Raw genomic sequence first — 72,089 nt, 5'->3', positions numbered from 1 at the left:
GCAAAACTAAAAATTAAAAAAAGAAGTACAAAGGCAGCAAAAGGAAAAAGAAAAGAGTTATATACAAGGGAACCCCAAAGGCTATCAGCTAACTTTTTCAGGAGAATCTTTGCAGGACAGAAGGGGGTGGCATTATATAAGTGCTTAAAAGCAGAAGTAAACCTGAAACCTAGGATACTCTATCCAGCAAGGTCATCATTCAGAATTAAAGAGGAGATAAAGAACTTCTCAAAGAAGCAAAAACTAAGAAAGCCCATCAATAGTACACAAGTCTTAAAAGAAGTGTTAAGGGTTGTTTTTTTAAGAGGAAAGAAAAGGCTACAACAAGGTATAAGAAATTATAGAAAAGGGAAAATCCTGCTGATAAAGACTGTGGATCAACCATTTAAATTAGCTAGTACAAAGGTTCAAAGACAAAAGCCGTCAAATCAACTATAACAGCAATAAACAGTTAAGGGATAGACATGAAGATGTAAAATATGACATCAAAAACATAAAACATTGTGTGGGAACTGAAATGTAGAGCTTTTAGAATGTGTTTGAACTTAAATGACCACCAGTATTAAATAGAAATAGTTACAGATCAACATGTAAACACAAGTCATAAAACCTACAATAGATATACAAAACTAGAAAGAAAGGAATACAAATGTAACATAAAGAAAAGCACTAAATCACAACACAAGGGACTAAAAGAAGAAAAAAGAAAGGAGAAAAACTATTAACAATCAGAACACACATAGCAAAATGGCAATAAGTGCATCAGATCAGATCAGATCAGTCGCTCAGTCGTGTCCGACTCTTTGTGACCCCATGAATCACAGCACGCCAGGCCTCCCTGTCCATCACCAACTCCTGGAGTTCACTCAGACTCACGTCCATTGAGTCAGTGATGCCATCCAGGCATCTCATCCTCTGTCGTCCCCTTCTCCTCTTGCCCCCAATCCCTCCCAGCATCAGAGTCTTTTCCAATGAGTCAACTCTTCGCATGAGGTGGCCAAAGTACTGGAGTTTCAGCTTTAGCATCATTCCTTCCAAAGAAATCCCAGGGCTGATCTCCTTCAGAATGGACTGGTTGGATCTCCTTGCAGTCCAAGGGACTCTCAAGAGTCTTCTCCAACACCACAGTTCAAAAGCATCAATTCTTCGGCACTCAGCCTTCTTCACAGTCCAACTCTCACATCCATACATGACCACTGGAAAAACCATAGCCTTCACTAGACGAACCAACAAATTGGCAAAGTAATGTCTCTGCTTTTCGATATGCTATCTAGGTTGGTCATAACTTTCCTTCCAAGGAGTAAGCGTCTTTTAATTTCATGGCTGCAGTCACCATCTGTAGTGATTTTGGAGCCCAAAAAAATAAAGTCTGACACTGTTTCCACTGTTTCCCCATCTATTTTCCATGAAGTGATGGGACCAGATGCCATGATCTTCATTTTCTCAATGTTGAGCTTTAAGCCAACTTTTTCACTCTCCTCTTTCACTTACATCAAGAGGCTTTTGAGTTCCTCTTCACTTTCTGCCATAAGAGTTGTGTCATCTGCATATCTGAGGTTATTGATATTTCTCCTGGCAATCTTGACTCCAGCTTGTGCTTCCTCCAGTTCAGTGTTTCTCATGATGTACTCTGCATATAAGTTAAATAAGCAGGGTGACAATATACAGCCTTGACGTACTCCTTTTCCTATTTGGAACCAGTCTGTGCATACCTATCAATAATCACTTTAAGTGTCAGTGGACTAAATGCCTAATGAAAGGAAATGGGGTGGCTGACTGGATGAAAATCTAGGATTCATGTATACATCACATACAAGATACACACAGATCAAAAGTGAGGGAATGGAAAAAAATATTCCACCCAAATGGAAACAAAGAGAAAGCTGAATGGCAATACTCATATCAAACAAAACAGATTTTAAAACAAAGTCTATAATAAAAGACAAAGGGCATTATATAATGATAAATAGAACAATACAAGAAGAGGACATAATGTTTATAAACATATGCACAAATATTAATAGACATGAAGGGAGAAATTAACAATAACACAATAATAATAGGGGACTTTAACACCTTACTTATATCAATGGACACATTATCTGAAAGAAAATCAATTAAAAAAAAAAAAAACCACTGCCCTTAAAAGACATATTATACCAGTTAGACTTAGTAGATATCTACAGGACTGCTAGGGTCCTTTAATGGACCAGAACCTGGTCTTCCAGAGTCAACAATAAGAAAGTGAGAGAGAGAAAGAGGCTGATATTCCCTGGTTTACGCAGAGAACCAATAAAGCCTTTGACATAGGGCTTGCATTGTTCATGAAGGCACAGGGCACCTTCTTGAGGGGGTCTTAGAAGCCTGGGCAGGAGAGTGAGCAGAACGGGTTTCTAAGCTCCAGAGAATTAGCCGGAGGGGGCGGGGGAGAGAGAGAAACAAAAAAGACACAGGGACCTAAGCTCTGATGGAGCAAAGGTATTTTATTAGCAGAAATGCAGGCTTATATATCTTTAGTAAGATGATTACTCAGCTATTACACAGGATGAAATTTTATCAATAGTCACAATACGGAAAGTCTAATACATACAAGGTCGCTGACACTGAAAAGAGTCACTGAAGGGAGTTACTGAAAGGAATCCAAGCAGATACCGTTTCTCATGATCTCAGTCCTAAGAGCTGCATGCAGCACTACTCATTCTAAGAACTGATAAGGAACAGAGAATTTATGAGAAACAGCACATAGGAATCCTCCTGTTAAACATTCCCTAACACAGGACATTCCATCTAATATGAGCAGAATACATATTTTTTTCAAATGCACATGGAATGTTTCAAAACAAGTCTCAACAAATTTAAGAGGGAAATTATTTAAGGCATCTTTTTGACCACAATGGTGTGAAGTTAGAAATAAATTACAGGAAGAAAAATGGGAATAAATAACATACTAACAAAAAACTGATGAAGTCAATAAAAGTCAATAAAAAACCAATAGGTCAATGATGAAATCAAAAAGAAATCAATAAATACCTTGAGACCAATTAGAATAAAGCCATAACCTTCAAAAAAATCTATGGGAGGCAGCAAAATGAATTCTAAGAGAGTTTATACCAATACAGGCTATCTCATGAAACAAGAAATATTTCAAATAAACCATTTAACCTATCACTTAAAGGAATTAGAAAAAGAAGAACAAGAAAATACCAAAGTCAGCAGAAGGAAGGAAATAATAAAGATCAAAGAGAAAATAAAATAGAGACAAGAAAATGATACAGAACAGATCAATGAAACCAAGAACTGGTTTTTTGAAAAGATAAAAAAAATTGATAAGCCATTACCCAAACTCATTTAAAAAGGAGGGAAGAGAAGGAACAAAATGAACAAAATAAGAAATGAAAAAGGAGGGGTTACAAATGTATCAAGGAAACACAAATAATCATAAGAGAACTGTAAACAAACTGGACAAAATATGTCAACAAACTGGACAATCTAGAAGAAATGGATAAATTCCTAGAAACATGCAATCTTCTGAGACTGAATCAGGAAGAAATAGCTAATCTGAAAAGATCAATTACTAGTATTGGAATTGAGTCAGTGATCAAAAACTCCCAACAATTAAAAGTCCAAGACCATTCAGGGGAATTCTACCAAACATAAAAGGAATAGTTATTATATACATCTCTCAAACTATTCCAGAAAAATGAATAGGCGAGAAAATTCCTAAATTTCTTCTGATACTAAAATCAGATACTATAAAAAAAGAAAGAAAATTACAGGCCAATATCCCTGATGAATGCAAATATAAAAACTCTCAACAAAATAAAAGCAAATCAAAATCAACAACATATAAATAGGTCCATACACCATGATCAAGTTTGATTTCTTCCACGGATATAAGAATGATTCAATATCTGCAAATAAATTGCTGTGATACTTCACATTAACAAAAGGAGGGATAAGAAAATGCATGATCATCTCAATAGATACAGAAAAGGCATTTGACAAAACTCAACACCCATTCATGATAAAAATGCTCAAGAAAATAAGGTGTAAAGGGAACATACCTCAACACAATAAAGGCTATATATGACTAGACCACAGCTAACACCATATTCAAGGGAGAAAAGCAGAAAGAATTTCCTTGAAGTTCAGGAAATAAGACAAGGATGGCCACTCTCACCACTTTTACTCAACATAGTACTGAAACTCCTAGTCACGGTAATAATCAAGAAAAATAAACAAAATGCATCCGAACTGGAAGGGAAGAAGCAAAACTGTCACTATTTGCAAATGACATGATATTGCATATAGGAAACTCTAAAGTATCTACCAAGAAACTATTAGAACCAATAAACAAATTCAATGAAGGTGCAGAATACAAGGTTAATGTACAGAAATCTGTTGCTTAAAAAAAAAAAAAAAATCTGGCTGTGCCACATACCTTGCAGGATCTTAGATCCCTGACCAGGAATCAAGCCCAGGCACAAACAGTGAAAGTGCTGAAAGCAAGGATTTCATTCAGATTTGATGGAGAAATCAGAAGCTTTATAGACAAGCAAAAGCTAAGAGAATTCAACATCTCCAAACCAGCATTATAACAAATGCTAAAAGAACTGCTCTAGACAGGAAACACTGGAGAAGGCAATGGCAAGCCACTCCAGTACTCTTGCCTAGAAAATCCCATGGACGGAGGAGCCTGGTGGGCTACAGTCCATGGGGTCCCCACGAGTCAGTCGCAACTGAGCGAGTTCACTTTCACTTTTCACTTTCACGCATTGGAGAAGGAAATGGCAGCCCACTCCAGTGTTCTTGCCTGGAGAATCCCAGGGATGGCAGAGCCTGGTGGGCTGCTGTCTATGGGGTCGCACAGAGTCGGACATGACTGAAGTGACTTAGCAGCAGTAGCAGTAGCAGACAGGAAACACAAAGAGAAAAACCAACAAAAACGAACTCAAAACAATTAAGAAAACTACCAGTTAAGAAAATGGTAATAGAAATATATGTTAAGTCACTTCTGTTGTGTCCAACTTTTTTGTGACCCCTGAGATTGTAGCCCACCATGCTCCTCTCTCCATGGGATTCTCCAGGCAAGAATACTGGAGTGGGTTGCCCTGCCCTCCTCCAGGCGATTGTCCCGAACCAGGGAAGGAACCTGCATCATTTATGTCTCCTGCATTGGCAGGCAGGATCTTCACCACTAGCCCCACCTGGGAAGCCCCTCATAGGAACATACATATCAACAATTATCTTAAATGTAAATGGATTAAATGCCCCAACCAAAACACAGACTGACTGAATGGATACAAAAATAAGATCCATGTATATGCTCCCTACAAGAAATGCACTTCAACGCTAGAGACATATACAGACTGAAAGTGAGTGAATGGAAAAAGTTATACCATGAAAATGGAAATTAAAAAAAAAAGCTGGAGTAGGAGTACTCATATCAGACAAAATAGACCTTAAAATAAAAACTGTCACAAGAGATAAGAAAGGATATTACATAATAATAAAGGTATTAATCCAAGAAGAAGATATAACAATTATAAATATTTATGCACTCAACATAGGAGCACCTCAATACATAAGACAAATGCTAATGACCAAGGAGAAATTTACAGTAACATAATAACAGCAAGGGACTTTAACACCTCACTTAAACCAATGGACAGATCATCTGAAAGAAAACCAATATGGAAACACAAGCTTTAGATGACACAATAGACCAGATAGATTTAATTGATATTCTTAGGACAATGGCACCCCACTCCAGTACTCTTGCCTGGAAAACCCCATGGACAGAGGAGCCTGGTGGGCTGCAGTCTATGGGTTCGCTAAGAGTCGGACACAATTGAGCGACTTCACTTTCACTTTTCACTTTCATGCATTAGAGAAGGAAATGGCAACCCACTCCAGGGTTCTTGCCTGGAGAATCCCAGGGACGGGGGAACCTGGTGGGCTGCCATCTATGGGGTCGCACAGAGTCGGACACGACTGAAGTGATTTAGCAGCAGCAGGACATTCCACCCAAAAGCAGCAGAATACATTCTTCTCAAGTGCACAAAGAACATTTTCCAGGACAGACGACATCTTGGGACACAAATCAAGCCTTGAAAATTTTAAGAAAATGAAATTGTATTGAGCATCTTTTCCAACCACAATGCTATGATATTAGAAATAAATTACAGGATTAAAAACGGTAAAAACCACAAATACATGGAGGCTAAATAGTGCACTGCTAAATAACCAAGAGATCACGGCAGAAATTGAGGAAGAAATTTAAAAATACATAGAAACAAATGACAATGAATACTTGATAACCAAAACCTACGGAATGCAGAAAAAGTAGTTCAAAGAGGGAAGTTTATAGCAATTCAGTCTCATCTTAAGAAACAAGAAAAATCTCACATAAACAATCTAACCGTACACCTAAAGCAACCAGAGAAAGAAGAACGAACAAAACCCAAAGTCAGTAGAAGGAAAGAAATCACTAAGATCAGAGAAGAAATAAGTGAAATAGAAATGAAGAAAACAATAGCAAAGATCAATAAAATAAAAGTTGGTTCTTTGAGAAGATAAAGAAAATTCATAAACTTTTAGCCAGACTTCTCAAGAAAAAACAGGGAGAGGACTCAAATTAATAAAACTAGAAATAAAAAAGGAGACATCACAACTGACACCATAGACATATTAAGGATCGTGAGAGACTACCACAGCAACTATATGCCAATAAAACCGGCAACCTGGAAGAAATGAACACATTCTCAGAAATGAACAAATTCTTCCAAGACCAAACCAGGAAGAATTAGAAAATATAAACATACCAATCAGAGGTAAAGAAATTAAAACTGTGAATAAAAATCTTCCAACAAACAAAAGTCCAGGACCATATACCTCACGTACTATTCTATCAAACATTTAGGGAAGAACTAACACCTATCCTTCTCAAACACTTTCAAAAAATTGCAGAGGGTGGAACACTCTCAAATTCTTTCTATAAGGTCACCATCACCCTGATACCAAAACAAAAGCCATCATAAAAAAGAAAATCACAGACCAATATCATTGATGAATATAGATGTGAAAATCCTCAACAAAAAACTAGCATTCAGACTAACAACACATTAGAAGGATCATACACCATGATCAAGTCATGTTTATCTCAGGAATGCAAAGATTCTTCAACACATGCAAATCAATCAATGTGATACACCATATTAACAAATTAAAGAATAAAAACCATATGATCCTCTCAATAGATGCAGAAAAATCTTTTTGACAAAATTCAATATCCATTTATGACAAAGACTCTCCAGAAAATGGGCATAAAGGGAACCTACTTCAACATAATAAATATCATATATGACAAACCTACATCCAACATCATACTCAATGATGAAAAACTGAAATCATTTCCCCTGAGAACAGGAACAAGACAAGGATGTTCACTCTCACCATTCTTACTCAACATAGTTTTGAAAGTCCTCACTACAGCAATCAGACAAGAAAAAAAGTAAAAGAAATACAAGTTGGAAAAGAAGTCAAACTGTCACTGTTTACAGATGACATGTTGCTACGCATAGAAAATCCTAAAGAGGACACCAGAAAATTACTAGACCTAATCAATGAATTTGGCAAAGTTGTCAGATACAAAATTAATGACAGAAATGTCTTGCATTCCTATACACTAATAATGAAAAAAAGCAGAAAGAGAAATTAAGAAAATAATTCCATGTACAACTGCAACAAAAAGAATAAAATACCCAGGAATAAACCTACCTAAGGAAGTAAAGGACCTGTACTCAGAAAACTATAAAACGCTGATGAAATAAATCAAAAAGGATATAGGCAAATGGAGAAATATACCATGTTCTTGGATTAGAAAAATATACTACCCAATGCAATCTTCGGCAATTTCTATCAAATTACAATGATATTCTTCACAGAAGCAGAACTAAAAATTTTACAATTTGTATGGAAACACAAAAGACTCCAAATAGCCAAAGTAATCTTGAGAAAGGAAACAGACCTGGAGGAGCACGCCCTCAACTTGAAACTATACTACAAAGCTACAGTAAACAAGACAGCATGGTTCTCACACAAAAGCAGAAATATGGACCAATGGTACAAGACAGCAAGCCCAGAGATGAGTCCACGCACCTGTGGTCACCTAATCTACGACAAAGGATCAAGAATATGCAGTGTAAAAAAGACAATCTCTTCAATAAGAGGTGCTAGGAAAACCGGACAGTACATGTAACAGAATGAAATTAGAACACTACCTAACATCACACACAAAAATAAATTCAAAATGGATTAAAGACCTAAATGTAAGATCAGACACTACAAAACTCTTGGAGTAAAACATAGGAAAAACATTGAAATAAACCACAGCAAGATCTTTTTGGATCTTGCTAGAGTAATGAAAATTAAAACAAAACTAAACAAATGGGATGTCATTAAACTTAAAAGCCCCTGCATAACAAAGGAAACTGTAAACAAGAGGAGAAGATAACCCTCAAAATGAGAGAAAATATCTGCAAACAAAGCAACAAAGGATTAATCTCCAAAATATACAAACAGCTTATGCAACTCAATATCAAAAAAACAAACAATCCAATCAAAAACTGGGCAGAAGACTTAAATAAATATGGCCAAGAGGCACATGAAAATATCCTCAACTTCACCATTAGAGAAATGCAAATAAAAATTACAATGAAGTATCACCTCACACCAGTCAGAATGACCATCATAAAAAAATGTGCAAACAGTAAATGCTGGAGAGGGTGTGAAGAAAAGGGTACCCTCTTACACTGTTGGTGGGACTGTAAATTGGTTTAGCCACTGTGGAGAACAATATGGAGGTTCCTCAAAAAACTAAAGGTAGAACTACCAAACAACCCAGAAATCCCACTACTGGGCATATACCCTGAGAAAACCATAACTCAAAAGACACATGCACCCCAGTGTTCACTGCAGCACTATTTACAATAGCCAGGACATGTAAATAACTTAGATGTCTACCAACAGATGAATAGATAAAGAAGATGTGGTATATATATACAATGGAATATTATTACTCAGCCATAAAAAAAGGAATGAATTGAATCAGTGTAGCGATGTGGATGAACCTAGAGCCTGTCATACAGAGTGGAGTAAGTCAGAAAGAGAAAAACAAATATCATATATTAAAGCACATATATGAAATCTAGAAAAATGGTACTAATGAGCCTATTTGTAGGGCAAGAACAGAGGTACAGATGTAGAGAATGGACTTGTAGAACAGAGAGGGAAGAGGAGGGTGGGACAAATCGAGAGCATTAACATATAAACACTACCACGTGTAAAGTAGATAGCTAGCAGGAAGCTGCTATATAGCACAGGCAGCTCAGCTTGCTGCTTTCTAGAGGGGTGGAATAAGGGGGTGGGAGGGAGGCTCAAAAAGGAGAGGATATATGTATACCTATGGCTGATTTGTGTTGTTGTACAGCAGAAACTAACAAAATATTGTAAAGCAATTCCAATTTTTTTAAATGAGAATACCTGAGTACACTTTTTCAAAAGAAGACATATAGATACGCATATATATGACCATATCAACAGATGCAGAAAGGGCTTTTGGTAAAGTTCAACTCCATCATTTATTATTTTTAAAAAATCTCCAGAGAGTGGGCATAGAGAGAATGTTGTTGTTGATATTGTTATTATTGTTTAGTTGCTAAGTAACATCTGATTCTTTGTGACCCCATGACAGGTAGCCCACCAGGTTCCTTTGTCCATGGGATTTCCCAGCAAGAACAATGAAATGGGTTGTCATTTCCTTCTCCAGGGGATCTTCCCAACCCAAAAATCAAACCCATGTCTCCTGCATTGGCAGGCAGAATCTTCGCTGCTGAGCCACCAGAGAGCCCACAGGGAACATACCTCAAATAAAGACCATATATGACAAACCCATATCTCAGTGGTGAAAAGCTGAAAATATCTCTTCTAAGATCAGGAGCAAGACAAGAAGGCCAATTCTCACCACTTCTCTTCAACATAGTTTTGGAAGTTCTAGCTACAGAAAACAGAAAAGAGAAAGAAATACAAGGAGCTCAAATTGGAAAGGAAGATGTAAAAACTGTACCTGTTGGCAGATGACATGACACTGCTGCTGCTAAGTCACTTCAGTCGTGTCTGACTCTGTGCGACCCCATGGACCGCAGCCCACGAGGCTCCTCCGTCCATGGGATTTTCCAGGCAAGAGTACTGGAGTGGGGTGCCATTGCCTTCTCTGACATGACACTACACATAGAAAATTCTAAAGACACCACCAGAAAACTACTAGAGCTCATCAATGAACTCATTAAAGCATCAAGATACAAAATTAATATATAGAAATGTGCTGCACTTCTATGAACCAACAACAAATTATCAGAAAGAGAAATTAAGGAACAATCCTATTAAGGAACCATCACATCATAAAGAATAAAATACCTATGAACAAACCTACTTATGGAGGTAAAAGATCTGTACTTTGAAAACTATAAGACATTGATTGTGAATTCCCTGGTGGTCCAGTGGTTAAGATTTCACACTTCCCAGGCAGGGGGCACAGGTTTGATTCCTGGTCAGAGAACTGATATCCTGCATGCCATGGAGCACAGCCAAAAAACAGACATCAATGAAAGAAATTGAAGATGACACAGAAAGATGGGAAGATATATCATTATCATGGATTGGAAGAATTAATATGGCTAAAATAAGCATAATACCCAAGGCAATCAACAAATTCAATGCCATCCCTATCAAAATACCAATGGCATTTTTCACAGAAATAGAACAAATAATTTTAAATTTTGTATGGAAAAACAAGACTTCTGGTAGTCAAAACAAGACTCCTGGTAGCCAAAACAATTTGAAGACAGAAGAACAGGGCTGGAGAAATTATGCTCCCTGACTTCAAGCTATTCTACAAAGCTACAGTAATCAAAACAGTACAGTACTGGCACAAAAACAGACACAAAGATCAAGAGAACATAACAGAGAGTCCAGAGATAAAGAATCTACCTGCCGGCGCAGGGGACACAGTCTTGATCCCTGATCTTGGGAAGATCCCACATGCCATGGAGCAACTAAGCCTGCGTGCCACAACTACCGAGCCTATGCTCTAGAGCCCAGAAGCTGCGACTGTTAAGCCCACGTGCTGCAACTACTGTAGCCTGTGCCCCCTAGAGCCCATGCTCAGTAACAAGAGAAGCCACCACAACGAGAAGCCTGCACATTACAGGAGCCTCCACTCATTGCAGCAGGCCCGCACAGCAACAAAACCCAGCACAGCCAAAATCAAAATAAATAAATAAGATTAATTATAAAAAAAGAATAGAGAGCCCAGACATAATCCAACACTCTCATGGTCAATTAATCTATGACAAAGGAGGCAAGAATATACAAAGGAGAAAAGACAGTCTCTTCAATAAGTGGTGCTGGGGAAACTGGACAGCTACATGTAAAAGAATGAAATCAAAACATTCTCTAATGCCATAAACAAAAATAAACTAAAATTAATTAAAGATCTAAATGTAAGATCAGATACTATAAAACTCCTAGAGGGAAAAAACATAAGCAGAACACTTTGGCATAACTTCAGCATAGTAGTTTTTCTTTTTCTTTTGTTTTATTTTTTGTAATTGTCTCCTAAAGCAAAGGAAACAAGAGCAAAAATAAACAAACGAGACCTAATTGAACTTAAAAGTTTTACACAGCAAAGAAAACCACTGACAAAACAAAAAGAAAATCTACTCAATGAGAGAAGATATTTGCAAGTGATATGACCAATAAGAATTAATACCCAGCGTATATAAACAGTTCATACAACTTCACATCAAAAAATACAACAACCAATTTTAAAAATGGGCAGAATTGAATAGACATTTTTCCAGAAAGAAAATACAGATAGCCAACAGGCACTGTGCTGAAAAGATGCTCAACATTGCTATCATCAGGGAAATGCAAATCAAAACCACAAAAAGATTTCACTCCATACTTGTCAGAATGGCCTATAATCGAAAAGAACACACATGACAAACACTGGTGAGAATGTGGAGAAAAGGGAAGCCTTGTTCACTGTTGGTGAGAATATAAATTAGTGCAGTCACATTGGAAAACAGTATGGAGAGTTCTCAAAACACTAAAAATAGAGCGGCCATATGACCCGGCAATTCCACTGTTGGGCATAAATACATAACAAAAACACTAAATCAAAAGGCACACTTACTCCAGCGTGCATTGCTTTTGTTGTTGTTGTTCAGTCGCTAAGTTGTGTCTGACTCTTCGTGACCCCGTGGACTGCAGCATGCCAGGCTTCCCTGTCCTTCACTATCTCTCACAGTTTGCTCAAATAAATGTATATTGAGTCAGAGATGGCATCCAACCATCTCATCCTCTGTCACCCCTTCTCCCACTGCCGTCAATCTTTCCCAGCATCAGGGTCTTTTCCAATGAGTCGGCTCTTCACACCAGGTAGCCAAAGTATTGGAGCTTCAGCTTTAGCATCAGATCTTCCAGTGAATACTCAGGGCTGATTTTCTTTAGTATTGATTGGTTAGATCTCCTTGCAGTCCAAGGGACTCTCAAGAGTCTTCTCCAGCACCACCGTTCAAAAGCATCAATTCTGCAGCCCTCAGCCTTCATTATAGTTCAACTCTCACATCCATACATGACTACTGGAAAAACTATAGCTTTTGACTAGACAGACCTTTGTCAGCAAAGTCATATCTCTGTTTTTTAATGTTCATAGCAGTATTGTTTACAACTGTCAATGTATGAAAGCAACCTAAGTGTCCATCAACAGATGAATGAAGATGTGAGGTATATATATATACACACATATACACACACACACAATAGAATACCATGCAGCCATTAAAAATGAAAATATTGCCATTTGTAACAACATGGATGAACTTGGAAGTTATTATGCTAAATGAAATAAATCAGACAGAGACAGACAAATACTGTTTGATATCACTTATGTGTGGAACACAAAAAATATAACAAACTAGTGATTATAACAAAAAGGAGCAAACACAGATATAGAGAACAAGCTTTTCAATAGCATTGGGGAGAGGGGAAATACAATTTGGTGATTAAGAAATAGAGTATTATACATAAGCTACAAGGATAGATTGTACAACACAAGGAATGTAGCCAATATTTTATAATAACTATAGATGGAGTATAACCTTTACAAGTTGTAAACCACTGCATGATACACCTACAACTTATACAATAGAATACATCAACCATAACTCAATAAAGAAAGAAAATATTACACCCAACTTTGAACCTATAGTCAACAATCTAGATAACATGGACTGGTAGGGAGTACTGGGTTGATGTAAATGTATAACCAAGACCACACCACTGTATGGGTTATAGTTTTAAATATACTGCTTGTAACATTGATAACATGATATAAAAATATTATTAGTAAAAATAAAATGTGAGAAAAGGGAAGTGATAGGAATTATGAAGATGCTAATTTGCTTATTTTTTAAAGCAGAGTTAGTCATAGAATCTGAAATATAACTACATGTTTTCAAAATATCAAAATTCCCATTCTTGATGACTTTTAAGTCTTAGCTATTTTAGGAATTGACAACTTATGCAACAAGAATATTTTCTAAATTTCAAGAATCCTTATATTGTATTTTATTTCTTTTTCTGTTATTAAATTTAATAAAGTTAACAGTTTAAAACAATGACTTTTAAAATATCTTCTCTTTCCCCCAATTTCAAAAGTACAAGACGGTATAGTGCTGACTTCCCAGGCGGCACTAGTGGGAAAGAACCCACCTGCCAATGCAGGAGACACAAGAGACATGGTTTTCGTCTCTAGGTCGGGAAGATCCCCTGGAGGAGGGCATGGCAACCCACTCCAGTATTCTTGCCTAGAGAATCCCATGGACACAGGAGTCTGGCAGGCTACAGTCCATAGGGTTGCAAAGATCGGACAAGGCTGAAGCAACTTAGCACACATAGTCCTGGCATAAGGATCAACATATAAGGCAATGGCAGGAAGTTAAGATCCAGAAATTAACCCTTACATTAACAATCAATTATTTTCAACAAGGATCACAAGACAATTCAGGGAGGGAAAACATAGTCTCTTCTATGAATGCTCTGGAACAACTGAATAGTCACATGCAAAAGAATGAAATTTAACGATTCCTCACGCCGTACACAAAATTTAGCTCAAATTAGACCATCAATAAATGTAAGTGCCCAAACTTTAAAACTCTTAGAAGAAAATATGGGAGTGATTCTTCATGACCTTAGAAAGCTTTGACTAACTTAAGCACCAAAAGTACTAGAAACAAAAGAAAAATTAGACAAACTGAACTTCATCAAAATTAAAATCTTTTGTGCTTCAAAAAATACTATCAAATGAAAAAGACAATCCATATACTAGGAGAAAATATTTGCAAATCCATATGTCTGATAAGAGACTTACAATTAGAATCCATAAAGAACATACAATTTAGTAATAAAAGGGACAAATAACCCATTTTAAAAATAGACAAAAGAGCTAAATAGTTACTTCTCCACATAAGATATACAAATGACCGATAAGAACATGAAAAGATATTCAACATTACTAGCCATTAGGAATATGAAAATCAAAACCATCATGAAATATCACTTCATACGCACTTCTGCTGCTGCTGCTAAGTCACTTCAGTCGTGTCTGACTTTGTGCGACCCCATAGACAGAAGCCCATCAGGCTCTTCCGTCCCTGGGATTCTCCAGGCAAGAACACTGGAGTGGGCTGCCATTTCCTTCTCCAATGCATGAAAGTGAAAAGTAAAAGCACTAGAACAGGCTAAAATCAATAAAGTCAGATAATAACAAATGTTGGTGAGGATGTGGAGAAACTGGAACTCTCACACACTGCTAGTGAGAATGTATTAATAAAATGGTGCAGCCATTTTTCAAAACTGCCTGGAAATTCCCTAAAATGTTAAACACAGTATTATCAAATGATCCAATAATTCCACTCCTAGGTATATACCCAACAGAAATGGAAACGTGAGCCCACACAAAAACTTGTATACAAGCATTCATAGCAGCATTATTTGTAATAGCCAAAAAGTGAAAATAACCCAAATGTCTATAACAGATGAATGGATAATTCAAGTTGGTATATCCATAGGATGGAATATTAATCAGCAGTAAAAAAAAAAAAAAAAAAAAAAACAAAGTTCTAATACATATCTTAAGATGAAGGACCCTTGAAAACAGTATCCTAAGTGAAAAAGGTCAGTCACAAGACAACATACTGTATGATTTCATTTATGTGACATGTTCCAAAGAAGTAAGTCTATAGAGGCTGGAAGTAGATTGCTGATTGCCTGGGACTGAGAGGATTGAGGAGAAATAGAGAGTGAACGCTAATGTGTGTGTAATTTCTTTGGGGGGATGATAAAAATGTTCTAAAATTGACTGTGGTAATAATGTACAAATCTGCATGCTAAGTTGCTTCAGTCGTGTCCAGCTCTTTATGACCCCATAGCCAGACAGGCTCCTCTGTCCATGGGATTTTCCAGGCAAGAATACTGAAATGGGTTGCCATGCCCTCCTCCAGGGATTGAACCCAAGACTCCCACATTGCAGGTGGATTCTTTACCATCTGAGTCACCAGGGAAACCCAAGAACACTAGAGTGGGCAGCCTTTCCCTTCTTTAGGGGATCTTCCTGACCCTGGAATCAAACCAGGGTCTCCTGCATTACAGGCAGATTCTTTACCAACTGAGCTACCAGGGAAGCCCTAAATATGCGGTAGGGGTCAGTTAGTTATTTTATGTATGTTTGATATACTTCATAATGTAAAAGAATCAAATTGTGCCTAAAATAAAATTTTAAAACACATACAAAGATCCTGCTTTTATAAGATTGCTTGTCTGCATGCCTACTATATATGTGTGTATGTATGTATGTGTGTGTGTCTGAGTGTACATATGTGTGTGTGTTATGTGTGTGTGTGTATATATAAACATATATATGCTCTACCTCTGTAGATATATCAACCTAGAAAAATGTTCACCTAAAATTAACATAACATTTTATCATACAGTATTGGCATTTATTTTCTTTACTATGCTTCTAAAGTTTGGATGGCACTTCTAATCACAAATACATACCTTTTTTTTCCCCCTAAAAGTCAGAGTTTTGCCTTACTCTTTTCCATGCCTTATTCATATTTCCTTGGTTTTTACCTAACTCCATTCCCTGTTCTAGGACCCACCCTATGCACTAGACCGCATTACATTTAGTTGTCATGTCTCCTTAAGGTCCTCTGGGCTGCGCCAGTTTCTCAGACTTTCCTTATTTTGTGTGACCTTGACAAATTTTAGGAACAATGGTCACATATATTGCAAAGTGTCCCTGAACTGGGATTTATCCGATGGGTTTCTCATGATTACACTGGGGTTACAGGTTTTGAGGAGGAAGCCCACAAGGGTAAGGTACACCACGTAAAGAGCACGTACTAATCACGTGACTTACCACTGTTGATATCGACCTTAATCACCGGGCTGAGGTGGTGTTTGTCGTGTCTCTCCTCTGAAAAGTTACCCTTTTTTCCCTCTTTGGAAGAAAGTCACCATGTGCTCCTTACACTTAAGACGTAGGTAGCTATCCTCCACATCTTTGAGGGCAGAATATCTGCAAAAAAAATATTTGGAATCCCCAGCATGGGAGATTTGTCTCTTCTCCATTTATTTATTTATTCCTTCCTTCCTCCAAGTATTTATTTATCTCAGCATGAACTCGGGGATATTTACTTTTTAACATGAATTATAATCACTTTATTGCTCAAATTATCCCAACTTTGGCCACTGGAATCTCTTTCGGTTGGCCCCTGTGTCCCTTTGACATAGCCCCTTCACCGTGTGGTTTTTGCTTTGTACCAATTTTTTCAGAGCAATATGCATAAAGATTAGTGTACATTAATGGTGCTATAGATATATTAATAATGCATAGTACACTGTCAAGCACACATAAGTAAAATTACTGATATAACTTAGCTTCCCTGATAGCTCAGTTGGTAAAGAATCTGCCTGCAATGCAGGAGACCCTGGTTTGGCCACCTGATGTGAAGAACTGACTCACTGGAAAAGACCCTGATGCTGGAAACGATTGAAGGCAGGAAGAGAAGTGGACGACAGAGGATGAGATGGTTGGATGGCATCGCCGACTCGATGGACATGAGTTTCAACAATCTCTGGGGGCTGGTGATGGACAGGGAGGCCTGGCATGCTGCAGTCCGTGGAGCTGCAAAGGGTCGGACAGGACTGAGAGACTGAACTGAACTTAGCTAACAATAATAGCTCAACAACAACAATATTCTTTTTTAAAATTCCAGCTTATTTTTTTAATTTTTCACGTTGGAAAACACTGACAGATTACTAAGAGCTAACCTCTGTGGAGTACTTACTATGTCAGCACTTCATCTACTGTTCCATTTAATCCTCACAATAACTCTATGGCTAAACCTTGAGGAATATTTAATATAAGATTAGTATTAACCTTATTTAATACAAGGCTTAGATTCACACTCTAGGAGTCAAGCACAGCACTTCTCAAAGTGGGGTTCCTGTACCAGCAGCATCAGTAACACCTGAGAATTTGTTATGAATGCATATTCTTGGCTGTCATTCCAGACCTCCTGAATCAGAAACTCTGGGGTAGGGTTTAGAAGGTTGTGTTTTAACATACCCTCTGGACAGACGATCCTCGTGGGCTACAGTCCATAGGTCGAAAAGAGTCGAACTAGATTGAAGCAACTTGGCACATCCTGCACGCTAAGTGATTGTGAGTCAATTCTTGAGGAAATGATGGAGTCAGAATTTAATTCCAGGTGTTAGATTCCATTAAGTCTGTGTGCTTTATCACTTAATAATATTTCCCCCTTAATTGCTAAGAAGAAAATCAGTTATAGTGATTTCTATTTAAAAACTGGTGTTAAATGAGGTAGGATTCTGGGGTAGTTTCATTCTGTACTCTGGGCTTCTACTGCATGACCAAATAATTTTAAGTACTCAGTTCCCCACTAGAGAGAGCCCCTATACCCCTCAAGTGTGAGCGTGTCTAGTCCCTCAGTTGTGTCCAACTCTGCGACACCACAGATTGTATCCTTCCAAGCTCCTCTGTCCATGGGATTCTCCAGGCAAGAATGCTGGAGTGGGCTGCCATCTTTACCTCCAGGGCATCTTCCCCACCCACGGATTGAACTCACATCTCCTATGTCTCCTTGCATGGGCAGACAGGTTCTTTACCACTGAGCCGCCTGGGAGGCATAAGTACTGAATCTTTAAAACAAAAAAATCACACACACACAAAAAACAAAATTTTACTAGAGAGAGATTTTATCTCTCTGCATCATCATTAAAACAATTTGCTTAAGCTTCTTAACATGGGACAGCTGCATTTTAAGTTATATTGCTTAGTCACTCAGTTGTGTCTGACTTTTTGCAACCCCACAGACTGGTTCCTCTGTCCACCAGGTTCCTCTGTCCATGGGATTCTCCAGACAAGAATACTGGAGTGGGTTGCCATTTCCTTCTCCAGAGGATCTTCCTGATCCAGGGATTGAACCCAGGTCTCCCGAATTGTAGGCAGATTCTTTACTGTCTGAGCTACAGGGAAGCCCATTTATTTAGGCATAAATACTAGCAAATAAATATATCATGGTTGGTCACTTAACATCTTTCTTCATTTCTAAAATGGGGCAAAAGCTTAGTGGAAGAGAATAACAAAATAATAACATAATTTAAATAAAATGATCTAATTCAAGCATCATCACCTCTAAAGTTCCATAGAAATGAGAATAGAAAAAAAATTGAATGATTCAGTTATGTGCATAGCTTTCCCTTTCCACATTATGCAGAGAACTTAGGTTAAAGATTGGTAAATATAGCATCTGGTACATGGTGAGTTCTCAGTACGTAGGTCTGAATAAATGAGTAAATGGAGTTAATGTAACTCGTTGCCTTCACTGGACCTTTCTTAAGCCATCCCACGTTGGAATTCATTCAACTTTACACAAAAAAAGATTGTGCTATTTTCACAATAAATATACAAATATCACATAGTAGTTTATGAGAAGTCAGGTTATACTGCTTGTAACCTGGAACAGTAATACTGAGAGATTTTGGAATGCTATACCCAATGATGGATCCACACTCTGCTTATTCCAAACAAGAAAAGACATTCATTGACTATTTAGTAATTTATGTTTGTTTGTTTAGCAACTTTGCAAAAAAAAAAAAAAAAGCACAATGAGAGGAGTGGGTCCTGGTACAGTGGAAAGAGAGGGAAGACAAAGGATTTAATTCCAACTTTCCTACTATCTTATCATGTGACTTTGGCTATGGCACTTGGCCTCCCCAGGTCCCCAGCTCCTCTTCTATGAAATGTGTCCTCGGATAAAATATAGCCTATAAGAAAAAAAGTGCCTCCAAACAGTGAAAGAGACTTGAGAACAATTGTGCTGATGCATGTTTCGAAATGTCTGTTGACAGAAGAGTAAGATCAAAGAGTCCAGATCTCAGGGGAAGAGTTCCTAGAACACATATGTTGGGTAGAGACTGAGAAAGTGCAGTTCAGTATATATTTGTTCAACAATTACTATACTATGTATGTGGCATCTACCAAAAGATTTGAGTTACATGATGAATAAGATAGTCCCTGCTGCCATCAATATCTTCACACAGATACCAAGATAAGGACTATGATGATCAATCTGTGTCACTATGACTAAATTACAGGATGCCCACACATTTGGCCAAACATTATGCTGGGTGAGTTTGTAGGGGTGTTCCTGGACGGGCTTAACATTTGAATTGGTAGACTGAGTAAAATGAATTGTCTTCCTTAACATGAGTGGGTCTCATCCAACCACTTAAAGGCCTGACTAGAACAAAAAGGCTGAAGAAGAGGGAATTCCTCCTGCCTGACTGTATGGGCTGAGATTCGGGGTTTTTTTCCCCAGTCTTCAGACCCAGCCAGAAAATTGGCTCTTCTTGGGTCTTGAGCCTGACAGCATTCATACTGGAATTCATGCCATCAGTTCTCCTGGGTCTCCAGCTTATTGACTATGTATCTTGGGACATGATCTCCATAAATATATGACCCAATTCTTTATAATAGAGCCATATATATGGCTTTCTCTGGAGAAGCCTAATACAAGGACCAACCTCCTTAGCATGGCCAAATGCCCTACAAGACCTGGTCATACCTACTCTCCCACCATAAGGCACATCACCCACTTCCTCTGCTCTAGCCTCACTAGTTTTCTCCCACATCCTCACATGCATCATGCTTCCTCTGTCATGGGGTTTTCAATCACCCCTTTATTCATTAACAAGCTCAACTAATTATTGAGTTCCTACTATGAGCCAAAGGCTGTGGTGGCATAGGGAACATAATATAAACATGATAGCAAAGTGCTTGGTTTCATGGAGAATATATTCTAGTCATGGCAAATAACATACAAATAGGTTAACTTCAGAGAGTAGCACACACCTCAAAGGAAACAAACAAAAAAGGAGAATATGGAAATAAGTAGGGGACCAGAGAGTCTCACTCCGTAGGTGCCTTTTAAGTAGAATTTTATATGATGAAAAGGGCTAGTCATATGGAGATGTAAGAAAGGAGTGTTCTAGGCAAAGAAAACAAAAACAAGACTGACTCTGAAATGAGTTTGATATATGCTAGGGATAGCACAGTGGGGTGGTGAGAGGAGGGAGATGGGTAAGAGCAAGATACAGCCTTCATAGCCACAGTAAGAATTCAAAATTTTATTTTAAGCATACTGGGAGTGAGTCTTAGTCCACTGAGCTGCTATAGCAAAAATGCCACAAACTGGGTAGGATATAAAAAAACATAAATTTAAGTTCTGGAGGCTATGAAATACAAGCACTGGCCTAGTCAGTGCCTGCTAAGAGCCTCTTCCTCATGGATGCTGTCTTCTCAGTGCACAGAAGGAGACAAGGAAGCTCTCCAGAGTCTCTTTTATCAGAGCACTAACCCCATTCATAAGGCCTCTGCCCTCATGACCTAAGCACCTTCCAAAGACCCTACATCCTTATATCATTACCTTAGAGGGTAGGATTTCAACAAATGAATTTTGAGGAAACACAAACACTCGGACCCATCCAGTATAGGCTTTGAAAGCTTGGCACAATCCGACCCACACTTTTTATTTTGCATTGCCGTGTGTGACTGTAGACACAGAGAGATCAGTGGGGATGGTTTGCAATAAAGGTGGATGATGACAGGAACTTGGATAATGGTGATGTAGAAATGAAGAAGGAGTGGTTCAGGATACGATTTGGAGGTAGAACAGATGAGAACTGCCAGTGGGGAAAAGAAAGGATGACTGCTGGGTTTTTGACTTGAACAGTCAACTGGAGGGTGGTACCATTTTCTGAAACATGGAAGTTGAGGTCGAAATGGGAAGTGGGAAAGGGGGTGGAGGTGGGTATTTGCCTATATCCTCTCTCTGGACTGTCTTTCTCTCTTTCTTCAACTAGTTACCCCCTTTCCAATCTTTGGATCTCAGCTTGTCATTTTAGCAATGTAGTCCTTTTCCCCAATAGTTCAAAACAAACTTCTATATTCAGTATATGCTTGCTTGGTATCCTGTACTTTTTCTTAGTTCTTGTGTCACATTGCAAAAGTGGCCCCTAACACATTGTCTCTACTGCCCCTACTAACAGCCTTCCCATCAGAACACTTGGGCATGAGACCATCCTAGATCATCCAACCACGAGCAGACCCACCAGCTGACCAGAAAGGTATGAAAGAGCCCAGCTGAGCAGACTCAAAAGTAGAACCACCCAACCTACTCACAGTATTCTGAGTTAGCCAAAGGACTGCTGTAAGCCGCTAGGTTTTGCAGTGAGTTGCTATGTACAAAAACTGCATACAACAGTTGCAGTCTTACACGTTGCAATGTTATGGTGCAATCTTAGTTGCAATCTCACATACATGCATCTGTTTGTTTGATTAGTCTGTCCCTTGGAGGAGACTGTGGGCTCTGTTATTCCGGTTTTCAGTTACCACGCCATACTCAGAGCCAGCATAATATCTGAAACACATCAGGTATTCAATGGACAACTTGCTGAATGAATGCAGGGGGAGAAGAGGCATACTTCCTAACAGGAGAGAAGAAAAGTTCTGTAAGAAAGGTAACAAAAGACTGGGGACATCCCTCTGCCCAAAACAAACTTTTATCAGCACATATTGCTGAGGATTACAAGACCAAGATTACCTTTCCTCTGCGTCCAAGAGCTCAAAGTCTAAACTGGGAGACAGTACAAAATCAATGGAATATACCGCCCTGGAAGGGGCTCTAACGCTGCCTGCAAGACGGACGTGTCCAAGTTGTCACAGGAGGGTTCTTGAAAGACAGAAAGCCGAGATTTAGTCTCCTAGTGTTTATTTGGAAGAGAAGCACAAGCGAAGGCCAAGGACATGGGGTTTTGTTTGTTCAGTTCAGTTCCATCACTCAGTTGTGTCCGACTCTGTGTGACCCCATGGACTGCAGCACGCCAGGCTTCCCTGTCCATCACCAAGTTTCGGAGCTTGCCCAAACTCATGTCCATCTGCCCGGTGATGCCATCCAACCATCTCACCCTCTGTCCTCCCCTTCTCCTCCCGCCTTCAATCTTTCCCAGCATCAAGGGTCTTTCCTAATGAGTCAGTTCTTCGCATCAGGTGGCCAGAGTACTGGAGTTTCAGCATCAGCTGCAGCTTCAGCATCAGTCCTTCCAATGAATATTGAGGACGGATTTCCTTTAGGATGGACCAATTGGTTCTCCTTGCTGTCCAAGTAACTGTCAAAGAGTCTTCTCCAACACCACAGTTTGTTATCTCGGGGTATATAGCTAAGGTCTATCTGTCTCTTCATTAAACTCTAAGGCCCTTTAGGGCAGGTGGGGTGTGCGGGGCGGATCTTTGTATTGATTATTATTCCCAGGGTGGAACATTCTCTTTTCCACAAAAGCAGCTCAGTAAACATTTGCTGAAGAAATGAACAGGGCGGAAAGCGCTGCTCCTTGCAAGAGCCTACACTTTCGGACTTTCGGCCTCCACACCGAGACGTGGACAAGCGGAGCGCAGGTTCTACGACTCAGCCGAAACCCGCCCCACCGGCGTTCGGTTCATCTCCCTCCTCGTTACCGGGTTGTGCTCCCGGCCCAGAGTGCGGGGACAGAGGCGGAAGTTTGGTGGCGGGGCGCCTCAGGAGGGACAGAGGCCCGGCGCCACAAACCGTTCGCCAACGTTCCAGAGGCTTTCGCCCGCGGGGCACTCCCGGGCGGACGCGGGAGGGCGCGCCCCGCGCGTGCCCGCATCCGGGCCCTTCCCGCGCTTCCGGGCGCGAGTCGCGGGGGACGCCGGGGGTCAGTGGACGCGCGTGGGCGCGCCCGCGCGTGCCCGCATCCGGGCCCTTCCCGCGCTTCCGGACGCCGGCCGCGGGGGCGCGCGCCGCGTTGCCGTGGAAACTCCGAGGCCCTAGCGGCGGCGGCGGAGGCGGCGGTGGCGCACGGGGCGGGCTCTCGCGCCCCGGCGCACGTCCGGGCGCCGAGACCCTGTCGTTGGGTCTCAGCCCGGGGTCTCCGGCCGTGAGCGAGGCAGCATGTTGAGGCGCAGCTTGGAAAACCGGTAACCGCCGCCGGGGCCCGCAGCGGCCCGGGGTCCCCCCACCATACACACACACACACACACACACACACACACACACACACGCGAGGGCTCGGGTCGGGACGCGGAGCCTTCCTCCTTGAGCCACCGGACCGAGTTCGGGCCCTCACATCCGGCTCCAAGCAGCGCCCGCCACGCTCTGGGCCGACCACACTGGGCCGCGGCGGGCCCTGGCGGCGCCTCCCCAACACGGTCCCCGGGCGCCGGCCCAACTCTGCCGCTGATCCAGCGGGGCCGCTCGGGGCGCCTGCACTGCGGGATGTGCAGGCCAGGCCCGGGATGGGGGCCCGGAGGAGACGCAGGGGTTGCTTCAAGGTTTGCGCCCGCGAAGCTGCAAACTGCGCCCCCCGGGAATGTTGGCGTCATCACGTGTAACACGAAGATGAAGTCATCTCATCAGATGAGAATGATTTGCCTTTTTTGTGTCTCCTTTCTCTCTAGGGACGCTCAGACCAGACAACTGCAAGATGCTGTCACCAATGTGGAGAAACATTTCGGAGAGCTGTGCCAGATTTTTGCTGCTTACGTGCGGAAAACCGCCCGACTGCGAGACAAAGCGGACCTCCTGGTGAACGAAATCAACGTATATGCCTCTACCGAGACCCCGCACTTAAAGCAGGGCCTGAAAAACTTTGCTGACGAGTTTGCCAAACTTCAAGATTATCGACAAGCCGAGGTATGGAATGAGGTCACAGCGTCCTGTTAATGAGTGAGCCCTGAAGTGGTGGACGGAGCCGTGAAGACGTGTAATCTACCTAACTGCAGTGGCGATCACACATTTGATGATAAACGTGCATTGTCATGTCGGTAGCATTGTGTGAGTCTTAAGGGAAGCTTCCTGTAATTTTTACCGTTTTCAAACTAACCTCTAGGGTGTCTTGAAGTCCTGAATTTCCCCACCTCATTTGCCAGCTTTTAGCCAAAGGGGTGGCTGTTTACAGGGGATAGTAAACATAGTACCCGAGGCAATAAAAGGAGCATGGCTTGTGTCTTGTATGCAGGTAGGTGTATTTTAAAGTAGTATATCCGGAGATGGAAGATATTGGGAGTGGTACTGTGTATAGATAAGTAGTAACTGGACAAGAGATCTTTGTTGCTGCTTCCGTGCACTGGAAAGTTGAGCTGTTTCATTGAGAGGAGGGGGAAAAAAAAGTGCACTGATTTCTTCTACAATCAACAGTGAAATTTTGTGAAGTTCCCCACTCCACCCAGAAAGGACAGGGGGGAAAAGATGGCGTTGTAATTGTTTAAACTGTTAAATCCCATTCACTTTTTAAAAATTTATTTATTTATTTTTGCCTGTGCTGGGTCTTCATTGCTCCCTGGGTTTTCTCTAGTTGGGGCCAGGAGGGCTACTCTTCCTTGGAGCCGGCAGGCTTATCACACACAGTAGCTTCTCTTGTCGTGGAGATGGGGCTCTAGGCCCAAGAGCTTCAGTAGTTGTAGCAGGAGGCCTCAGAAGTTGGTGGCATGTGGGCTTAGTGGTTCCTCTGTGTGTGGGATCTTCCCACTCCAGGGATGGAACCCGTGTCCCCTGCATTGGCGCCTGGACCCCTATCTATCCCCTGTGCCACCAGGAAAGCCCAGCCCATGACTTTAACACCTCCTTAGCACTTTCACCTGTATTTATGTTAAGGTTCAAGACTCAGGTCAGAAGTTTTCACTTTAACTTTTAACTTGTCAGAAGCTGCCCGGTTTTTGAGCCGTATTCCTTCTTTTGTGCCTTTGGTCCTTTTTAAAAGCCTAAAACAAATTTCAATTATCAAAAAAAAACCTTGAAATCAAAAAGAAGATAATGAAGCTATAACTTGAAGCTATAACTGCCAATGATACAGAAATTTGAGTATTAATTACTTTGGGGAAACTTGTGGGTTCTTCTCATATGATGTTTTGTGTGTAATAAACTTTCAGCTACGTGTAACTGGGAACTTGACTGTTTCCTAGGTAGTTTATGCTCACAGATAATCCTAAAATCCTACTTTAGCCAATAATTTCAGTGCCCCTTGCTAGAAAATCTTTATGCTATTTATCGAATAGCAAAGTGAATTGATTTACATGTGTTCTCCTTTTTATTTCCCTTGCTTACCAAATGGTGGAGGTGCTAAAGAACAATGAACAAAAAAGGTAGGCTACAAAAAGGAGAACAGAAAAAGATTTAGCTAATCTTTACACTGAATAACCAGTGTATGGATTATTTGAAATGGAATAAATAATCCTGAATATTCATGGATTTGTTTTTAGGATTCCTAATATTTAAATGCTTAGTGAGAACTTGATCTCTATTTTCCTAAAATCTTTTAAAATGAAGTATTCATATACATTCTGTTTATAGAAACTAAACAAAAGTCATTTTAAAGTGATATATATACTCACTGATTATAAAAACATGTATCAGCAAAATAAAGCTTTTTTTCTGCTAGAAAAGTAATACATGTTCATTTTAAACAATTAAATATATGTCATCTTGTATTACCTATCCTGAAAAAGAAAATTTTAATGTCCAGGACTTGTTTTTCTTATATTTATACAAATAGCTATATACTTCCCTTTTTAAAAAAAAATCCATTTCTTTAGTGCCTTCCACTAGTGCTATTAGTAAAAGGAGAAATTACTCAAAATCATAAATATTGCAATGTTTAAGAAAACTGTTTAGTTCTACATAAAAGAGAGATTGACCACATAGTTTGACAGCTCAGTAACACTGAGACCATTTATCTTGTTCTTTAAGCTTTGATAATTTACAAATGTCTTCCCAGAAAAAAAAAAATTACAGTTAATACAGTGGTCTCTAGGCTTTTTTTCTTTTCAGGATTCAGTTGTTTTAAATGTTTCCGGTATGCTATATTTTTCAGCTTCGATTTCCTTATCTGGAAGGTTGGGCTGTTACGTTTCAGATATAATGTATGTAAAGTATCCATTCAAGTGGTAAACACACTGAACGTATAGCTGCAATAAAATCTGAGACACCTTAAAACTTAACAAAGCTCTGATTGCTGCTGCACACCTTCACAGTTTTTAATGTGTTTGAGTTTAGATTCTGAGTATTACCAATTTCCAGAAATTATTTTTTTACTTATAAATGTTACTGAAATTTTAAAGATTTCAAATATTAATCAATATAGTGATTATGGTCCAGTTAGACAGCATAGGTTTTATTTCACAATTTAAATTTTGATATGTCTATGTTTCTTTCCAGTTATATTTTATAATAATTCTCAATAGGTTGAAAGACTTGAAGCCAAAGTAGTTGAACCTTTGAAAGCTTATGGAACCATTGTAAAAATGAAGCGAGTAAGTAAATTCATTTTTTTCAATTATTATTAGGTATTCTGGCAAAACATACAAGGTTTCCAATAACTGTCCTTTTAGCGGGGGCTTCCCTTGTAGCTCAGTTGGTAAAGAATCTGCCTGCAGTGCAGGAGAACCGGGTTCGATCCCTCGGTTGGGAAGATGCCCTGGAGAAGGAAATGGCAACCCACTCCAGAATCCTTGCCTGGAAAATCTCATGGACAGAGGAGCCTGGAGGGCTGCTGTCCATGGGGTCACAAAGACTCAGGCACAACTGAGCAACCAACACTTACTTCAGTTCAGTTCAGTCGTTCAGTCGTGTCCAGCTCTTTGCGACCCCATGAATTGCAGCACGCCAGGCCTCCTTGTCCATCACCAACTCCCAGAGTTCACTCAGACTCGCGTCCATTGAGTCAGTGATGCCATCCAGGCATCTCATCCTCTGTCGTCCCCTTCTCCTCCTGCCCCCAATCCCTCCTAGCATCAGGGTCTTTTCCAATGAATCAACTCTTCACATGAGGTGGCCAAAGTACTGGAGTTTCAGCTTTAGCATCATTCCTTCCAAAGAACACCCAGGATTGATCTCCTTTAGAATGGACTGGTTGGATCTCCTTGCAGTCCAAGGGACTCTCAAGAGTCTTCTCCAACACCACAGTTCAAAAGCATCAATTCTTCGGCACTCAGCTTTCTTCACAGTCCAACTCTCACATCCATACATGACCACAGGAAAAACCATAGCCTTGACTAGACGGACCTTTGTTCGCAAAGTCATGTCTCTGCTTTTGAATATGCTATCTAGGTTGGTCATAACTTTCCTTCCAAGGAGTAAGCGTCTTTTAATTTCATGGCTGCAGTCACCATCTGCAGTGATTTTGGAGCCCAGAAAAATAAAGTCTGACACTGTTTCCACTGTTTCCCCATCTATTTCCTATGAAGTGATGGGACCAGATGCCATGATCTTTGTTTTCTGAATGTTGAGCTTTAAGCCAACTTTTTCACTCTTCTCTTTCAATTACATCAAGAGGCTTTTGAGTTCCTCTTCACATTCTGCCATAAGGGTGGTGTCATCTGCATATCTGCGGTTATTGATATTTCTCCCAGCAATCTTGATTCCAGCTTGTGCTTCTTCCAGCCCAGCATTTCTCATGATATATTCTGCATAGAAGTTAAAGAAGCAGGGTGACAATATACAGCCTTGACGTACTCCTTTTCCTATTTGGAACCAGTCTGTTGTTCCATGTCCAGTTCTAACTATTGCTTCCTGACCTGCATATAGGTTTCTCAAGAGGCAGGTCAGGTGGTCTGGTATTCCCATCTCTTGAAGAATTTTCCAGTTTATTGTGATCCACACAGTCAAAGGCTTTGACATAGTCAATAAAGCAGAAATAGATGTTTTTCTGGAACTCTCTTGCTTTTTCAATGATCCAGTGGATGTTGGCAATTTGATCTCTGGTTCCTCTGCCTTTTCTAAAACCAGCTTGAACATCAGGAAGTTCACGATTCATGTATTGCTGAAGCCTAGCTTGGAGAATTTTGAGCATTACTTTACTAGCGTGTGAGATGAGTGCAATTGTGTGGTAGTTTGAGCATTCTTTGGCATTGCCTTCCTTTGGGATTAGAATGAAAACAGACCTTTTCCAGTCCTGTGGCCACTGCTGAGTTTTCCAAATTTGCTGGCATATTGAATGCAGCACTTCCACAGCATCATCTTTCAGGATTTGAAATAGCTCAACTGGAATTCCATCACCTCCGCTAGCTTTGCTCATAGTGATGCTTTCTAAGGCCCGCTTGACTTCACATTCCAGGATGTCTGGCTCTAGTTGAGTGATCACACCATCGTGATTATCTGGGTCGTGAAGATCTTTTTTGTACAGTTCTTCTGTGTATTCTTGCCACCTCTTCTTAATATCTTCTGCTTCTGTTAGGTCCATACCATTTCTGTCCTTTATCGAGCCTATCTTTGCATGAAATGTTCCCTTGGTATCTCTGATTTTCTTGAAGAGATCTCTAGTCTTTCCCATTCTGTTGTTCTCCTCTATTTCTTTGCATTGATCGCTGAGGAAGGCTTTCTTATCTCTTCTTGCTATTCTTTGGAACTCTGCATTCAGATGCTTATATCTTTCCTTTTCTCCTTTGCTTTTCACTTCTCTTCTTTTCACAGCTATTTGTAAGGCCTCCCCAGACAGCCATTTTGCTTTTTTGCATTTCTTTTCCATGGGGATGGTCTTGATTCCTGTCTCCTGTACAATGTCACGATCACAAACCTCAGTCCATAGTCTACTTACTTAGTAAAAGGTACAGAGTAGTGTTCAGTGATTCTTATTACACTGAAGCATTATTTCTTAGAACTTTGAGAATAATGAAGTATTTTTATATACTACTATAGCATCATAGCATTATTTTGTTTATTGTGGAAACTTTAAAGTATTTAATATTTATAGTCATGAAGAATATATGGACAGAAATTGTTTTACTAAATATTCTTATATTTTTGTTTTAAAGCAAGCAGTAACATGCAAACTAAAAGTCAATGTGACAAAGCTTTTTTTAAAAATTTTTTCTTGAAGTACAACACAACGATTTGATGTTTGTATATATTGTGAAATGATTAAATAAGTCTAGTTCACATCTGTCACAATACATAGTTAAAAAATTTTTTTCCTTGTGATGAGAACTTTTAAGACCTAGTTTCCTAACAACTTTCAGAATGCAGTACAGTACTATTAATTCTGGTTACCATGGTAGATATTACATTCCAAAAGTTCTGTATTTAAAATCAATTTTATTGAGGTATAATTTACATGCAGTAAAATTCTCCTGTTTTAAATGTTTTAATAAATGTGTATATACATGTAACTACCACCACAAGCAAAAATTTTTATGTGTGTATATACATATATATGTATGTGTGTGTGTGTGTATATATATATATATAATTTTGCACTGCAATTCTGTCACTATTTAATAGGATATTAAATACATACATGCAGATAGTCTTACATACAAAGACACACACTGGTAATGTAGTAATAATTCCAGTGGTAATGATGCCTGGATCAAATAGGGAATGTTTTTGCATTCTTAAAGAAGTGTGTATTTTATTCTTAAGTCAGAGATATTTATTAACAAAAAAAATGTCTTTTTGCAGGATGATCTCAAAGCAACATTAACAGCAAGGAATCGAGAAGCTAAACAGTTAACTCAGTTAGAAAGAACACGTCAGAGAAACCCATCTGATCGACATGTTATTGTATCCTTTGAATTTTGGTCGTTAAAAAAATATTTTGTAAGGTATGCTGTACAAAAGTAAATATATATGAAAATTATGCATTTATACTTTAAATGTGCAAAGAATATGAATATAAAGTTTGAAAAGAAACACAGACATTTAAAATGCTTACTATGGAAGTTAGTTAAAGAGAATATACAACCTAAATCAGTCCTCTTGTGTTGTTTTCCACAATAGATATTCAAAATTTAAAACACTCATACGTATAGACGTTTTATAAAGAGTACATACAAAATTCTAAGATCTTTTACATTAAAAATGATTGATGACTAAATATTAATTATAAAAGTAACTTAAAGATCTGTTATTAATCCTAATATATCAATGCCTTCTCAGCCCTGCATTTGAGAAAAGGAACAAACTATTTTTTTCCCAGTAAAATTCTCTTCGTCTTAAAAAAACAACTACTTTGTGAAACTGCAGTTATAACTTCCAGCCAAAGACCCTTAGGATATTCCAAGGTATTGAGATTCACAGCTTGACACAAGTCTTAATAGGCTTGTCTACTGTTACAGGGCTCTTCTGTTAAGAATGATTATTTCTGAAACTTAGAATGAGCCTATTCAAAACTAAACAAAAAAAGAAAAATAGCACCTGATTAATTATAAGCAACTGCGATAGGTACAACTGTATAGAAAGTACTTACTGTGGGGCTTCCCTGGTGGCTCAGCTGGTAAAGAATCCGCCTGCAATGTGGGAGACCTGGGTTTGATCCAGGGAACCTGGATTTGACCCCTGGGTGGGGAAGATCCCCTGGAGAAGGAAAGGCTACCCACTCCAGTATTCTGGCCTGGAGAATTCCATGGACTGTATAGACCGTGGGGTCGCAAAGAGTCAGACAGGACTGAGCGACTTTCATTTCACTTTCAGCTTACCCTGCTGCCTCCTTTCCCCATGCTTTCTTATGTCTCATGATTTTGACAACCTGATACTAGAAAATAAAGGACAGTCTACATATAAATGCATCCACTATATAGCATCAGAGAATATTTACCAGGATGACCCTTAAAATTACTCTGACTATTGAAACACATTAAAGTTCAGTATGTAAAATAAAGAGGTATAAGAGGCTGGGGTGAAGAAGAATCCTAGTACACTACTTGGACCCCTCCCAAGGCCCCTGGCAGCTTCTGAAAAGTTTCCTGCAGCACAGTTTGAAAAACAGCAATCTGGCTCACTCTTTTATAGGCCATTTTGCACTCAGACCAATTTCATTAAATACACTGATACCTTTATTTATAAAGCATTATAATATTTTAATCAAAACTATCTCCTACCCAAATTAGTACGTTATATGATTTTGAAGAATTTTCAACAAAAGGAAGGAATACAGATCTGTGTCCACTTTCCTAAAAATAGGTGTGTAACTTTGGGCAAGTAGTTATGTGGAGTGAAAGGATTTGAGACTTCAAGGAATGAAAAACCGTTGTGGAGGGTGGTAGGAGATTAAGATACAGATGTCGCCGCTGTGGCTTCTGCTTCCTACTCTTCCCTAGTTTAACCAGCTCAACCTACCCTTCCAAATTTTAAAATGAAACTGTCAAAAAACGGGGAAGGAAAACACATGTCAAAATTAAGTAGTCATGGTAAAGAATTTCATGAGTCACATGTATTGAACTGTATTAGAAAAATACTCTGCTTGAATATTTTCATTAGTAAAAGGTTAATACACATCATAACATCTAGAAAGTTTTTCATAATAATAAATCCTATGATAGTTATATTTTTAAAAATCCGAAGCCCAGTAATAAAGTGAACTGTTTTCGATTACTGGTTATGATTAAAAGTTTGCATGTAAAATTATGCAGGAAAACTTTACACCCTCTACAGCAAATTTTCACACACAGATATATATGAATATGTTTTAAAGCTTAGTTTCTTGAAATTGTATATCTGAATTAACCTAGTTTTAAGAGTATATAATCAATATAAGTTACAATTAATGTATAGTCTGATTGCAAGAGGATATAATTCTGTCAGAGCATATGATTTTAATTTATTGGAATAAATTGTTCTACTTGAAATGTGTTTTTCCTTTATGAAAAATTTCAGTCACAGGTGGGTAATAAAGTGATGTGTCAAGAGATGGATCCCCATAGTAAACCCTTTTACTTTATTTCCATTTATACATTTTCTTAAAAAAGAAAGAGTGTAAATGTTATAATATTATGTGTCACAAAACTTTACTTACAACTGCAGATTTTTTCTATGCAATAATTATTAAAATGATGATATGTGATACTTTTAAGTGAACATAATACTAACATAGGAAACAAAACATTCTTAGAACTTAATCAGAAAATTGGGCCATGTTTTTAAAACATGTTTTATTCAACAAAAAATTTTCAATATTTCTGGACAACTGTTGTCATTAAGGAAGAGATATTTTAAAGAGAAATACATGCCACTAGCTATATATATTGGAGAAGGAAATGGCAACCCACTCCAGTGTTCTTGCCTGGAGAATCCCAGGGACGGAGGAGCCTGGTGGGCTGCCGTCTGTGGGGTCACACAGAGTCGGACATGACTGAAGTGACTTAGCTATATATATGGCTGTTGAGCTCATGAAATGGCAACTAGAATAACCAGCTTTTTAATTTTAATTAATTTAAACGTAAATAGCTACATGTTGCTAGTGGCTACCATACTGATTGTACAGTGTGAATCTAACCAGTATGAGTACTTTGGAGCAAAGCATTAGACTTTCCATCTAATTTATTAGTTACTGGTGTGTATGTATGTCTACATTTTGTAATTAGACTTTCCATCTAATTTATTAGTTATTGGTGTGTATGTATGTCTATATTTTGTAATAAGCATTAACTAAGTAGTAATAGTGCAATGTTACTAGCTTATAAGAATATTCATACTGAAATAAGCATTTGTAGTGTATGTTCTTTGCTGCTGTTGTTCAGTCACTCGGTCATGTCCGACTCTTCGTGACCCCATGGACTGCAGCACACCAGGCTTCCCTGTCCTTCACTGTCTGCTGAAGTCTGCTTAGACTCATGTCCATTGGGTCAATGATGCTATCCGACCATCTCATCCTCTGTCACCCCCTCTCCTCTTGCCCTTAATCTTTGCCAGCATTAGGGTCTTTTCCAATCAGGCTGTTCACATCAGGTAGTGAAAGGATTGGAGCTTCAGCATTAGTCCTTCCAATGAATATTCAGGTTGATTTCCTTTAGGATTGACTGGTTTGATCTCCTTGCAGTCCAAGGGACTCTCAAGGGTCTTCTCTAGCACCACAGTTCGAAAGCATCAATTCTTTGGTGCTCAACCTTCTTTACATGTATATTCTACTCTACCTGATTAGGGTATTATAGCAGTAAAAACATTTCATGCATTTGGGGAACTAGTATTAGTATTTGAATTAGAATTTGAAAATAGTATTTGAAAATTAGTATTTGAAATTAGAATTTGAACTAGAATTAGTATTTGAAAATACTAAAGTCACAGGTCTTTTGGCAGGACAAAGGGTTAAAGGGGAGAGAGATAGTGAGAGGAAAACAAGAGGATAGTAAATGGCAGAGACTGGAAATATGGGAAAGCAGTAGAAAATATAGAAAATAGTTTTACAGTAAATCAAACAAGGGAGATAGCGGGGGAAAAAATGGTTTGTATAAAGAAAGGGAAGGAATTTTGAGATCATGAATCATATAATCTGATAAATTTAAAGTTTTTTATTCTGTTTTTATCATATAGATCGCTTTATTTTATGTAGTAATATGTATTTTTGAGTGATTTACACTGTTATGGCAAAAAGCCAGTCTTGCATTTACAAATGCATTTACAGTACTGCATTTACAAAAAGCCAACACTGCATTTACAAAGGTAGTATTTACAGAAAGACTCAATCAAAAGGATTCTGACGATTTTTGTTTTTTGTATCTTTGGTTGGGGAATACTTCTGCAGGCAGAAACTGAATTACAAAGAGCTACAATGGATGCTACCCGAACAACTCGTCATCTGGAGGAAACTATTGACAATTTTGAAAAGCAGAAAATAAAGGATATAAAGGTAACAAAATAACTATTAAGGTCCAAAATATGTATTCTAAATTAATTTTTTATTTAAATTTATGAAAAATTTAAATTACTGATTTTCTTTAGCACATAAGTCTGTGTGAGAAAGATATAAACAAAATATATCAAATGTTATTTTCTTATGGAAACAACCATATATAAAGGAACTACATTCCCAACCAGAGGCCAGATATTCAGATGTTATCAAAAATACTATTAACCACAGAAAAATAAAGTCTATTATGTTTTTATGTATCAGGTACTAGTCCAGGCACTTTACATAAATTACCTTTTAATCTTTATAGCAACCCCATAGTGTAGCATCTACATATACTACGTACCAGTATCTATCTCATTCCTTTTAATGGTAGAATAATATTCCATTGTGTGGATATTACCATGAAAGTGAGGTGATTAAGCAAAGATATAAGGCAGTATCACAGCCCACAGTTCAAAGTCTGAACTATAAGCCAATTACATATTTTAAAAACCTGTGCTTTCCATGACTATACAGTATTGTTGCAGGAAGAGGGACCCCTTCCAGGGCCTGAAACTGGGCTCTTGTCTAACTCTCGGAAAAGAACTGAGGAGACACATGTGCTGGGAAAGCAAGAAGTTTTATTGGAAGGGGTGCGCGGGTGGAGAGCAGCAGGGTAAGGGAACCCAGGAGAACAGCTCTGTGACATGGCTTGCAGTCTCACGTTTTATGGTGATGGGATTAGTGTCCAGGTCGTCTTTTTTATTCGGACTCAGAGTACTCCCTGGTGGTGCGTGCCTTGTTCAGCCAAGATGGGTGCTAGAGAGAAGGATTCTGGGAGGTGGTCAGACATGTGGTATCTCCTTTTGTCTTTTCCTGAACTCTTCCTATTGTGGTGGCTTATTATTATTATTCCTTACCAGGACCTCCTGTCGTAAAACAACTCATGCAAATAGTTACTATGGTGCCTGGCCAGAGTGGGCAGTTTCAGTCAGTGTGCTTCCCCTAACACTATTACTAATTTTTTTTGGCTTGTAGCTTTCTAATTCCTACATTATCGAATAAATAAGAGTAGCTAACCACATAAACTTGCATCCACCATAGTTGAGTGTCACAGGAAGAATAGCCTTATTTTATTGTAACACATCAGTAGACATTCAGGTTCCTGGACTGGAGATGGTATTTTTTTAATTGGAGGATAATTGCTTTACAATGTTGTATTGGTTTCTACCATACAACAATGCAAGTCAGTCATAATTATATATATATGTCCTTCCTCCAGAGCCTCCCTCCTAAATCCCCAAACCTAAAGATGGTCTTCAGTGACTTTTTCATCAATATTTTGGAAGGATTTGGAGGATTACTTAAGACCATGTTGTGTCCTTTAAAAAAGTCATCTAAGGATCCCTTTTCACTCACTGCAAGTTCTTCTGGAACAGCTTTTAAAGAGAAGTATTTTTTGTTATTTTTATAACTTACTAACAAGTTATCCTTTCAAAAGTTATGCCCTTATCAATAAAATCCCCTTATCAATAAAATCAGCATTATCTGCCACTTAATTGCACCATTCCTCTCTGCAATCAATGAAATATTTATTTGTCCCTTTATATTTTTTAATTTCCTATCATAGTTTCATAGGATTCCAGAACTTTGATTTTTTCTGATAGCCAGTCTCAAAGATCTCTACTTTGGTCCTGAAGATCAAAGAAAAAAAAAGTAAGCCTGTCAATTCAGCACTCAGAGTGTAATGTAGATCGCTACTGAGGAAGAGCTCTGTAGGAGGCTGTCCTGAGACAGCCCTTTTGCTGACATTGGGGAGCACTGGCAGGGCATAACGTAACTGCCGGCATCCTCTCTTAAATTGAGGGAGAAGGGAAGGAAGGTTGAAATAATTAGCTTTAATCTGAAAAAGGAGATTGGAGACTTGTGAGATATGCCTGATTCATTGCCACCTAACGGCTTCTTTAGCGACCTGGGAGCCGGATTCCTCCCCCTACCGCTGTTCTCCATGCCTGCACACTTCTCTTTCACATATGGCAATCTTTGATCTTTGGGCTCACTTCCATGTTCTGCTTGCATGCTGGCCAACTCTACAGGGGGTTTATAATCCCATGAGCACCACTAGTTACAAAACTGGAACAGAGACAGTGAGTGTAGAATTCCCGACTGCAACCTGGGATTTCCTGACACAGCAGGACAGGAAGTAAGGCACTGCACGGTGGAGGGTGCACGGAGGAAAAACGTGCTTCCACGCTCTGCCTGCTGTCTCATGCTCCTAGAAGAGGGAGGTCTTGTGGCAGTCACAAAAAAAAAGAGAAAAAATAGGAGAAAACCAAAAAAAAAGGAGAGATAATTCATATACCATACAATTCACCATACAGCTCAACAGTTTCTAATATGTTCAGATACCTACAACCATCACCACTCAGTTTTGGAACATTCTTATCATCTCAGGGTGAGGCATAGGACACTTTAGCTTTTACCTCCCTGCTCCCACAGCCCCGCGGCCTAAGCAACTATCACTAATCTCATGTCTCTTTGGACTTGGCTGTTCTGAATGTACAATTCATATGAATGGAATCATAAGGTACATGGTTTTCATAACTGGTTCCTTTTACTTAGCGTGCTTTCAAGGTTTATCTATGGTATAACATGTATCAGTATCTATCTCATTCCTTTGTATGGTGGAATAATATTCCATTGTATGGATATTACCATATTCTACCTTTTCACTATCATTATTAATGATATAAACATTCATGTACAAGTTTTTGTTGAGACATATTTTCATTTCTCTTAGACATTTTTCACTTTAGTTCAACCATATACCCTGTTGAATTGCTGGCTCATAAGGTGACTCTGTCTTTAATTGTGTGAGAAACTGCCAGACTGTTTGCCAAGATGGCTATGCCACTGTATTTTCCCACCACTATTATATGAGGCTTCCGATTTCTCTGCATGCTCCCCAATACTTGTTGCTCACCAAGCTTTTTCCTTATAGCCATACTAATGAGTGTAGAGTGGTATCTTATTGTGGTTTTGATTTGTATTTTCCTGCTGATGTTTATGGCCATTTGTATATCTTCCTTGAGAAAAAAATGTCTATTCAGATTATTTTAATTGGATTTCTTTTTTATTTCATTTTTAAGAGTTCTTTTTATATTGTGTGCAAATCTTTTATCGAATGTTTTGCAGTTATTTCCTTCCATTCTGTGAGTTCTTTTCACTATCTTGATGGTATCCCTTGAAGCACAAAGCTTTTTAATTTTGGTGAAGTCCGGTTTATCTTTGGGCTGCCCTGATAGCTCAGCTCGGAGAAGGCAATGGCACCCCACTCCAGTACTCTTCCCTGGAAAACCCCATGGATGGAGGAGCCTGGTAGGCTGCAGTCCATGGGGTCGCTAGGAGTCAGACACGACTGAGCGACTTCACTTTCACTTTTCACTCATGCATTGGAGAAGGAAATGGCAACCCACTCCAGTGTTCTTGCGTGGAGAATCCCAGGGACGGGGGAGCCTGGTGGGCTGCCGTCTATGGGGTTGCACAGAGTCCGACACGACTGAAGCGACTTAGCAGTAGCAGTAGCAAATAGCTCAGCTGGCAAAGAATCTGCCTGTAATGTAGGAGACCGTGGTTCGATTCCTGGGTCTGGAAGTTCCCCTGGAGAAGGGAAAGGCTACCCATTCCAGTATTCTTGGGCTTCCTTGATGGCTCAGCTGGTAAAGAATCCACCTGCAATGTGGGAGACCTGTGTTCAAACAATCCCTGGGTTGGGAAGATCCCCTGGAGAAGGGAAAGGCTACCCACTCCAGTATTCTGGCCTGGAGAATTCTGTGGACTGTGTCATTATCTAAGAATCCATTGCCAAAACTGAGATTATAAAGATTTATCCTGGTTTTCTTCTAACACTGTCATAGTTTTCACTATTAAGTCTTTGATCCGTTAATTTTTATGTTATCACGTGAACTGAAAGTTAAACCCCATTCTTTTCCATCTGTCAGCACAGTTGTTCCAGCATGATTTATTGAAGAGACTGTTTTTTAAGTCCTGGGACTCTTGTTGAAAGTTAGTTGATGTGTTTTGTTTCTGAACTTCCATTTTCTTTTATTTATGTATGGTGGTGGTTTAGTCACTAACATATCTGACTCTTGGAGCCCATGGCCTGTAGCCTGCCAAGCTCCTCTGTCCATGAGATTTCCCAGACAAGAATACTGGAGTAGTTTGCCATTTCCTTCTTCTTATTCCAGTACCATACTGTTTTAACAGTGCTTTGTAGTAAGTTTTAAATTCAGGATGTATAAATTCTCTATTTTGTTCCTTTTTAAGATTCTTTCGATTATTCTGAATCTGTTGTAGTTTGGTATGAATTTGGGAATCAACTTAGCAGTTTCTACAAGTCAGCTGGGATTCTGACAGCGTGCGCATGTGCATGCGTGGTCACTCAGCCATGTCCTGCTCTTTGTGACCCCATGGACTGTTGCCTGACAGACTCCCCTGTCCCTGGGATTCTCTAGGCAGGAATACTGGAGTACATAGCCACTCCCTTCTCCAGAGGATTGAACCCAGATCTCCTCCATTGCAAGTAGATACCGTCTGAGCCACCAAATTCTGATAGGGATTGCGTCAACTCTGTGGATCAGTTCAGGGAGTACTGCCTTCTTAAGATGAACTCTTCTAATCCATGAACATGGGCTGTTTTTCCGTTTAGTTAAAGACTTTATTTTAATAATGAATGTTTTGTGCTTTTTAAGCTTTTTCCTCAGTATTTCATAATTATTGATGCTACTATAAATGGAATTGTTTACTTAATTTCATTTCAGTTGTTCATTGCAAATACACAGAATTTTAATTGATTTTTGTTTACTAACCTTATATGTTACAACCCTGTAGAAGTCTTCTATTAACTCTGATAGTTTTTTGCATATTCCTTTGGATTTTCTATATATAAGATCATGTCATCTGTGAAAATGTACACTTTTAATACAAACTCTATCAAAATCCCAGAATTACGAGTTCCAGAAATCCAGTCCAGTCTGTTAGGATTATGAATCTCCGTTCTTTGTATCTTTCCTCCTTATCTGTCAAATTGTTCCTTTTCAAAGTTAAGCCTCATTTGAGATGTTTTATGATAAGGATGCACAAATCCTACACCCAAAAGCCTTAAAAATCAGATAAAAAGGGCTACTTTACCACACTCTTAGTTCTGATAAAAACAGTATTCAGGTACTGCTATGTTGATGTTAGCATCTCTGACAAACACTTCTATTTATGAGACAAATTCTTGGAAAAAATCATTGGTGCCACTCATATTTTGGGAGAAACAGACACAGAACATTCTTTTTTTTAAAGAATGTTCTTATTGTTACCTGTTTTCAGGCAACTGTTTCAGATGGAAGCAGAACTTGTGGGTGCTTAAATCTCTCTGAGGGTAGAAATGATTGACAGTAATGAACACTGCTCATAATGTATTAATTATGAGGTGGGGTTTATCAACAAGTCCATCTGAATTTTAGTAGCAGCGTTAATTAGTAAGGTAGCACAATTCTTAGTAAAAGACTTCATACAAACCTTGCAAAGTGTTTGTCTTTCTGAGAGAAGTTGCTATGAACTTAGTTGTATAGAATGTGGAAGAAAACTCAGAGTTCTATTTGTTTCCCATGTAATAGGAAAAGTCATGAGTTATATATGTTGTCAAGGGAATTTTCTGACCTATGAAAAGGATCTTGATCAGGAGTCATTCCAGGGACAGATAGGGATAGCAGTTCAGTATTGGTAAAGTAGCTGATGTGAACAAGAAACATCTTTAAGATTTAGTTTTTATCAGCTTTATTTTTCTTATAAAATTACCATAAATTTTCATAAAATTGTGGAAGAAAACATAATTCCCTACTGAGAAATAATCAGCATTTTGGTTTATATCCTTCCAGACCTTTTTTCTATGAAACATACACAAGAAATACACTAAGGAGAATGACAACAACAGATATTTCTTAAGACATTAACTATGCCACACATTCTAAGCATTTTATGTGGATAAACTCATTTCTTCCTCACAGTGTCTTATGAAAAAGGCAATGTTGTTACCCCTATACAGTTATATTTAAGTGGGACCACACTATATGTAGCATCTCTTTTTAAAATTTAATATATCATGGATATGTTTGTGCTAAGAAAGATCCATATTGTCCTTTTTTGATATTCCCGTATAGTATTTTGCTATACTATATGGAGAATAGTATAGCTATATGGATATATTCATATGTTTAACCATCACCTGTTGATGGACATCTAAGATTATTTTTGCTATTATAGATCTCATTGCATCATTAAACATCGGCCTTTTTGCTGGTTCAATTGTTTTGGGGTGGGGGGGATAAATTACCGGAAGTAGCATTCTGTTCAAAGAGCATACACACTTTCAATTTGGATAGCTATTTATAACTTCTGTCCACAAATCTTTTGACTAATTTACAATTCTGCAGAACATTACACGAGCACCCAGTGTAACAATGTTGAGTAATAGTATTTTTAATAGTACCTAATCTGATAGTGAAAAATCAGTATCATCTTAATCTGCAGTTAGTACTGTTGAGGAAGAGTGTTTTTTCATATATTTAATGACACTAAATTACTCTCACTTGACCTTAGCTTATATTTTTAGTGTGTTGGCATTTTTGGTTAATTTTTAAAAACTCTTCAGACTGAGAAAATTAACCCATTATACTCAAGAGAAGATATGTTGAAATATATTTTCCCATTTTGTTGTTTATGGTATGTTTTTGCCACCTTATGGTCTTATTTTTGCTGCCAGATCTATTAGTCTTCTCTTTCTGCCTTGGTGTCATGTTTAGAAAGAAGTATTCATCCCCAAGTTTATATAACTATTTGCTGTAATTTCTTCTAGTCTTTGTATGATTTTTTAGTATTTTAAATATTTAAATAGCTTATGCAGTTGTATTTTACATATGGTCTGAAGCAGCTATGTCTAAATTTATTATTTTCAAATGAACAGAAAGTTCTCCTGAAATCATTCAATGAATAGCCTTTACTCTGGAGAGCTGTCATTGTACCTTTATTTGCAAAAATTGTTAACAAGACCTTTAATGACTTTTTTGTTAAATATTCTGCTTTCCAGTTAAACCAGGATGGAGGTTTTAATGTTACATAAGGAACAGTTTCTCATTTATCTGGCTTACTTGTTTAGCAATAAAATTAGCTAACTTGTGCTGAGCACTTACTCTAAGCCAGTAACCATACTATACTTTTACTTGGATTACATTTAATCCTTACGGCAAAACCTATGATTTTGAAATTAAGGAAGAAGAACAGATAAAGTGCTTAATATTACACAGCTGATTTGTTTCAGTCTTGATTTGAAGTCGTGCTAAGTCACTTCAGTCGTGTTCGACTCTGCTTCCCCGTGGACCTAGCTCGCCAGGTTCCTGTCAATGGGATTCTTCGGGCAAGAATACTGGACTGGATTGTCATGACCTCCTCTATGGGATCTTCCCTACCCAGGAATTGAACCTGCATCTCTTATGTCTCCTGCATTGGCAGGCGAGTTCTTTACCACTAACGCCATCTGGGAACCCCTGATTTGAAATCAGGTTTATCTTAATCCAGAGCCCCTATTTTTAACTATTGTACTACCTGCTTTACAGAATACTTGCCAACGAGTAGAGAATTCCATTAACTTCCCCACCCCCCACCAATAAAATTGAAGTACCCACCCAAATGGCCTTCTTGTCAAACAAAATAAAATTGAAAAGCGGAGAAACGAAACTCCTTGAATGCCCGTCTCTTACCATACTGACCCATTGCTGATTAGCAGATTACATGTGATCACTGAAAGGTGTATTTATTTGCGGAAAATTATTTCTAAATATGATACTACAAGACAGCTGTATGGCTATCTTCCAAGGTGCAGGACCACTCCTATCTGGGTGGTTAAGACAGGAGAGCAGAAATGAAGGAAATGAGTATTTGACTATTGCTTTTGAGCCTAACCCATTTCATCTGTACTGCCCCTTTAAGGACAATGCTTGCGTATTTTCTATCCTATTCTTATTCTGTCCACTTCTCCACGTTAATGCTCCAATTTTTTTATTTTGATAAGAGACAAGATGATAGAAGGATGAGATCCTATTTTATTGAAAACGTATCTGGCTTACATACTTTCCCTGCCTACCAGTTCTCTCACCCCTGCTTAGATCAGTGTGCACATCCTCATTCATTCTCTTTTCTCATAGCCTTCCCAACCAAAAGTTGTCAACATCTTGCTGATAAGAGTTTACCTGCAGTGTATTTGCCAAGGAAATAATTGAGTCCAGGGAAAACAGCACAGTACAATGAGCAGGAGCTATGGCCTTGAAGAATCAGACCCAAGTCTTAACATTGTAGCTATGAGCAATACTGAGCATGTCATATATTTGTAAACTGGAAAGCTCTATGCAAATGTATCGTGCTGTTTTCGGGAGTAGGAATTGTGGCTGGAGAATACAAGCAACATATAAATATGTTAGGATGGAATTCTTGCCTAAAAACATTCTTTTAAACACCAGTTGGAGTTGCTAAAAAAACAGGTTCAGAACTGAACTTCTTTAGCTAATAGTGACATTTAGTGATGTAGTGACAAACATCTTTTTTAAACGTAAGTATCTAATAGAAGAACATACTTAAAAATGGAAGTAAATAATAAGATACTAAATATTTTGTGTAATTTTAAAGTTTTGCTGCAAAAGATATTTGCAACTATTTTTATTCCAATTATCGTTTGTACTTCATTTTCCCTGTTGAAAAACCCCTATTTAATAAAATGTCAAGACTGTAGTAGAGAATAACTCTACTAAATTCACGAAGCAATTTGTTTACATTCAAACCCTTGTTTTTTCAGACTATATTTTCAGAATTCATCACTATTGAAATGTTATTTCACGGCAAAGCTTTAGAGGTCTACACTGCTGCCTACCAAAATATACAAAAGATTGATGAAGAAGAAGATTTAGAGGTAGGACTATGTCTATCTAAGCTCAGTTCTTCTATTGATATGGAAATATGTAAAAGAAACCATTTTAGTGTGAGTAAAAATGTCTTAAATTACACTTTGTGGTTTAGATGTCACTGTATGCAGTTCCAAATAGCTGAACCTTTATGACTTTCTAGTTAACTTTTCTAATTAACCATAGTTAAGTTCGAAGAATTAATATCTAGTAAAACATAGAAACAAAGCCATAATGTGAAATAAGGTATCGTTTTGACTAATGGTGTAAGTCACTTATGTGTGTTAAAAACACTCTTTATTGATTTAAGCCAAAATCTGAGTGTTTATGCCACGCACAACACCGAAAGCTTTGCATGGATTTTCTCACTCACTCCTGTAACTCAAGTGCTGTGAGCATTCATTCATTTACAACTAAAGAAGCAGGTGTAGAGGCCTTAACAACTTGCCCTTGACCACTTAGCTAGTCAGAGAGCAGAATCTGGCTTCTAACTAGTTTTGTGAGACTTAATCTGTAACCTATGAAATGTGTAGATCTGTATATAGGTGGGGGGAGGTGGTGTCTGTGTGTGGCTGTGTGTGTGTAGGCAGGGGGTGGGTGTGTTTCACTCAGCCGTGTCCAACTCTTTGTGACCCCATGGACTGTAGCCTGCCAGGCTTCAATATTTGGGATTCTCCAGGCAATACTGGTTCTCCAGGCTTCCTTTGTATTGATAGTTAAATGCAAATATTAACTCTTATTAAATATTCAAGATGTACTTTGTCCATATATCTCTACAGTAGAAGTGAGAACAGCCATGTATTCTCAAGATACAGCCAAAATTTTTTAATTATATAAGTTAATTCCATAATTTGCAAGGATCTATTTATTTTTTAAGTAATTCTATCTATCGAGATCCCCCAAGGCTTCACTTCCCACTACTCCACTGGTTTCAAGAAACGTGAATTCAGTAAAACCAGACTATACAGCTTGGCCAAAATGAAGTACATGTTTTAGTATATGTTTTCCAATGCCAAATCTGATCTCACTTTTACCTCAGTAAAGCATACACAATCATATTTCTATTTGTTAATAGAATGGTTTCTATTCCCTACTAAAGCTTTAATTTTCACTCCTTTTTACATCCTATTTTTTAAAAAAATTATCATCAAGCTTTTAACTGTAATTTATAAAATAGCAAATGTTTATACAGTGATTCCTTTAACCAGCTACTGACCTGTGTATTTTCACTGTATTATTTTAATCCTACCATGAATTTTAATAAAAGTACTTATGTCGTCGTTTCTACGGATGAAAAAACTGAGGCTAAGGAACTTTCCAGAGGATCCCATAGCTAGTAAAATAGCTGGAAGCCAAATAGTAGTCTGACTACAGACACTGTTTTTATCCTATCTATGCTGCCAGAAGCATGGTTCTTGTTGAGTGAGATGAACTATTTCCTGTAAGAAACACTGCATTGAGTGGCAGGTTTAAAATTGATCCCCCACTTTCCCTATAAGGTTAAAGTTCCCATTACAAGTATTTTCATTCTCCACTTTGTAACACCCTTGACTTAATGCACTTTCAAGTTCCTCAAGCCCTCTGGACCCAAAGATTTTCTTTCTCGTTCCATAGGTCCTAGGTATCTTTTTTTGTCACAGCATTTCCTTTACCACTTCTCTTAACACTATTCTTCATCAGCTAGCTAGGTAGCTTGTAGGAGAGATCCATAAACACTCAAAATCTCAGTGTTGTCTAGATGTGTTTTTGAGTATCAACTTCCCCACTTTTTCCAATGGGGCACTACTGAGCAAGTTAATTTCTTCACACTTCATTGCTTATCTCTAAAATGGAGACACTTATGTACATTCGTCAACTGTTTACTGAGCATCTGTTATATGCCAGACAGTTCTGAGTGCTGAGGCTTCAGCACTATAGAGTTGGTCCAAGTTGTCAAAAAGTAGAAACTTAAAAAAGGAGTTCAGGCATTAAAAAAAGATGTTTCATAATATGAAGGAAAAAATAAGAGAGATAACATACTGTTGTGCAAATGAGTGTATGTGATGGAGGATCCTATCTGGAGAATCAAAGAATGATCTCTTAATCAGAAGTTTGAGGGATAGTTTGAGGGATATGTCGAATCCCTGTCTACAGTTTCAGGCAGAGTACAGATAGTTATACAAAGGTCCTGAGGTATAATGCATTATGATACCGTAACTTGTGGAAAGGAGAGGAAAGCAGTCTGGGGAAGAGTTGTGTGGGATAAGCCAAAGTAAAATTACATCAGCTACTAAGGAGAGGAAGGACCCTTTAAATACAAAGTCTCTTGGAAACAAGTAGAGAAAAGATGCAGAGAGGGACAGAGAAATAATTTCCTATTCTTAGGTAGTAGTCCTTACTACATGAGAATTGCTGATTTATTCAGATAGCAGCTAGTATTTTACATCCAGTTATATCAGAAACCATCTTAACTGATTTGTTCTTCACATTAAAAGTACTATCATATTCCCCTTCAAAAGATCACCTCTGTACATTCAGTTCAGAGCATATTCAGATCTTGAGACTCACTCCTAGAAAAGATCTTGGACCACATATTGGAAAATGCAGTATTGCCAATAAATACTCCTGTAAATACGTTCTTTTGCAATAGATTAATATTTAACTGGTTTAGACTTTTATCCCAAGGGTGGTATATTATCTTCCATTTCCCACTTTTATCTTTGTTAGAAAATCCAAAGAACGTTGTTTTAACAAAAATGTATTTCTTCCAAATACCAGTGACTTCAGTCATCCACTTTTGATATCATACCAGGATGGCAGGGTCCACGTCTAGCACCAAAATATAATTGGGTCTTCAGTAAAACTGTTAAATAACCTAATTATCAATATGCCTGAATTGCCCTAAAACACAAGTCTTAACCTCTTTTGTTAAGTTTCATCCCTTGATTGCTTTTATATGCTGTACTTCTTTAATGTTTAAAAAAAAGCAGAAAAAAGAGCAAGCTTTTGTTTGTTGGTTTGAAGTTTTAGCTAAGAGGAAAATGCACTGTTGGAGAGTCATAATCACACTTGCTTTAAAAAAGCAAAATGATAGCATAAAGAGTTGAGGGGAAAATGAGGGAATATGAAGAAATTCACATTTGATAGACTTGCCTGTTTTACGTTACAAAGTGGTATAAAAGATAAGGAAGCTTAAGAGTGCAGTAATAGTTGGACCTACTACTTTCAGGAAAAAGAACTGACAAGCAATGGCATTCCAGATGCTACTGAGATTGGAATTTCATAGAATGGCTCCATTGACTCTTCTGTGATATACTGGGACAGCACTGTAGTGAATTTAAACTGTTGAGTTGAGGATAGGCAGAACAGAAAGAATCAAAGGTGTGACTTACTGTCTCACTGGCTTGCATGCTCTTTGAAGGCAGGAACTTTTCACGTTTCACAAGTAAGAGCTCTTAAGTGACTGTTTCAGGACCCATCATTTTACGTGGTTCAGTAGAATTTTCTAGCTTACATCTTTTCAATGTAAAATATTTTTTTAATATTTGTTTTAAATTTACAATAAATTAAATAATGTCTCCAGGGCAGGATTGGGGAGGGGAGTTGCTTAAACAAATTCTGAACTAAAGGGAATGTGACTTTCTAGATTTCCAGTTTAGTTATCTAATGTATAACATTGTTTTATCATTGCAACAGGTTTTCCGACATTCTCTGTATCCGCAAGATTATTCATCCCGTTTAGATATTGTAAGAGCAAATTCGAAGTCACCTCTTCAAAGATCATTGTCTGCTAAGTGTGTATCTGGAACAGGACAGGTGAGCTAGAAACCGTAATTTTAAGGAATGTAAGCTACTGCCTTTTGAATTGTTCAGTATTAAAAATGTTTCCCTTAAATCATAGGATCTTGAATAACCTGCTCTTCCCCTCTTCTATATAAAATGATGTAAAACTGCATTAGGTTCTGCTCTATTATTGATATTTCTTTTATTATCTGAAAGATATGACTCTCTGAAGCAGAACATTTGGGAGCAGAGGTAGAAGGGACAGGAGAATGCTAATTTACATTTGTTCTGTGCTATAATGTGAAGATCACAGATTGTGAAATCAAGCTGCCTAGGATTTGAATCCCACTAGCATGGCTTACTGGAAATTATACCTAAAAAGGACCTTTCCTGAATGTTATCATAGATCCAGAAGCATGTATCCTTAGGTAAAGCATCAATTTTCTCTTTTCTTCTATATCCAGAAAACCTGAGGTACCTGATATCTAGAGTAGGATAGATAGTAGGCCCTTTTTTCTCAGGGGCTACAGAGAAAATACCAGGTTATGTGGACCACATAGTCTCTGCCCCAACCAAGAGCAGCCACAAATAATACATTAACAAATCAACATGTTGTAATAAAACTTTATTTATAGCAACAAGACAAACTGGGCTTTAGCTTGCCAACTTCTGATTTAGAAAGCTATGATCTTTTGCATATCTAGTCTTCAGAATTTAAAATTGAGCATTCAGTTGTAATGTGACCCAGCACGTTGTTTTCATTTATCTTCTAAGCACTTATTTACTGCTTTTAACTTACACTTCTCTCCCCCTAACCAAATTATACTTTTATTATTCCAGTACTAAGTGCCTTGCACATAAATTCCATAAATCTATAGTATATAGTACATAGAGAATTTTGACTATTTAGAGCTAACAGTATCACCTAGGTTAGCCAATATCTGTGTAACACTTTAGACTACATAATGCCAAGGTTTCTCAACCTCAGCACTGTTAACTTTGAGCCAGATGATTTGGGGCTGAGGGGACCGGGGCGCGGTGAGGGATCTTGTCCTGTGCATTGTACAGATGCTGAGCAGCATTCCCAGCCTCTACCCACAGTTCAGTAATGCCCTTACCCTCCCCCAGTCGTGACAATCAGGTGTCTCCAGACACTGCAGATGTCCCCTGGGAGGCATAGTCACCCTCTGAAAAGTGCGAAGCAGGATGACCCAAGTGGCAACAATCAGAAATGAAAGCCATGTCATGAATTCAGATTCTCATCTCATTAATTTTAAATCACACTAGGTTCAAAGTTTAATATTTTTGCCTAGTTGAAATATCCTTGTGTTCTGCCATCCCTTTGAGGACTCTCATGTTTTTGTGACCTAAGAATTATTTAACTTAAAATGTTTTTAATATTTATAATGTACTTTTCTCTGGAAGTATGTTACCAAAGTACTGATATCCAACTGGAGTTCAAATAGCTAATTTCACACTTTTCTTCAAAAAAATAACATGAATGAAAAAATTTTGTGATTGTTTTTAAACCTTTAAGGACAATTCATAATTTAGAATTTTCATTACTAAAGATTATTATTTATGGACATTTTTCTGATATTTGTTCTATGTACTCTTATCTATCAGGGCATTAAAAAAGATACCAGGCATGTAAAAATATTTTTAAGTCAGTGATTTTTAAAACATGTTAACTTTTAACAGGTATTGACCTGTCGACTAAGAAAGGATCACCAAACAGAAGATGATGATGAAGAGGATGAAGACTTAGATGTTACAGAAGAAGAAAATTAAATTACTTAAGTAAATTTTGCATTTCCATTTTCATCTTAAATGACCTGGAATCCAGAATTACTAAAATTGCAAAACATAATACTGGCTTGATACGTTAAACCTCAAAATTAAATCCTATTGGAAATGTAGAAATTATTAAAGGAAATTTATGCCAACCAAAAATGGAAGTTTTAAAAAACATCAGTCATTTCAACATTTCTATCTAGCATCATACTATCTTTTTTATAGGTTCCATTGTTTTTAAAAAACAATGTATTTTGGAAGTATTTCACATACACTAACCTAGTTAAATCACAAAAAGAGATTTAACGATTCCACTTCCTTTAGATTAAGACGCCATGCTTTCAACATCAGAAAAGGGTCCTAGGTAGTCATTCTGATTAAATACAAATTTTATTCCATAAAGCTTTCATCAAAAAGACAAGTGTTCTTTTTCCTTTCTTTTTCACTTTTACTATAACCTAAAGTTTCATTATTCAGTATATAAATTTACTCTTCAACAAGAGTATTACAGTCACTCTCAAATAATAGGGCACTATCAGTGTTTTACAACTATACATAAGCATAAATTTTAGCTTTAAAAAGCTACATTCAGCTTAATTCTGGTTTTAAAACAAAACCACTGTCAAAGTAAACCACTATATATGGCACCACAACCTTTGGAAAGCTAGAATTTGGTGGAATGTTTCCCTTAAAGAATATAGCCAATCATAAATCGGTAAAAAATTATATATTTTATCAGCCTACCATATAATCAGTAAGAGTACACAGTCACTCTCTTTCCTGAAAATAGAAAACAATTTAATCAGAGCCTTTCAGTATATCTGATGCTTTTATTTCTTTGGATGGAGAATTGTACTTCTCATTATTTCATAGATCCAAGTCTGGCATATAAAAATCAGGAAATTGATATTATCTGGGATTACCACAAAAAGCAGTTGTTCATAACAGAAAATACTTTTCTAGAATGCTTTTCTGACTTTTGTTATTCATGGTCTGTTCTTAACAAAGCATTGCTTCCTGAAAATAGCCCTAAGTGATATAGTTACTTAATAAAATACTCAAAACATTTTAAAACTGTAAATAAATATCCCAGGTGGTACTAGTGGTAAAGAACCCACCTGCCAATGCAGGAGATCTAAGAGAGGTTGGTTTGATCCCTGAGTTGGGAAGATGTCCTGGAGAAGGGAATGGCAACCCACTCCAGTATTCCTGCCTGGAGAACCCCATGGACAGAGAAGCCTGAAGGGCTACAGTCCACAGCATCACAGAGTCGGACACAACTAAAGTGACTTAGCACACAGCATGCACAAATAATTTACATTCATAAAAAACTGAGGATGTCATTGCATTTTCTGTATTTAATCTTGGTATTGTAACTAGGCAAAAAAACAAGGTTGTAGTATTTCTCTTGCAGATTATGATCGCAACTCACTTGAGCATCAGTTGCCCTATTTGTAAAATTAAAATAGTGTCTGATATTTAAAGCAATCAAATTATGATATAAAATGTATGCTCTATTAAAAAAAATATTCTAAGAACAAAAGGACTATTACATGTAATACTTTAACTGTATAATTAATTTTTAGGCCAGCAATAGGTTGGCCAACCTGAAAGCGTTGCTGTTTAGTCGCTATGTTGTGTCCAGTGTTTGTGACTCATGGACTGTAGCCCACCAGGACTCTCTGTCCATGGGATTTCCCAGGCAAGAATACTGGAACGGATTGCCATTTCCTTCTCCAAGGAATCTGCGTGGCCCAGGGATCAAACCCATATCTCCTCCATTCACAGGTTCATTCACAGGGGGGTTCTTTACCACTAAAGCCACAAGGGAAAGTCTTAAAAGGGTTATAAAGTAACTATTTCTACAATTTGTGAGCTGGGACAGAATCAAGGCTATTACATAGATACTTAGGTAACCATATTTTAAAATATAAAAACCTCTTTTTAGCTTCTTTATAAAAAGACAGGCAACCAGTCTGACTAGTTAGTTGGTTATAGGCTTCCATTTGTCTCCAAAATAGATATATTAGGGTTACTGGAACTATATAGTTAATTCATATATAAAGATCATGTAGTACCTATTACAGTTCACTAAATATTAGCTAACATTTATGCAGAGATGGAGGTGATAGGGTCACTGCTTAATAGGTGATATATGGACCAAGAGCCAATGCTCATGACAGTATTGTCAGTAAGTGTGTAAGTGTGCACTCCTAAGGAGTCTTACTATCTCTTGGTTATGAGATTAAGCTTACTTTCTAGGCATGATCTATATTTTTCAGATGCCTCAAATCAAAAATGTTTGGCTTTAAGATAATTAAAATGCCACTGGGTATTAAACTTGATAACCAATATGCCACTATAATACCTAATAAATCTAGGAGAGGAAACACAACTGGCTATGAGATAATTATTGAAGCTGGGCAATGGGTTTATGAGGATGTAGTGCACTGTTCTCTTTTATGTGTTTGAAATTGGTGGTGTGTTGGTAAACTGGCTCACTGCGGTGGAAAACACCCTAATATTCTGCACTTACCAGTTTCCATGGTGTAAATACTCCTACCATGGCCCATTTAAGTTACCAACATGTTGCTGAAGGCAAAGTTGTGAACAGATGTGGAGAAATGGCTCCCAAGCAGTAGAAGCCAGTTTTGTGTGGCAAACTTAAAGTTAAAAAATATACTAAACTGAAGATCATGGAGTAGAATTCTTATCAATCCAGTAATTTTACAATCAAAATACAAAGCCTGTGCTTATTATTATTGTTAGCCTTTTAATTATCACCACCATTCCACCCTAGCCTAGACTGAGAAGCAGTTCCATATTAAGTTATACTTCACCTTAAGTTTCATCACAGCTTTCATTTATTTATATGTATTTGAGAAGCATTTTTAGGTCTTGCAATACACTTCAGTAAGATTGATCAAATCAACCATACAATCTGAGCACTTAAAAAATCTTTTCTTCCTATTGTCATTTTCCTAGCTTGTGAGCTTACTAGTTTCAAGTGCCATAGTGATGTGCTTTTTTGAACCAAATTTACCAGTTAATTCATTTTACTGCCAAGTAGGATGTTCAACATAATTAAAAACACAGAAACTTCAGTTGGTTTTTCTTAGACTTCTTTAAATCACTAAAGATGAGTATTGCGGTACTAAATGGCTAAATACTAAAAAGTATTCTACAATACCCTCCAAAGTACTGTATATAAATTCAGATTTTATTATTTGCTCAGTGTGGGGAAGTATCTATCACAAAATTGAGGGAAATCAACTGTTTTATGTAAATTATAAAAGACCAATCAAAATCAAATCATGTTTGATAAAATGAACAATTTTAAATTAGAAGCCAATATATATTGTCTGTCTCATAAAGAATCCCTGGATATATAGTAACTTCTAGTTACTTTGTCTTTTATTCACAATGTTTGGGCATATTAATTTTATCTTTTTTTTAATGCTATTTTTAAAGCAACAATGGAGGTAAAAAAATATCCTTTACTCTTGAATTATATTTTTAGCATGGTCTTCTTTAGTCGCCAAGTCGTGTCAGACTCTTTTGTGACCCCATGGACATAGCCTGCCAGGTTCCTCTGTCTGTGGCATTTCCCAGGCAAGAATCCTGGAGTAGGTTGCCATTTCCTTCTGGACCCATGGATTGAACCCATGTCTCCTGCACTGGCAGGCGGGTTCTTTACCACTGAGCCACCAAGAAAGCCCAGCATGGTCTTACTAAAATTAAAAACTACCATTTAACAAAGTTGGTAGGCCAAAGTATTAAGAGCATGAACTGGAGTGAGTAAGTCTGTCAGGGTTGAAATTGGCTTCATGATTTTTAACTATGACTTTAGGCAAGTTACTTAAACTCCGAATTTATCTCATTTGTGAAATAAATACTTGTAAGCCTCTTAAGGCATATTAAGATGACACTATGCATGTAAAGCACTTAAACTGCCTAGCGTATACAAAGTACCCAATGTTAGCATTATTATTATGGTATGAAAAATCAAATCCAGTATTTGCAAAATCTCTACAGTGTCAAATATCAAAGAAGTAAAAATTTAATCTCACAGAATTCTTGTTATAGTCATTGAATCTCCAGATAAAAAAGTTTTGAAATTATGAATAAACAACCACAAGTTATATAAATAAGTAAATTCTTCCTATAAACACAAACTATGTCCATTTATCAGATTCTTCCCAACAAGAACCTGAAGGTCCCCTTGTACCTATAATTACTTTTTTGTCTTTTAAGTATTGAGTAAATCTTATCAGTTTGGTTGATGAGATGTTGGAATAAACCACAGAACTACACAAAGAACTCATATACTATTATAGAATGTCTGGTCCCTCCTGTCATATTATTTAATATAGCTGTTGAAAACCTTCACAAAAGAAGCTATAATTGTTTTTTCTATATATACAAATACAAGTTAATTAGTTCATCTATTCAGTTGCAATTTTTTTATTTTTATAAAAACTTTGAAAGTTAATTTCCTAAGCCTTTTACATAAGTAAACTTCAAGTTCACAGTCTGTCAATTTTGAGCTACTTATGATTAAGGGGAGGCTTAACACAGTAATATCTCAGACAAAGAAGAGGGCATTAATTCTGCAGGCAGTTAGCAATAAAAATGCTAACCCTGAACAATCAGTCACTGACCATTTCCTTATACAATTGGAGTAGAAATGTAGACTACAGAATGGAAACAAAAGTAAACATAAAACTTATCTTCCCCAAACACAGTTTTCTATTTTATACAAGTCTTGACATTTACCCATGACATCAACAAAAATTACTGCACTCAGGGAATTAGTTCTCCCCCCAACCCACCCCACCCCACCCCCATCAAAAAAAAAAAGCATATATATTTTTAAGTTAGAAAAAGTGAATGGCAATTTGCAAGCAAAAGAAAACCAGATTCACATTCTACTATTTACATTTCTTCTGTTCACAGATCAAAATTAAAATGTTTCACTAGATAATTAAAAATAAACACTTAAAAATGCATTTTACTGCATCAATACTGTGGGGAGATAATTATCAATTTAGAAATGCTCTCTAGAGCAAAATTAACTTAACCTTGCGGGGGCCAACTGGTCTATCATTCAGGTCTTTAATAGCAGCCATAGCTTCATTGTAGTTTATCATGGCAACAATGGCTTCCCCTGTGGGTAATCCTTGCTCATTATACTGTATTGAAACTGAATCAGGTATGATTCTATAACCATGGAAGAAATCTAAAATCTCATTAACATTAGCTTTAAATGGAAGATTCATTATCTTAATAGGTGTTACTCTACCTGAATTACAATTTAATTTCGGATCAGGCATAAATCTCCCCTCAGGAAAACTTCCCATATTACGCTTTCCAAAATCAAATTTGCCACCTTCTGGGCGACCAAAATTCACAAAAGGACGATGACTTCTAAAACCAGGGGGGCTCCTAAACTCCTCACCAGGAAGTCTAAATCTGTCAGGAACTCTGGAGTCCTCCTCTGGAGCTTCCCTGAGGTCTTCCTCCGGGAGCCGCCTGAAGTCCTCATCAGAAGGGCTTCTAAAATCTTCCTCCTGAGAACTCCTGAAGTCTTCTTCAGAAGGGTGCCTAAAGTCTTCATCCGGAGGGCCCCTGAAATCTTCATCCTGTGGGTGCCTAAAATCTTCCTCTCGGGGGCGCCTGAAGTGTTCCTGAGGTGGCCGCCTGAAAAGTTCCTGAGGCGGTCGTCTAAAATGCTCCTGGGATGGCCGCCTGAAGTGCTCCTGCGGTGGCCGCCGGAAATGCTCCTGAGGTGGTCGCCGGAAGTGCTCCGGGGGCAGCCGACGGAAGTGATCTGGGGGCGGCCGTCGGAAGTGCTCTGGGGGCGGCCGCCGGAAGTGTTCCGGGGGTGGCCGTCTGAAGTCCTCGGGAGAACCTCGGAAATCCTCCTCAGGAGACCGCCTGAAGTCCTCCTGGTGGGGTCGCCAAAAGTCCTCCTCAGGAGGGCGCCTGAAATCCTCCTCCGGGGGCCGCCTAAAGTCTTCCTCAGGTTGTCGCCTCCATTCCCCTGGGGGAAGCCGCCTGAAGTCTTCCTCAGGAGGCCGCCTCCAATCCTCCTCAGGTGGCCTCCTTAAGTCTCCCTCTGGGGGGTGCCTCCAGTCCTCCTCCTGGGGTCTCCTGAAGTCTTCCTTGGGAGGTCGCCTGAAATCCTCCTCAGGTGGCCGCCTCCAGTCCTCCTCCCTTGGGTACCGGAAATCCTCCTCCCGAGAGCGCCTGAAGTCCTCCTCAGGAGGCCGCCTGAAGTGTTCCTCCTCAAGGCGCCTGAAGTTTTCCGGGGACCGCCTGAAATCCTCTGGGGAATGCCTAAAGTCTTCTGGAGGGCGTCTTTCAGGTGGTCGGAAATCCCCTTGAGGATGCTTGAAATTGTCCAGTTGCCTCAAGTCCTCTTGCTGATGCCTAAAGTTTTCCGAAGGGCCACCTGAGTATACTGGTGGATCATTTGAGTCAAACGAATGGGAATGATCATCTCTATCACAAGACTGTGAATGGTCATGCATTCTTTCACTAGACATTGAAGAAAAATTTACACCAAACTCCTGCATTTGTGCCTCAGATATGAGCCTTAGCAACACCTCTGTCCCCAAGAATCTCCGTCGGTTTAAACGTTCAGCTTTCACGGCCTGTTCTTCTGATTTGAATTTCACCAACGCTTCTCCTAGACCAACTCCTTTGTCATCATAAAGCAAGCAAATGTCATCCTCAGCAAGAGAAAAGTCAGCAAAGAACTTCTGCACTTCAACTTTTGTAACATCAAATGGGAAATTTCTTATATATATGCACAATTTCTGGCCAGAGTAGCCTTCTTGAGAGTGTTTTTGTGAGACCTGTCCAAGTCTCTCTTTCTCTGTTGATGCTGGTCTTTTCTTTTCATAACATTCAATAAACTTCAGCATCTGTTCCCTAGAAACTGGATCAATATAAACTGGACGATATTGTAAAACAGTCTTATGTAAACCCAGAGCAGTGTTATAGTCTTTCAGAGTCTTGAACATCACAAAGGCATATCTTGTTCTTCTTTCATCTTTATATAAAAACCTAATCTGTTCATTTGTCAGATCAGTATCTCTAAAAAAATTTCTTAAATCTCTTTTGTTAATACTTACAGACAGATTTTTTAAGTGAACATAAAATCCCAGAGGAGAACGGGAACATGTTCTTCTGGGAGATTTTGAATGAGATCGTTTCCGAAAATGTCTATCATTAATTCCTCTTGGTGGTGTATGTTCTTCAGTCCTCATAGAAATGTCACCTTCCTTAATTAAATTACCTCCAAAATCAATCCACTGTTTTTCTGAGCCTTGCATTACTTCAATAAATCTTGAACCCATAAAACTTCTATGACATTTAAGACCTCCTGAAGCATCAATACATGAGGCAAATTTTACTATGGCATCACCATTATTTCGGCCATCATGATGCTTTAAAAAAATTACTCCATCCACACATAAACCAGAGAAAAAGACACGTACATCATCTTCATTTACTAAGTACGGCAAGCCTCGTAGAAACAAGTAAGGATTCTCAGCTGTCAATGGCCGTGTCTTTCTTGGCCTTAAATCACCATGTCCTGTACCGTTAGTATGAAACCCAGCATCTTGATTAATCGGAGAACCATATCCAGAATTACTTCCTTCTTCTTTAATAGCCTCAACAAAATTAGATAAGCTGCCAACCCCTGATGCCCCAGATCCTGGTCTCTCTCTTCCCATGCGGTCAGTTCTTTTCATTTCTATAGTCTTCTGCATTTCTGCTTTACTACTAAGAAAGAGCTCTACAGATGAATCCTTGATAAACCCTCCTGAACGACTTACGGCACGTCTTGCATCTTCATCTGTTGCAAAAATAATAAAAGCCTCCCCAATTTCCCCTCCAATTATATGCACTCCTCCATCAGGAATAGTCAATCCCGTGAAGAAGTGACGGATATCCACAGGCCCCGCAATAAAAGGAAGCCCCAGTAAACGGATGACTACAGCCATGCTGAGCGCAAACCACAGCAATAATGACCTGCAGACAGAAAGGTACACATAATAGCAAGTCTTATTTTTGAAGTACCTAATCCAAAACTAAACTTAATAATTACTGGTCCCTACCTTCTTCAGCATTTATAAATGAAAACAAGATATGCGTTCACAACGATATTGACTGTATCTAATTCTTTAAACAAATGGAATAAATTTTCTCCCAACTAAACATACAAATAAACCAGCTACTTTGAAGAAACATTTCCTATCACCTATCCTATACAGTGTTGAGTAGAAAAAAAGGTCACATCTCTGTACATCTGCCAAGTGCTACTTCACAACAAGACCAAACTATTTTCAGACATATCTGCTAGTGAAACATGAGAGAGAGCTTTGTAGATTAAAGAATTTTACCAACCACAACAAATTTTACATACTTATAAAAGCCATCTATGGACAGTATATAATTTCTGCTCATGATAATAAACTGCCTACCACTAGTGCATTACTGGCCAGACATAAAGTACAGAAGCCATGCATACCCAGGTGTACTATTCTACTTTTTTTTTTTGTCAAGCCTCTGTGAAAAGCCTTAAGCTCTGGATATCTTACCTTTTTATTTCTTGCAGACCTGTTAATTCTGTAAAAGCAACTTAACTGTGGAAAGAAAATGAAATATAATTAATCCTTGGACCCTGTAATTGACCTTAAACAACGCCAGATTAGGATATTCACTTCACAATTACCTATTAAAAGTGAAGCAATATAAAAAGGCATAGCTAAGAGTATTACAAAATGGTTGTCTTTGTTCCAAGGGGAAAATAATCATCTTTTAGCAAAAAGGTAGAAATTCCAAGGAGACCTCTGCAAATTATTTAGAAACAAAAAACCTGAAAACTTAACAACTGGTCCTTAATTGAAAGTGGCCCCAGAAAAAGGTGACAGAAATGTTATATATTCTGATTGGACTATTGGTTACCTGGGAGTATAAATTTATCAAGGCTAAATGAACCTATCCTTAAGTAAGGTCTGTGCATTTGACTGTATGTGAATTTTACAACCAATTTTTAAAAATCTTTTCTACAAGTAAAAATGACAATTTAACACCAAAAATTCCCAAAACCCTATCTTCCACTTGAAAAAACCAATATCTAATTCATCATTTCCAACTCTCCTGTAAATCTTTCAAATCATAAGAGCAAATCAAATTAATAAATGATACAATAAATGAAGAAAACCATTTTTAAAGCAATAAATCCAAACCAATGGCTACCATCTGGACACAATTTTAAGTTCTACATAAACACCTCACACTTCCAAACATGGAACCCAATTTCCTGACTCCACTAAGACAAATAGTAAAATATCCCTAAAATCTAAAATCTCAATTACTTATACTCAACTATTGCTACTCTGTATCTTAAACTCAAATTTTATTACGCTAATAAGTTTACCCCATTTTGAATAACTGTCCTGCCTTCTGGGGAAACCCAAATGACTATACAGAAAGGTAGAAACATAGTAATACATTAATTTGGAATATTTGGGGATATCAGTATTAACTATTGAAAAATCTCAAGATTCCTTACATCAAATACTTTCAGAGATACCCAAACTAAGTATTCTTACCAAATATGTTTTTTAAGACCTGTTAATGATTATAAATTATGTCTTTAATGAACAAATGTTTTAATTCAGTACTTTCACTTAAATAACACTCATCCACAAAGTGCTGTCTGAAAACATGGTCTTTGAGGTCTGCAAGGTCTATTTTCCTTTGAAAAAGGTCCACTGACTACTTTTCAAACTACAAGGATGATATCAAGAAACTAACTGGCATTTTTTACGCATTTGAATTATCAATGCCAAATTGATATTAAAAGTATTAGTGAGGTTTGTTGCTAAGTCGATTCAGTCGTGTCCAACTCTGTGTGACCCCATAAACACCAGCCCAGCAGGCTCCCCGTCCCTGTGATTCTCAGGCAAGAACACTGGAGTGGTTTGCCATTTCCTTCTCCAATGCATGAAAGTGAAAAGTGAAAGTGAAGTCGCTCAGTCCTGTCTGACTCCTAGCGACCCCATGGACTGCAGCCTACCAGGCTCCTCTGTCCATGGGATGTTCCAGGCAAGAGTACTGGAGTGGGGTGCCATCACCTTCTCCAATTAGTGAGGTTTACTATATAATATTAATGCATGAAAATGGTGGGGCGGACATAGGACATATAAAAAAAATCTTTGTACTTTCCACTCAATATTACTGTGAACAAAAAAAATAGTTCTAAAACTTAGTCTATTAGACAGTATCTGCCTGGTACCCCCCAACCACCCCAAAAATGAGTATAAGCTTAACTTCTTCAACAAACCCACACCAACATTTTAATAAAAACTACAAATGGCTTCTGGATGTTCACATTAATATTCCAAGACTCTTTCCTATGCAAAATGACTTAGCTCCTGTTACTTTTAGAAAGTAGTGTAAAACATTTTATCCCTGCTAAACTTTTAAAAATGTGAAACATATCTACAAAAATAGTCGAGAACATTTCACAAAATAATTACCATCAAATTTTAAGAAGTCTTATAATTTATCCTAATTTGAAAACAATATTTTAACTAAGTAGTTTCATGAGTACAAATTCATGAATTCCAATTCAAGAATATAAAAAAAATTTTCTTCTAATTTGCCACAGAGAAACATAACTATTGCTTAAACTTTTTTGCCCTTGGAATAGAAGGGTAATGTACTATTTATCCCTCTACAGAAATACACTTAGGAGATCACCTGTAAGAAACCAGATATCAAAATGAGCAACTTTCCTGTGGTTTCCACGTGATTTGCCTAAGCAAATACCCCAGAAATTCTAAGAACGCTACACAAAAAGCAAAAAACCCTACTCTACACTTAAAATATTTCTTACGAATGCAATAAAACCATCTTTATAGCTGTGTTGATTTAAAGACTGAGCTATTAGAACTTCTAACTTATTAAAAAAAAAAAAAAAAAGGAACTGAATCCTTAAAAGCTCATTTACGGGTAAGTGGCTGAAATTTTCAAGCTCATTTTAAATAACTTAGCTGATTTTATCCAAGGACTCATCCCACTTAATCATTATCACAAAAACCCCATGAAATGCTTATTTTCTAATCAAGCCTTAGAGGGAAAAGGGAGGAAAGCTAACTTGAAATGGTATTATCTCCGATCCATTTATCTTAACTAGAGAATAGCAAGTCATTTGCCAGACATAGTGAGAGAGAGATAACTGCTACTTCTTAAAACCTAAAGTTATGATGAAGTGCATTTAAAATGCAAGAGTGAACCCTGCAGAAAATAATCTACCCCACTCCGTAAGGATTCTTTATGACGATTTGCCTCTTTATCCTTTTATAACGTAGATGATTAAAATCAAAAGCCAAAGGCATGACGACACAGAGCCAAGTCCCCAGTAGAAACTGGAAATGAAGGCGAATCCACACGGCACAGGAATTCCCATTAACATCCATCCTCCTCAAATGGGGATCATCCGAAGGCATTGCTTCTATAGCTCAAAAAGCCTTTGTCCAGACTCCCAGGGGTCAGAGCTTCCTTCTTTTGCTCCAGGCCAAAGTTCCTACGTGGGATCCGATGCTCTTGCCAGACCTTCAGCCAAATCAGCCTTCAAATCAACCTGGACCACCCAACCTCCGTGCCTTTCCGTTACATCGGCTCAAGGGCAAACATTCCACCCCGACTCGCCCAAGGGTGAGCTGTCCCTACATCTAAACGCTTGGGCTCCCTTCAAGCCTAAAACTAGCAAGGCCTCCAAGCGCTTTTCCTGCCACCACTGACTACGATGACATAGCAAAGAAAAACAAGTACCTATGGAATCCTTCCAGATCTCCACTCTCTCAAGCCGACTGACAAGGGCACGCACAACACCACATGGAGGCTGCCGGGGAAGTTGGGTGCGTTTAGCAGGGGAAAAGAGGGTGCCCTGACGGCAGAAGCTAAGCTCGCTGCTGGCGCGGCCCCGCCTTTCCCTGTGCTTCGGTCCCGGCCGCCAAGCCCTCCCCACGCCCGACGCCCCTGCGGTAACTGCTTCGCACTAGGGCGATCAAACACACACCGCTGCCGCCGAGTCGGAACCCCAAGGCTGGGGGCGGGGAGCACTCCTCGTCCGCAGCAGCCTCCCCAGAGCCGGGAGAGCCCTCAGCGAACCCAGAAGAAGATGGCGCCCACTCTCTCCCCTCCGATCCAGACAAACGGACGTACGGTGGCTCTGCCCATGCGCTCTGCAGGCGTCCCCCCCCCACCCCCACCCCCTCTCCCGCCGCCCCGGCCCCGTCTGCGCACGCGCCCTAACGTTCGCAGACTTCCCGTTGTCAAGCGGGAGGGAGGAGGCGCCAGGGCGCGCGCTTGCCCGGGGCCAACGGGATCGAGCTCTTGCGCATGGTCAAAGCCCGCGCTGCGTGGGACTCCACAGTGCCGGCGGAGAGCTTCCGTTAACAGGAGTTTGCGGTCAGCACACGGCTGTGATGGGAAACGTGTGTAACAGCCGAAGTACACTGGACGAACGTTCGTGATTCCCAAGGGCTACGAAAAGAGTCGCAAAAGCAGAGGAAACACTTTTGGATGCTGACCAGCGCCCCATGGGACTTATGGGCGCGGAGGCCTTTTTTGTCCCCTTTTTATTTGGCTTCCCTGGTGGCTCAGACGGTAAAGCGTCTGCCCGCAATGTGGAAGACTCGGGTTCGATCCCTGGGTCGGGAAGATCCCCTGGGGAAAGAAATGCCAACCCACCCCAGTGCTCTTGCCTGGAGAATCCCATGGACAGAGGAGCCTGGCAGGCTACATACGGTCCGTGGGGTCGCAAAGGGTCAGACATGACTGAGCGACTTCCCTTTGTTTCTTATAGGCAAGACTCCAGCCTGCATGATCTCTCACTTCCAAAAGGAAGCCGTCAACATCAACAATTAAGAGTCCTGTCTGACTCTGCAACCCAATGGACTGCAGCCTACCAAGCTCCTCTGTCCATGGGATTCTCCAGGCAAGAGTACTGGAGTGAGTTGCCATTTCCTTCTCCAGAGGATCTTCCCAAGCCAGTGATGGAACCCAGGTCTCCTGCATTGCAGGCAGATTGCTTTCTCCTGCACTGATTAGGAACAGTTCCTAATCAAAGGAGGAACAGCAACGAAATCACCACAGGCAGGATTTAAGGACCAGAGAAGCTCACCAAGATTAGGAGACTGGAATATTTTGGCTCGGACCTGTGCCTCCTGCGTCCTTCATTGGCAGGCAGATTCTTTGCCGCTGACCACCAGGGAAGCCCCGCATCACTCCTGATCATGCACAAAGCTGTTTTCTTGGGGTCTGCTTTCCTCAAAACGGTTCACCACTTTCTGTACAACAACTTTATTTTTTCCAATCAGTCAGCTACTGTAAGTCAGACCGATTTCCTTTTCCCTCGATAAAATTCAACTCCATTCCACATGCCATCTTTACTGATAACTTACACCCTGCTTTCCTATTGTTTGCTGAAAATTTTTTATTTCTGTTAGCTTTAATCACATACTTAAATTAGAATCCTCATCTCTTAAAACCTTCATTTCCTGTGGAAACTAAGAAGTAAGCAATTAATGTCCTCTGCATTAGTATTTTGGAGACTAGTAACAAATACCGTGATAATTTCTAAAAAAAAACCAAAATACTTTCAGATTGAGAACATCGCAGGGCAGCACCAAACACATTCATTAATAGTTTTAAATATCTTTAGTTTCTCTGTAAAAGTAAGTCAATGTTCAGTAATTAATGTTTCAGTATCTTATTTGAGAATGACCCAGCTATTCAATAAACTTTCCTCACTTAATTTAATGCAATTCCAGAATTTTAAGTTAGCAAAATTGCAAAGACTATTTTAGAGACTTCTAAAGCATATTCATTCTTAACAGTTTATCTAAACGTTCTAATCTCATTTACATTTTCTATCCCTAAAAGTTTCTTTATATTGAATAAGGTGATGGCACCCCACTCCAGTACTCTTGCCTAGAAAATCCCATGGACAGAGGAGCCTGGTAGGCTGAAGTCCACGGGGTCGTTAAGAGTCGGACACGACTGAGCAACTTCACTTTCACTTTTCACTTTCATGCATTGGAGAAGGAAATGGCAACCCACTCCAGTGTTCTTGCCTGGAGAATCCCAGGAACGAGGGAGCCTGGTGGGCTGCCATCTATGGGGTCACACAGAGTCGGACACGACTGAAGCGACTTAGCAGCAGCAGCAGAGCCACCACCAGCTGATGGGTATCTAACCTAGATAACATATTCAAAAGCAGAGACATTACTTTGCCAACTAAGGTCCGTCTAGTCAAGGCTATGGTTTTTCCTGTGGTCATGTATGGATGTGAGAGTCAGACTGTGAAGAAGGCTGAGCGCCAAAGAATTGATGCTTTTGAACTGTGGTGTTGGAGAAGACTCTTGAGAGTCCCTTGGACTGCAAGGAGATCCAACCAGTCCATTCTGAAGGAGATCAGCCGTGGGATTTCTTTGGAAGGAATGATGCTAAAGCTGAAACTCCAGTACTTTGGCCACCTGATGCGAAGAGTTGACTCATTGGAAAAGACTCTGATGCTGGGAGGGATTGGGGTCAGGAGAAGAAGGGGACGACAGAGGATGAGATGGCTGGATGGCATCACTGACTCGATGGATGTGAGTCTGAGTGAACTCCTGGAGTTGGTGATGGACAGGGAGGCCTGGCGTGCTGCGATGGGGTCACAAAGAGTCGGACACGACTAAGCAGCTGAACTGAACTGAGCTGATGGGTGTGTCGCTTATTTTGCTGATCTGTTACAAAGAGCATACACTGAGGCTCTAGAACTACTCAACCATCTTGGATCTATTTGCTTCTTGGTCCTTGGGTGATGTCTTTCTTTCAAAAATTGTGCCCTGCCCCCTCCCCTCCTGTTTTATTTCCCACTCTCAGATATTTTACTCCCACATTCTTATGGGAAGCAGAGGGGTGATGGAAACCTCTCCTAGCCATCATTGTGATGTGGAAATGTTGTGACTGCTTCCTTAGCCCTCTTTTGAATCTCCTTAGTAATGAATCCCTTTTTGTAACAGCATCAGAGTACAAAAGTGTATGTAAATAACAAAAGATATGGTAAACATCTGATAGATAAAGAAACTTGGTTACAGTAACCAGAATTATGAATCATTACATTTAACCTACAAAATAATTCTAGTTAAATATTTCTCTGTAAGAGACCTTTGGGGCACTCGAAAGTATCCCAAAGTTAGCTGGAACTCAAAAGAAATTTAATTACAATTTGATATTTGGGAAGCTTGTCAATAAGTTTTAAAACACTTGGTCAAGCTAAATCATTTTAAGACAATACTCATTGCTTAGCCAAAGTAACCAGAGATCTCAAAAGCAAATATTAATACAAATACCATAAAGGCAAAGATATTTACATAGTCTGTAGTAAAAAGCAGTGTTTCAACAATACTGGAGGAAAAAACCAAAACTGTTTTACAGAAGAAGCCAATTCTGACTCTATGTTTCTTTGACTTGCTTTTCCTTGCTTTTGTTATTATGATCATACCTAAGGGCCTGCTTCAGAGGACTCTGTCTCTCGCCTGAGGGTAAACTGAAGTGCCTTTGTTCAGTTCTCAGATGATCTGACCCTGCCCACCCGTGAATGAAAAGAGATTAACACTTCCGAAGGCTGGTCATTCCCTAGGAGATGTTTTGCTAGACTGAAGACCCTTTCACTTTACTTCCCCACTGCCTCTCCCTCTCTATTCTGTCTTTTGACTTTAGTTCCTCCTGGCTTCTTTCTCTTTCACTCTATGAAAAGAACTTCTCATCCAGACCCCAATAAGATGGTTATTTTGAGGCAATAACCTGCCATCTTCTTGGTCAGCTGGCTCCTTTGTCTTAACCCTTCATCTCTCAAACTTACTGGCCTATCATGCGGCAAGCAGAGCAAGCTTGAACTCAGTAACAGAATGACAGAACCAGGGATTCAGGGTTGATGGCGTTCTCAAAGGAGAAAAGTTAGAAAAGTAGGCAGCTTCATCATGAGTAGAGGGACCATGGTATCTCACACTTTATCTTTTCCCAGGTGGAAGTGGGGCCAGGCAGGGATAGTGAGATGTCCCATACATCAGGTGACTTGAGAGGGAAATTGGGGAACATCCTTGTTAGCAGGAAAGATCACTGAAGCCAAGACTGAATGAATGACATGGTGGCTTCAAACCCAGCTGGGATCCTGGCCTTACTGGAAGGAAATGCTACAAGGGCTTATGAGCAGATAAAGAAGACCAGAAAGAGGAAACAGCATTATATTTGGAGTCTCACCCAGTGGAGAGGACATTTTTTAATACTGAGGGCCAATAACCAGAGAAAAATAATCAATTGATATAAGTTATATAAGAAAAATTTCCTCATAATTTGGCAAGTTTTAAGATAATTATATAATCAGATCAGATCAGTCGCTCAGTCGTGTCCGACTCTTTGCGACCCCATGAATCGCAGCACGCCAGGCCTCCCTGTCCATCAACTCCCGGAGTTCACTGAGACTCACGTCCATCAGGTCAGTGATGCCATCCAGCCATCTCATCCTCTGTCGTCCCCTTCTTCTCCTGACCCCAATCCCTCCCAGCATCAGAGTCTTTTCCAATGAGTCAACTCTTCGCATCAGGTGGCCAAAGTACTGGAGTTTCAGCTTTAGCATCATTCCTTCTGTCACAGTAGTGTATGTTCCTCGGTTCTTTGTCTCGTCACAACAAAGATTTGGAGCGACGGACATTAAAGCCCTCTGCGCATCACAGCTCTTGGGTCTTGGACAAACAGTGCTACAGCTCTTAGGCAAATCAGTGTTACAGCTCTATTTTATTTAGAAGATAGCAGGAGAATCCAAGACTTGAAGAGAAGAGAGTGGAGCAGTGCGTGGGAAGGTGGGGAGAGAGAGTGAGGGGGGGGAAGAGAGAGAGAGAGAGAGAGAGAGAGCGCGCGAGCGCATGCACGCGGGAGAGAGAGTCTGAGAGAAAGCGCTTTGGCTCCTCCTTTTATATGTTATTTTCCTCCACCTGGGCCTGCCCTATGCAAATTGGGCTTAGCCAGGAGTGCTGTTTGTTCTGTTTGTTCTGCCTGAAGTCTTCACTCTGGTCCTCGGACCTTCCTTGTCTTTTAGCCACCGCCATTTTGGACTCCTTTTCCCTCTTCTATCTACCTAACACTTGCAAAGAAATCCCAGGGCTGATCTCCTTCAGAATGGACTGGTTGGATCTCCTACCAGTGGTTTGTAATATTAGTAAAATATGTACTGCAGTTTGATTCTAATGCTAAAAAAGATACAGAGACAGAGCAAATGTATAGAAAGACAGAAAATCAAAAGACAGAGATAAAAACAGGGACTAGGAGAAAGAGAGAAACAAGCTTGAACTTGGTAACAAAACCAGTCTTGTTCCAGCCCATTTTTAACAAAATCCACTTAACCAACTAAACTCAAGCCAGTCTTAGAGAATCCTGATCATGCATAATTCGGTATCTTTTATTCCTTATACCTTCCACTGAAAATGTTAAGGAATCCAAGCTTGATCTGCTCACCACACAACAGGCCAATGAATCCAAAAGACAAGGTGTTGAGGCAAGGAAGACACTTTAATTGAGAGTCAGCAGACCGAGAATGATGGCCAGCCAGCACCTCAAAATAACTATTTTATCGGGGTGTGGATGCCAAGTTCTTTTATCAATCAGAGAGAAAGAAGCAATGAGGAAATAAAGACAAAAGGCAGAACAGAGAGGGAGATGCAGTGGGCAACTAAAGTGAAAGGGTCTTTGTTCTACAAAACAACTCCAAGGGAATGGCAAGCCTTCAGAAGGGGTGTGTTAATTTCTTCTATTCACACATGGGCAGGGACAGACTATCTATCCATCAGCTGGACAAAGGCACTTTAGCTTACAGTCAAGCATAGGGTTAGCATCTTCCAGGCAAGTCACTAAGTATCATTATAATAATAAAAGCAAGTCAAAGGAACAGTTTCCAACATGGAGTCAGAACTGGCTTCCTCCCTACAACAAAAACTCACCTAGAGCCAGACATTCTGGAATATGAAGTCAAGTGGGCCTTAGGAAGCATCACTATGAACAAAGCTAGTGGAGGTGATGGAATTCCAGTTGAACTATTTCAAATCCTAAAAGATGATGCTGTGGAAGTGCTGCACTCAATATGCCAGCAAATTTGGAAAACTGAGCAGTGGCCACAGGACTGGAAAAGGTCCATTTTCATTCCAAACACAAAGGCAATGTCAAAGAATGTTCAAACTACCGCACAATTGTACTCATCTCACATGCTAGCAAAATAATGCTCAAAATTCCCCAAGCCAGGCTTCAGCAATACATGAACCATGAAATTCCAGATGTTCAAGCTGAATTTAGAAAAGGCAGAGGAACCAGAGATCAAATTGCCAACGTCCACTGGATCATCGAAAAAGCAAGAGAGTTCCAGACAAACATCTACTTCTGTTTTATTGACTATGTCAAAGCCTTTGACTATGTGGATCACAACAAACTGTGGAAAATTCTGCAAGAGATGGAACTACCAGACCACCTGACCTGCCTCTTGAGAAACCTGTATGCAGGTCAGGAAGCAAAAGTTAGAACTGGACATGGAACAACAGACTGGTTCCAAATAGGAAAAGGAATACATCAAGGCTGTATATTGTCACTGCTTATTTAACTTGTATGCAGAGTACATCATGAGAAACGCTGGGCTGGAAGAAGCACCAGCTGGAATCAAGATTGCCGGGAGAACTATCAATAACCTCAGATAAGACACCACACTTATGGCAGAAAGTGAAGAACTAAAGAACCTCTTGATGAAAGAGGAGAGAGAAAAAGCTGGCTTAAAACTCAACATTCAGAAAACTAAAATCATGGCATCTGGTCCAATCACTTCATGGCAAATAGATGGGCAAACAATGGAAACAGTGACAGACTTTATTTTGGGGGGCTTCAAAATCACTGCAGATGGTAACTGCAGCAATGAAATTAAAAGACGCTTGCTCCTTAGAAGAAAACCTATTACAAACCTAGACAGCATATTAAAAAGCAGAGACATTACTTTGCCAACAAAGGTCCATCTAGTTAAAGCTATGATCTTTCCAGTAGTCATGTGTGGATGTGAGAGTTGGTCTATAAAGAAAGCTGAGTGCCAAAGAATTGATGCTTTTGAACTGTGGTGTTGGAGAAGACTCTTGAGAGTCCCTTAGACTGTCAGGAGATCCAATCAGTCCATTCTAAAGGAAATCAGTCCAGAAAAGTCATTGGAAGGACTGATGCTGGAGCTGAAACTCCAGTACCTTGGCCACCTGATGTGAAGAGCTGACTCGTTGGAAAAGACCCTGATGCTGGGAAAGATTGACGGCAGGATGAGAGGGGGATGACAGAGGATGAGATGGTTGGATGGCATCACCGACTCAAGGGACATGAGTTTGGGTGAACTCCAGGAGTTGGTGATGGACAGGGAGGCCTGGTGTGCTGCGGTCACAAAGAGTCAGACAAGACTGAGCAACTGAACTGACTGCAACAAAAACACATATCTTGCTTTCCTTAAGTTTTGTGGATTTTTTTATGTTGAGATACTTTTCTTGTTGACAAATCTGTAACAGATGGAATAAGGTCTTATTTGACATCTAGAAAGCAGATTTATTATATTCTTTGCAGCCAAAGATGGAGAAGCTCTATACAGTCAGCAAAAACAAGACTAGGAGCTGACTATGGCTCAGACCATGAACTCCTTATTGCCAAATTCAGACTGAAATTGAAGAAAGTAGGGAAAACCACTAGACCATTCAGGTATGACCTAAATCAAATCCCTTATGATTATACAGTGGAAGTGAGAAATAGATTTAAGGGCCTAGATCTGTTAGATAGAGTGCCTGATGAGCTATGGAATGAGGTTCATGACATTGTACAAGAGACAGGGATCAAGACCATCCCCATGGAAAAGAAATGCAAAAAAGCAAAATGGCTGTCTGGGGAGGCCTTACAAATAGCTGTGAAAAGAAGAGAAGCAAAAAGCAAAGGAGAAAAGGAAAGATATAAACATTCCAAAGAATAGCAAGAAGAGATAAGAAAGCCTTCTTCAGTGATCAATGCAAAGAAATAGAGGAAAACAACAGAATGGGAAATACTAGAGATCTCTTCAAGAAGATCAGATATACCAAAGGAACATTTCGTGCAAAGATGGGCTTGATAAAGGACAGAAATGGTATAGACCTAACAGAAGCAGAAGATAATGAGAAGAGATGGCAAGAATACACAGAAGAACTGTACAAAAAAGATCTTCATGACCCAGATAATCAGGATGGTGTGATCACTCAACTAGAGCCAAACATCCTGGAATGTGAAGTCAAGTGGGCCTTAGAAAGCATCACTATGAACAAAGCTAGTGGAGGTGATAGAATTCTAATTGAGCTATTCCAAATCCTGAAAGATGATGTTGCGAAAGTGCTACACTCAATATGTCAGCAAATTTGGAAAACTCAGCAGTGGACACAGGACTGGAAAAGGTCACTTTTCATTCCAATCCCAAAGAAAGGCAATGCCAAAGAATGCTCAAACTACCACACAATTGCACTCATCTCACACGCTAGTAAAGTAATGCTCAAAATTCTCCAAGCCAGGTTTCAGCAATATGTGAACCGTGAACTTCCTGATGTTCAAGCTGGTTTTAAAAAAGGCAGAGGAACCAGAGACCAAATTGTCAACATCCACTGGATCATCGAAAAAGCAAGAGAGTTCCAGAAAAACATCTATTTCTGCTTTATAGACTATGCCAAAGCCTTTGACTGTGTGGATCACAATAAACTGTGGAAAATTCTCTTTGATTTCTTTCACCAGTGTTTTATAGTTTTCTATATATAGGTCTTTAGTTTCTTTAGGTAGATATATTCCTAAGTATTTTATTCTTTCCGTTGCAATGGTGAATGGAATTGTTTCCTTAATTTCTCTTTCTGTTTTCTCATTATTAGTGTATAGGAATGCAAGGGATTTCTGTGTGTTGATTTTGTATCCTGCAACTTTACTATAATCGTTGATTAGTTCTAGTAATTTTCTGGTGGAGTCTTTAGGGTTTTCTATGTAGAGGATCATGTCATCTGCAAATAGTAAGAGTTTTACTTCTTCTTTTCCCATTTGGATTCCTTTTATTTCTTTTTCTGCTCTGATTGCTGTGCTCCACTAATAGATGGAGAAATATACCATGTTTGTGGGTTGGAAGAATCAATATAGTGAAAATGAATATACTACCCAAAGCAATTTATAGATTCAATGCAATCCCTATCAAGCTACCAACAGTATTCTTCACAGAGCTAGAACAAATAATTTCACAATTTGTATGGAAATACAAAAAACCTCGAATAGCCAAAGCGATCTTGAGAAAGAAGAATGGAACTGGAGGAATCAACCTACCTAACTTCAGGCTCTATTACAAAGCCACAGTTATCAAGACAGTATGGTACTGGCACAAAGACAGAAATATTGATCAATGGAACAAAATAGAAAGCCCAGAGATAAATCCACGCACATATGGACACCTTATCTTTGACAAAGGAGGCAAGAATATACAATAGATTAAAGACAATCTCTTTAACAAATGGTGCTGGGAAAACTGGTCAACCACTTGTAAAAGAATGAAACTAGAACACTTTCTAACACCATACACAAAAATAAACTCAAAATGGATTAAAGATCTCAACGTAAGACCAGAAACTATAAAACTCCTAGAGGAGAACATAGGCAAAACACTCTCCGACATACATCACAGCAGGATTCTCCATGACCCACCTCCCAGAATATTGGAAATAAAAGCAAAAATAAGCAAATGGGACCTAATTAAACTTAAAAGCTTCTGCACCACAAAGGAAACTATTAGCAAGGTGAAAAGGCAGCCTTCAGAATGGGAGAAAATAATAGCAAATGAAGCAACTGACAAACAACTAATCTCAAAAATATACAAGCAACTCCTACAGCTCAACTCCAGAAAAATAAATGACCCAATCGAAAAATGGGCCAAAGAACTAAATAGACATTTCTCCAAAGAAGACATACAGATGTGCCGGGGACCAGCCCCGGCTGATCCAGGGTATTCGAAGCGGGGACGGCGTCGGCGAGGATCAGGAAACAACTGCTTAATTAAACGTTAATTAAGGATATAAAGAGTAATAGAATGAGGATAGCTCAGTGAGGAAATTCAGTGGAGAAAAGAGGCTGAATAATTCAGCCAGAAGGTAAGAGAAAGAACGACATGGTGAGACCAAGTTTCGGTGAACAAGGCCCGCACTTTATTTTTCAAAGTAGTTTTTATACCTTAAGTTATGCATAGAGGATAATGGGGGAAGGGGTAGAGTCTTGCAGCAAACCAGGCTTTCTTCCTGCAAACTTATCATATGCAAAAGCTTAGGTGATTTGCATCATCTTCTGGCCCGGAGGCCTGTTAACATTTTAAGACCTTTTCTTCAGAAAACTTATTTTTCTTTTAAGGTGATTGGTCAGGAGCCACCCTCCAAAAGCATTAGATAAAGTTGCATTCCTACAGCGCAAAGGTGTGGTGGGCTATAACAAGAAAAAGAATTAACTCAAGGGTCCCAGGTTACAAACATTAAAGCTACTACTTACACCAATTATATTAATCAATACACTGCCAGGGACACAGCAGGTAAGGGATATGGAGACTTAGCAGCAAACATTGGCCCAACAAGTGAAAATCCCTTCACCAATACAATTTCTAATCAATCTTTTAACTACTCAAAAGAATCTGTGTTTAGACAGTTTAGAACATCTCCTGCCTCTCACAGTTGGGAGGCTCTGAACAATCACATGTGGCCGGAAAAACCTATTCAGGCAGGCTAGAGGACTTCCAAGGGAGTTTGTAGGTTGAAACACTGTCACACCCAGGAATTATTAACTGGAGCTGTAAGCTAACTCTTTTTTCAGAGAGGTAGTGGGGGACAGCCTCCCGTAAAGTCAGAGGTGTAGGTGAAAGCACAAAGCAGAAAGTAGGCAGACTCTGGTTTTGGGGGTAGATTGCTCGAGAATTTCCAGGGAGACTCCTGAGGCTTGATCCCGCCTTTGCGTATGCCAAGCCTCCTTCCTCATGACCTTTGCCAGGGGCGGAGCTCGCTCCCCGCACAGATGGCTAACAAACACATGGAAAGATGCTCA

The 72,089-nt window shown here is 39.0% G+C and overlaps 2 protein-coding genes across 6 annotated transcripts; one reads left to right on the top strand and one right to left on the bottom strand.

Annotated features, from left to right (window-relative positions):
- The first annotated feature begins 23,666 nt into the window (after positions 1-23,666).
- On the top strand, positions 23,667-49,043 carry CIBAR1 (CBY1 interacting BAR domain containing 1). The gene is made up of 9 exons (NM_001035442.2): positions 23,667-23,710; positions 24,191-24,425; positions 26,972-27,040; positions 30,186-30,287; positions 32,379-32,384; positions 34,243-34,347; positions 43,223-43,336; positions 47,004-47,123; positions 48,792-49,043. The coding sequence occupies exons 1-9, from the start codon at positions 23,685-23,687 to the stop codon at positions 48,879-48,881; spliced, it is 867 nt and encodes a 288-aa protein (NP_001030519.1). The 5' UTR covers positions 23,667-23,684; the 3' UTR covers positions 48,882-49,043.
- On the bottom strand, positions 47,701-61,131 carry RBM12B (RNA binding motif protein 12B). Of its 5 annotated transcripts, XM_025001881.2 has the most exons (4): positions 60,988-61,131; positions 60,741-60,810; positions 57,497-57,541; positions 47,701-56,927 (listed from the first exon to the last, which is right to left on the bottom strand). In XM_025001881.2, the coding sequence occupies exon 4, from the start codon at positions 56,897-56,899 to the stop codon at positions 53,945-53,947; it is 2,955 nt and encodes a 984-aa protein (XP_024857649.1). In that variant the 5' UTR covers positions 56,900-56,927; positions 57,497-57,541; positions 60,741-60,810; positions 60,988-61,131; the 3' UTR covers positions 47,701-53,944. The 5 variants fall into 5 exon arrangements, with proteins under 5 accessions (XP_024857649.1, XP_059730477.1, XP_005215747.1 ...); XM_059874494.1 differs by having other exon boundaries at positions 60,741-61,131; XM_005215690.5 differs by lacking the exon at positions 60,741-60,810.
- Positions 61,132-72,089: the final 10,958 nt, after the last annotated feature.

This window comes from Bos taurus, chromosome 14 (assembly GCF_002263795.3).
Source record: "Bos taurus isolate L1 Dominette 01449 registration number 42190680 breed Hereford chromosome 14, ARS-UCD2.0, whole genome shotgun sequence".
NCBI classification, from domain to species: Eukaryota; Metazoa; Chordata; class Mammalia; order Artiodactyla; family Bovidae; genus Bos; species Bos taurus.
The sequence above is the reverse complement of the archived record's forward strand: the minus strand, read 5'-3'. Positions and strand labels throughout refer to the sequence as shown.

Bases quoted from the DNA above. Each gene is read 5' to 3' on its own strand.
- CIBAR1 (NM_001035442.2), top strand. From the start codon at position 23,685: ATGTTGAGGCGCAGCTTGGAAAACCG. The intron at 27,041-30,185 runs GTAAGTAAATTC...GTCTTTTTGCAG, and splicing joins CCATTGTAAAAATGAAGCGA to GATGATCTCAAAGCAACATT. The intron at 34,348-43,222 runs GTAACAAAATAA...TTGTTTTTTCAG, and splicing joins AGAAAATAAAGGATATAAAG to ACTATATTTTCAGAATTCAT.
- RBM12B (XM_059874496.1), bottom strand. From the start codon at position 56,899: ATGGCTGTAGTCATCCGTTTACTGGGGCTTCCTTTTATTGCGGGGCCT.